Here is a 72,089-nt window from a genome sequence, read left to right as displayed (position 1 = left end):
AAATACCATTTACAATAGTCAATAAAAATTTAAATAACTAGGAATAAATTTAACAAAAGATGTAAAAAATTTATACAGAGAAAACTACACAAAACTGTTCAAGGAAATCAAATAAGACCTAAATAAATGGAAGAATATTCCCTGTTCATGGATAGGAAGACTAAATATTATTAAGATGTTTATCCTACCAAAACTGATCTACACATTCAGTACAATCCCAATAAAAATCAACACAGCCTTCTTTAAGGAACTAGGAAAACTAACTATGAAATTTATTTGAACAGGAAAGAGGTCCCGAATAGCCAAAGACAAATTGAAAAAGAAAAATCAAATGGGAGGAATAACGCTACCTAACTTCAAAACATACTACAAACTTACAGTAGTGAAACCAGCAGGGTATTGGCATAAGGACAGACACACAGACCAGTGGAACCGAATTGCGAGTTCTGACATATATCCTCATATATATATAGCCATATAATATTTGATAAAACCACCAAAACCTTTCAACTGGGAAAAAAGAGCCTATTCAACAAATGGTGCCTTGAGAACGCGATATCCACATGTAAAAGAATAAAAGAGGATTACCATCTCACACCTTATACAAATATCAATTCAAGATGGATCAAAGACCTAAATATAAGAGCCAAGACCATGAAGACTTTGGAAAGCAGTATAGTGAAGCATATACAAGACCTTGTAATAGGAAATGGCTTCATGAACATCTCACCAAAAGCACGAGAAGCAAAAGACAAATAGATCAATGGGACGTCCTCAAAATTAAAGCTTCTGCACCTCAAAGGAGTTTGTCAAGAAAGTAAAAAGGGAGCCTACACAATGGCAGAAAATATTTGGTAACCATATATCGGATAAGAGACTTATAACTTGCATATATAAAGAAATCCTGTATCTTGAAAATAAAAAGACAAACAACCCATTTTAAAAATGGAAAAAAAGAATTAAACAGACACCTCTCCAAAGAAATAAAATGTCTAAAAAGCACATGAAAAAATGCTCCAAATCTCTAGCTATCAGGGAAATGCAAATCAAAACTACAATGATATACCATGTCACTCCCATTAGATTGGCACCTATGATAAGAAACAGAAGACTACAAATGCTGGAGAGGATGTGGAGGAATGGGAACACTCATCCACTGCTGGTAGGAATGAAGGAGGATCCAACCATTCTGGAGGACAGTTTGGCAGTTTCTCAAAAAACTAACCATAGATTTGCCATATGACCCAGCAATTCCACTGCTGGGTATATACCCAGCAGAACTGAAAACAAGGACACAAACTGATATGTGCACAACAATGTTAATAGCAGCACTATTCACTATCGCCAAAAGTTGGAATTAACCCAAATGCCCAACAGCAGATGAATGGATCAATAAAATGCAGTATATACATACAATGGAATACTACTCAGCTTTAAGAACAAATACAATACAAACACACATGATAACATGGGTGAATCTTGAGAACCTTATTTTGAGTGAAGCAACCCAGGCATTGAAGGACAGATACTACATGACCTCAATGATATGCAATAAGTAAACCAAGCTGCCTCAGAGACTAGAGACTGGATGATAGGCTTACACTAAATCTGGGGGGGGGGTGGTTAGAGGAAGAATGTAAGGCAACATTTACAAGGGTGAAATCTATGATAAGCTGGAGGTAAGTATGCATACAAGGAAGGGATAAAATGGGTGAATAGGGTCACCTTTAATTGGGGCTCTGCAGGCTTGAGGGGACTAGGGATGGGAGGATGGGTAATATTGCCCAAGAAATTAGGGGGAGGGTGGGGCAACATACAAACAGAGATTGTCAGGTATTTGGTTGAGAGTATAATGCTGAGAAAACCTTTTCAAAAATATAATAAGGAAAGTTGCCTGTTAAGATACTTAAAGGGGTTAATCTGACTCAGGACAGACCCCTAGGGAATATGTGAATGCTCATTTTGCCAGAGTTGGTTATATCATGGGTAGAGACCATATAATGAGAGTAAAGGTATACCCACATCTTGGGGAGAACTGAGGCCATCAAATAGAGGGAACTGTACATCTCAAGAGAAATGGTGGCTCCCAGGGCATTCAGGCACTTGAGCATGTCAAACCCTCAACACTGGTCCAAGTATCTCTGAACATGGCTCTTCAAGAAATGAACATTAACTGTCACTGTGGGCCCTAAAGGGAGGGGGAAATAGCTATTGAATAGATGGAACCAATGTAACTGTGAGGGCAAAAGGAAGTGTTTCACAAGAGTATGCAAGGATGGATATAAGACATGTAATATTACACCAAAAATATATAGGGGCTGATAAGCTAAAATGTAAATCATAATGTAAAACATAACTAAAAATTTAGAATATTATATAGTCTAAAATATAAACCAAAAAGTAAACAAATGTTACCTTGTTTGAAAGCTATTGTCTCAATATCTGTACATCAGTTTCAGTAAATATGGTATGAATATGTTAAAAGATTATTGCTGTGGAAGGGAAAAGGTTTTATGTTGGATATGTGGGAGTACTGTATATTGTATACATGAATTACTGTGATTTAAGACTCTTTTGAAGATAAGATTAATAATTAGAAAAAAGAAAGAAAAAAAGGATGTAGAATTTTTCCAAATTAATATGTATTCTATATCTAACCTTTAAACTCATCGCTATATTCCATTTTACTATTAAGGGAACCTGGCAATATATTGGGCTTCACCTTTCAGGAAGTTTTGGATCACAGAGAGGTTCAACAATGGCAGTGGAGGAATATAGGTGGGGGATGTTATTGACAGGGGACACATGGTTGGCAGGGAGTTCTACAGGGCATATATCCAGGGTACATAAAAATGTTTGGAAATTTTCATAGTGGAAACAATTAAAAACAACAACTGAGGGAGTTCTGAGATCCTAACCAGGGGAGCTCTATCACAGTCCCTAAAGGAACAACAATAATCCCCCAAGTGCAATGGTAAAGACCAAAAAAGAATGAAGGTTCAACAATGAGCCCCTGATACTAATGGCTATGCTTGTGAGCCTGTGCACCGCACCTGAAATAAGAACAAGGCCTAGAGTAGCAATGTGCCTAAGAGTTCCCTCCTGAGAGCCTCTGTTTTGCTCAAATGTGGCCAGTCTCGAAGCAAAACTCAGCATGTAATGCATTGCCTTACCCCAGCTTGGGACATGACTCCTGGGGATGAGCCTCCCTGCGCCGAGGGATCACTACCAAGTACCAGCTGATGACATAACTAGAAAACGACCTTGAATAAAAGGTTCAATTTTTATTTGGACCAGGAGAATATCTCTATCTACATATAATAACAGGAGTTAAAAATGCTTTTTGACCTAAATCAAGGGGGAAATGGAAGGACAAATGAGTTTATGTGGCTATGAGTCCCTAAAAAAATTCAGGAGGTTAACAGAGGGGTTGCCCTTATGCACTCCTGAGCAGAGTCCCAGAGACAGATAAAGTAGATACAACCCCAGTTATTGGTTCTTCTGAGGGCTACAGAGACCCACAGGATTTATGGCCATGGCAGATGGAGTTCATTGCCATGTCAGTTGGCCCTTCTTTGGAGTTGGCGTTTCTGTGTGATGGAGCTGGCCTCAGATGTGATCTCTTTTCACAAGCCTTTCCTGTTTCTTTACCAGAATTGTAGTTGGTGCTGGGGTTTGACATATACTCAGGGGATCTGAATCTCTGTACTGACCATATGATAGCCGGGCCCTGGACCTCAACAGACATCAGCTCCTACACTCTGGTTTATTGAACTTACCCCACTTAGCTAACATGGAGTTGAAGAATGTCAACCACCACACCATGGAGCCAAGAGTGCCTACAACTTAAATCAGGAGGATTGCAAACAGCATCCATGTGGAATCTAAGCCCCCTCTTGACATAGATGTGGAATGGACACAACCAATCCAAGATCCACAGGATGGAAGAATAGAATATGCATTAGAGTGGACTTACTGATATTCTATTCATGAAATATTGTGGTTAGTAATTGAAGAAAATGTGACATTGGTGAGGAAAAAGTGGCCATGGTGGTTGCTGGGTGTGGGGAATGCGAGGAAGAGATGATATGTGGAAGCATTTTCGTGACTTGGAGTTGTCCTGGGTGGTGCTGCAGGGACAATTACTGGACATTGTAGATCCTCCCATGGCCCACTGGATGGAACGTGGGAGAGTGTGGGCGATGATGTGGACCATTGACCATGAGGTGCAGCGATGCTCAGATACGTATTCACCAAATGCAAAGAATGTTTCATGATGACGGAGGAGAATGTTGCTATGGGGGGAATAGTGGGGTGAGGGGGTTGTGGGGTATATTGGGACCTCATATTTTTTAATATTATATTAAAAATGAATTAAAAATAAGTAAATAAAAAATAAAAAAATTGCAACTCAAAGAGAAACTTAGGCATTGTGTTGTGCATTAAATAATATTAAGTATTGTACTTATATACTTGATGATTATGATAGTATTTTGTCTATTCTAAATAATATGCAAGGGGAAATTGAACATGTTAAATGTTCTAGTAATCTTCATTTTCTAAGTATTTAATAAACATGCTTGTAAGATAGAGGAATAGCCACCTTGCCTGAGAGCAGTAGGGGGAAAAATCCTTTAATTAGTAAGACCACCAAATTAATTCAGGGGTGACCTCTCACAGTCTTCACCCCACACCAGGTGAAAGACATGTTTAACCCAGGGCTCCTTCTTAGCTCTTATTCCTAAACCTGCCCACTCCATACCCTGGGGAGCAATGTCAGACCTACAAAACTAAGTGTTTTTTCCTACTACAACAGAAACAGCAAATGAGGTTGCTAGGATGCACTTCAGCTTTGTCCTTTAAGGTGGTCTATGTGTAACCTTCCCTCACCTAGTACCTGGAAACCAGGTTAAGATCAAATCCTAGGAGGAGAACAGACCTCAAGCTCAATGAGAGCCAAAATAGAAGGGAACTGATGTGACAGAGGAAGAGCTTTGCTAACACTTTGATATAATAACTCAACAATATGAAAGCAATACAAAGAAATATATTTATTTTATTAACATTCTATTAATAATTGGAAGAATATAAAATGAGGAAAGGATTGTCTACAAATAGGGGTGCAACTGCTACATCATAATTCTTTATGACATACATACATATAGTTATAAGCTCACCAAACTGGGAGACACAATGACATACTTGGCCCACTTGTGACCAGAGTCCTGTTTGGATGAAATGTAAATATATATAGCTAGATCTAGATAGTGAATCTTTGTTCATTGAAAGTATACAAAATAAGTGAAGGATTTTCTATAAACAAGGGTTTAACTGCAATATCCCAGTCCCTCACGATATGCATACAAACATTCCTAAGCTCACCAAACTGGGGGACACATTGACATACCTAGCCCACCTCTGGCCAAATTCCCAATTGGATGCAGTATAAATAAATACATAAATAAGTAAATAAACAAACAAACATATCTAGCTTAAAAAGACTTTACTGATAATTAGTGTGAGAAACAAGAATTATATAATCATTTGGATGATTAAAGCAATATTGATCAGAGTCACAAAATGACATAAAAATAGAATAGTTGTATGTGCAAACTCACCACCATCCAGCTCACAGCTAGGAAGACCAGAAGCAGCAGCCAATGCCAATGTCTTGATTGGAAATAACACCTGTGCAGAGCATGCTCTCCCTGGGTGGGACTTCAACCTGCTCCATCAGAGATTAACTCCTTTACTGAGGTCATAATTAATGAACTGGATAATATGGATACCAACTTGAAGTACTCCATCAATTCCCAAGGAAGTGGCCAGTCTCCTCAGGGAAGAACACAACACTCCCAGGGAGCACATTCCAAGGTTTATGCTTCATCCCCAAGATATGGCCAACCTTCCCAGGGAGGAGCACAATATTCCCCGAATGCATCTGTTCTTATCTGTTAGAGACATTCCCCAAATATGCCCACTACTTTAGTTCTCATTATGCCTTCTGAAATATGAAAATTGCTGACAAGTAAAACATTGCTAATTAACAAAGTGTCATGCATGATATTTCACTTTTAGTTTTGAGCAATACTCTACTAATTTTTCCCAATATACATCTATCTCTCTATCTAGCCACCTATCTATCTATCTATCTATCTATCTATCTATCTATCTATCTATCATCTATCTATCTATCTATCTATCATCTATCTATCTATCTATCTATCTATCTATCTATCTATCTATCTAATCTTCCTACTAGCTATCAGAAGAAATTATTAGCAAAATGTGTTTACAAATCAGAGAATTTATGATAATTTGGAGACCACTGATTGTGGCTAAATTTTCATTGCTTTGGTCCCTTTTCCAGCCGTTTCGTTAGCTACGTGGAGCCAGAAGGCCAAACAAATGCTTCAGAATTTATCTTCCCAGACCTCTCAGAAGACACTGAAGTGCAGCGCCTCCTGCCCATGTACCTGGTCACCTTCATGGAGAACCTGCTCGTCATCTTGGACACCATCTCAGACTCCCACCTCCACGTGTCCACATATTTCTTCCTGTCTCACCTGATTTTTACAGATATCATCACCTCCTTTATTGTCCCCAAAATGCTGCTGAATATCAAGAGAGAAAGAAAAATCATGGCTTATAAAAACTACCTCCACCAGATGTATTTTTATCTGTCACCCCCTGCACTACACAGTCACCATGAACCGCTGTCTCTGTGACCTCCTGCTGCTGGCATGCCTATTATTCAGAGTTATGGACTCTCTTTTCCATTGATTAATAGTTTTAAGATTGTCTCTTTCTGAAGATTTGGAAATCCCCCACTTTTTCTGTGAACTTAATCAAGTATTCCAATGTGCTTATTTTGACCGTTTCCGCAATGACCAAGTGAGGTATTTTGCAGCTGGATTTCTTGGTGTTATCCAACTCATAAGGATCCTTTTCTCTTACTCTAAAGTTTTGTCTTTCATTTTGAGAATTTCATCATTTGGCGGCCAGAATAAAGTATTTTATACTTGTGGGTCTCATTTCTCAGTAGTCACCTTATTTTATGATACATGTTTTGGAGTGTATCTTAGTTCTGCTGCTACCCAAAACTCAAGGGCAAGTACAATACCCTCACTGACATATTGTGTGAACACTCCCATGCTGAATCCCTTAATCTACAGTCTTAGAAACAAGGATATAAAGCAGACCTTAAACAATCTCTCCTGCTGAGACAAGTTCTCTTTATAAAAGGATCATTTGCCTCCAAATTAGAAATTTTCTCATGATTAACAGAAATCAAATACTGAGAGAGATAAATCTAGATACTTTTATTCATGCATAGAAAGATAATCTGCTACAGATCTAATTTCCAGAATTATTTCCCTTTAATTTTTGTCCATCAAAACACCTCTTTTTATGTAATTTCTTTTGAATAATTTGAATTTTCAGTTTTATTCCCTAATACAGTATTGGAGTGGAAATCTTCAGCCTTAAATTTCAGCAGTAAAATATTTACTACAGGTAATTGATACATTTAGAATTATAGTACGTGTTGGAGAAATGAATACAAACTGCAATATCAGCCAGATGAAAGCTATAGGTCATTTACTATATGAATTTGTTGAAAAAATCTGTTATATCAAAGTCTTTACAATTGTTGCTAGAATTTCTGTTAGTTGGTTCCAGAAAGAGATCACATACGGAACATGACTTAGTATCTGATTATGTTTGCAACAATTCATATTGCATAAGCCACATGTGCCTTCTCCTGCACATTCAGCAAATGTTATGTTAGGCTATACTAATACCTGATTATTCAAACCCTGATAATATCACTAATCACATTTTTATTCCAGAGGTGCAGTTTTGCTGTGTAACAATTTTTTGATAGGCAGGAAGTTTTCTGGAAAATTCTCTTGGTGCTTCCTACAATAATAGTCCTCATTTCATTGTCATAAAAGGCAATGTGAGGGAATCAGACATTGCTCAACTGTTAGAGTGTCCACCTACCATATGGAGGGTCGAGGGTTTGATAGACAGGGTCTCCTATTCCATGTGGTAAGCTGGCCCTTGTGAACGCTGCTGTGGGTAAGGAGTACTGTGCCATGTATGAGAGCCCCATATGCAAAGAGTGCACTTCACAAGGAGAACAGCCCCACGTGATAAAAAGGCTGCCCCCTACCCCCCATGAGTGGCACCACGCAGATGGAGAGCAGACACAGCAAAATGATACAACAGAAAGACACACAGATTCCTGGTGCTGCCTGACAAAAATGCAAGCAGACACAGAAGAGCACATAGTTAATGAGCACAGAGAGCAGACAATGGAAAGAAAGGAGAGAGAAATAAATAAAAATAAATAAATCTAAAAAAAGGCAATGTGAAAAGAAATCAAAGAAGACCTTAGCAATTAGTAGTATGTTCTTTGTTCATGGATTAGAGGATAAATACCATGAAGATATCAATTCTACCAAAACTGATTTATAGTTTCAACATAATCATATTCAAAAATTCCAACAGCATACTTTAAATAAATATAAAAGTCAATTACCAAATTTATTTAGAAGGAACAGTGGCCCCGAAGAGCCAGGGACTTCCTAAAACAGAAGAATGAAGTAGGAGGGCTCATGCTTCTTGATGATGAATTGCATCACAAGGCTACAGGGGTCAGAACAGCGTGGCATTGGCATAAAGACAGAAAAAATGATCACTGGAATAGAATTGATCATTCAGAAATAGGCTCCCTGCTTTATGTTCAACTGATTTTTGATAATCCTACCAAGTTCATGTTACTAAGAGAGAACAGGTTCTCCAGCAAATGGTCATGGAAGAAATGACTACTACTAAAGAAAATAATGAAACAGGAACCCTAAATCACTCCCCACACAAGAATCAACTCAAAATGAATGAAATATCTAAATATAAAGTTCAGGAAATTTCCTGAAGATAATATAGGGAAACATGTTCAAGTCTTTAGGTATGTGATATTCTCTTAACCCTTTCTCCCCAAGCTGAGCAATGAGAGAAAATATAAATAAATGAGTCTTCCTCAAAACTAAACATGTTTGCACCTGAAGGACTTTGTGAGGGAGGTCAAAAGTCAGCCTGCTTAATGTGAGAAAATATTTGGAAGCCACACTTATGACAAGGCTTTAATATCCATGACATATAAAAACGTCTGACAGCTCAAGAAGATAAAGATAAATGGACACAAATTTTAAAAAGGGGGCAAATGACTTAAATGGACAGTTTTCTAAAGAAGAGATCCAATAGTGATAAAACATGAGAAAATGTTCAGTATCACTAGTTTTTTTGAAATGCTAATCAAAACTACAACAAGATGTCATTTCACACTTAATAGAAAGTCTTGATTTAAAAAAAAAAAAGGATTCCACCAGTGTTGGAGAGAATTTGGAGAGATAAGAATGCTTATTCACTATTGATGGAACTGTAGCATGGCACAGCTGCTCTGTAATTCCACTTGCAAGTTTTTAAGGAGGTCAGATATAGATCTGCCATGTGACCTGACATTGCCATTACTAGGTTAATGACCCGGCCTGCAGGTCAAACGATCTGGCACCTGAAAGAGGGAGTGGGAATTGGGGGACAAGAGGTGAGAGAAATGGAGACAAGACAGGATTCTGATCAAGTCTCCATTTATTGAGGGCAGAGCATCAGAATATATACTAAGGGGAGGGTATTAGCAGGGGGTGATAGGCTGATGAAGCGGCTCTTCCATATAAGGCAATAAAATGCTGTTACACTACTTGCTATAGGTTGCAAGTCTTCAATGCTGGTCATGGCTTCAACATCTTGTTGCGCAGGTGCGACACTTTTTGCCCAGGAAACTGGGGAAAGGGGAAGAAGAAGGCGGAAGCACAGGGGTGGAGTAGGCGTACTTATGAAAACCGCCATGTTACTGGAGACCGCAAATGCACGTAGCTCCGGGCGGCTCCCCACAGGTTTATACCCAGAGGAACTGAGAGCTAGGATATGAACATATATCTGCACTGCAGTGTTCATAGCATCATTATTCACAATTATGGTAAGCAACTCATAAAAATATTGTGGTATATACACCTGATGGAATATTATTCAACTCTGAAAAGAAAGAAATCCTGAAGCATATTACAGCCTAGAGGAACCAAGGGAACATAATGCAGAGTAAAGCAAGTCAGACACAAAAACTGAAACATTGTATGAGTTTGATATTATGAACTGAGCCTAAAGAGCAAATTCATGGAGTTAAAAAATAGAATATAAGTCATTAGAAAATAGAATGAGTTTATATATTTGAAAGGTGAGTTTTAATATGTGCATACTTGGTAAAAGTGTATTTGTTAACATTTGGAAATGCATAAAAATGGTGAAAGCACATCATAGTGTTTGTAATTAGCAGTTCTGGTATATGAGTAAAGTAGTGTTTGAAAGGGAATTCCAAGGTCAATTATGTCAATTGAAGAAAATATAAAACTTAGAACTTTGTAGCATAGAGAACCTTCTTGTGAAAAATTAATATTGCTAGTAGTGCATATATAAGGATGTTTTCTATGAAATGTAAAAAATATATGTTGATGTTCTGAGATGTTTGTATCAGGATGATTTGGGGAAAAACAGAATAAAAAACCTATGGACTGTAAAGTATAATAATATATTTTATATTAATAATAATTAATGATAAGTGAAAGAATGTAGGCATAAATTACTACCTATTGTTACATTTGGTCTAAACAAAATGAAAATTCAAATAAAATCTAGTGACAGAAATAGAATAGCAATTATGTATGGCAAGAGATGGATAACATGATTGAGAGGTGACTACCAAGGGGTAGGCTTTTTGTGTGTTCTTTTGCTTGATTCTTTTGTGTGTTTTTTTGTAGTTGTTTATAGATATTTTTCTTTTTGGAGAAACAAAAAATCACTAAAATTGATTGAAGTGATGAATGCACAACTCTGTAATTATACCAAAGTCCATTGTAAATTTTAGAGGGATTTTATGTTTTATGGATATGTTTCATTAAAATTGATTTAGCAGAGTCATGTGTTAATTTTGTGCACTGCCAACCATTAGTTTTCCCTGATATTACGAAATAATACCAGAGTTTTTTATATAACCTACTGTGTTCTCTGTGAACTAGAAAAAGGCCAATACCCCCTTCATCACCTGACTCCAGAGCCATCCATTCCTTTGACTTGAAAACCAGAGTGGCATTTTGAGATTAATAATTGCTGTGAGCTAGTGTCTAATCTTGATAAAAAATGTGATCTGCCTATTATTTAGTACTCACTTCATGTGCTTTGGCAAAGTTTGAATTCATCTTATTTTTTAATTTATCATCCCACATGATCAGACCCTGATTTTGAGTCATTCCCACAGTGAAATGTACTTTTCAGAGATTTTACATAGGAGAACTTTGGACTTCAACCCTTTATGAACCCACTTAACTAATATAGAATCTCAAGGACTTCAGTGTTGACAGTTCACTAGAACTGCAGCTGGCATATGAACTCCTCTACCCATCAAGATCCTTACTATTATTTATTTTTCAGGTGATGAATTCCTTATGTTAGGTCATTCTAGGGGTGGATTTAAAAGTTGAAAGGAAATTTATAGCTATCAGTGTCTACATTTAAAAATAGAAAAGAACAGTCATTAGTCTTTCTACAGATCTGGGGGAACTATGAAAAGAAGGGAATACAGAACCTAAAGCTTGTAGATGGAAGGAAATAAGAAATACTTGAGTGGAGACACATGAAATGGAAAAACAATTGAGAGATCAAATAAAATAAAAAGTTGGTTCTTGGGAGAGATCAATAAAATTTCAAAGTGTTAGATACATTGAAAAAGAAAAAGGGAAGAGGCAAATTAATAAAATCTAAATTGAAACTGAGGACATTGCAAGAAATTCCAGATATTAAAGGATTATAAGTGAAAGCTTAGAAAATGGTATGGGAATAATCTAGAAAAAGAAATGTACAACTTCCTATCAACATACAACTTATGTAAACATACTCAAGAAGAAATAGGTCTCCACAGACTTATAACAAGTTAAGGGATTGCATCAGTAAGTAAAAACATTCCATAAAAGAAAAGTCCAGGATCAGCCAGCTTCAAAGATGAATTCTATCAAATATTCAAAGAAGAGAGAGGGGCCAAGATGGTGGCTGAGTGAACTTGCCTTGCGGTCTCTCATGGGAAAAGGAGGCTGGGCGCCGCTGGAGATTCTCCGAGGCCGGGCTTTTTCAGGATTTTTGCAGGGCAGGAAGTGTCTGGACATCGATTTGGTGGAAAGGTAATGGAGAGGATTGGTGTATAAGATATAATTTGGCTTCTATTGCCCAGAGGTGAGACCGGGCTGACAGGTTGCTCACTCCTTGGGGGGGGTGGGGGAACGGCGGTATCGGCACTCCGGCTGCGCTTTTGGCAGCTCTGTGGTGCTAGGGAATTCACGAATCCTGGGTGGGCTGTTGGGAGGTTGAGGTAACAGACGCCTTTGCAAATCGATTTGGGGAGACAGACGGTGTTTTGTGAAGCGGGGGAGTTTTTGATTGTGGACACAAATAATAGCGCTTCTGCCTGGAGCCCCACCCCCCAGGCCCGGCTGCCGATATGCAACGAAATTAGATTCTTAGTAATTGGGATGTAGTTTCAGGGTGCAGTGAGGGAGGGGGACACGTCAGGAAGTCGATAGGGGAATATTTCATGAAGCTTGGGAATTCCGGTTTTGGAATCCATTTTCGGCATTTCCAACCGGAACCCAACCCACGGCGGGCTTCGGATCTGCTTCAGGAAATTTACAGTGGTGTAGAAGCACCCTCAACTGGCCATTTTTTGGAATCACAGGATGGGAGCTGTCCAAAAGCTGAATTGTCGATTTACCTACTAAAAAAATACCCTACTGAGTAAGTGAATTGCAGGGTTCAGACATAATATAGAGTTTGCGGATCTGACTTCTCCTTTAGGGCTGACACCCAGCTGCGGGGTTCCCTGAGGGCTGTGTTACACTGCAGGGCTCCTAGGCTTCCTGTTGACCAGATTTGATGTTGCCAGGTCTGTATCCCCTAAATTCTGGTGGCCCATACCTGAGCCTCACACCTCTTGAGTCTTCAATAACTCAGACTTTCCACCCCTGAATCCAGCACGCCCTGAGGTCCATCTGAGATCCCTGAATGCCCTAGCCTTCAACATTTGTGTTTTTTCTTTATTGTTTCATTTTGTTTTGTTTTTATTTTCATTTTACCTTATTTTTTTATTTTTTTTAATGTCCTGATTGCTACTATTGCATTATCCCCTAGACTTTTCTCCCAGCGTATCCCGTAAAGTCTTTTTTTTATTCAGTTATTTAGGGTTTATAAATTTTTTTTTCTACATATTTCATTTTAACTCAATTATACAATAAGTGCTGCAGGGAACACCTCACATTTGCTGGGTTTTCACATCCTCCACTGCCTCATTTCTGTGTGAACTGACTTAGGCTACCAACACTATCCCCTTTCCCCTATATCTTGATATCCGCCATCATCTACTGTCTCTGCTATATTCCACCTCTCACCTCCCTTTCTTTGATCCACAAAGTGTCTAACTCTTAATTTCTAATACCTCTGTTTTGTGTTCTGTCTGTTATCCACTCTTGAAACTATGACCTTTCTTTTCTCTTTCCCTCTCTCACGAAAACAATGGCCTTTTAGCGCATACCATATTCCTCCCATATTCAGTCATCTACCTCATAATAGGTACTCTGCCTACTGCTATAACTCTACACAATTTACACGAATCTAACCTCCACCCTCCCAGATCTCATATTCTTGCTTTGTTAACATATATCACCAATACTACTTTACATGTTTTCCTTGCTTACACAATTGCCTTTCCCTGGCATTAACACTTTCCTCTAAAGTGAACTTAACCAGCAACAAGAAATTAGAATAAGAAGAAAAATGTGACAAAGAGAAGATATAACACTTACACAAAAACAACAGCTAACTAATCTCCAAGAGTAGACAAAGAAGCTAAGGAACTGAATAAACCCATCAAGATAAAATGATGACCAGACAGCAACAAAAAACTACAAATCAAACCAGTAATCAGGAAAACATGGCTGAATCCAATCAACAAACTAAAAATCAGGAAGGGGAGCAGAACTTCGCACAAGCAATGAAAGATCTCAGAACATTTATGACCGACAAATTTGATGATGTAATGAAAGAGGCTAACAAAATGAAGACAACACTTGGAGGGGAAATTGCAGACATATGCAAAAAGATAACAGATATGATGGGAATGAACACCACAGTTCAAGAAATCAAAAATACACTTGCAGCCAATATCAGCAGACTAGAAGAGGCAGAGCAGAGAATTAGTGACGTGGAAGACAGTACATCAGAAATCAGACAATGGAAGGAGTCAATAAAAAGATAGAAAAAATCCATCTAGGACTCAGAGACCTGAATGACAATGCAAAACGCTCAAACATACTTATTATAGGCATTCCAGAAGGAGAAGAGAACGGAAAGGGGTCAGTAGGAGTGTTGCAGGAAATAATGGCTGAAAACTTCCCAAATCTACTGAAAGAGACAGATGTACATGACCAAGAAGCACAGCGCACTCCACTAGTCATAAACCCCAACAGGCCCACCCCAAGACATATACTTGTCAAATTATCCAATGCTCAAGACAAAGAGAAAATCCTAAAAGCAGCAAAAGAAAAGAAAACCATCACATACAAGGGAAGCTCCATAAGATTAAGTGCTGATTTCTCATCTGAAACGATGGAGGCAAGAAGGCAGTGGTATGATATAGTCAAGGTACTAAAGGAAAAAATTTCCAACCAAGAATACTCTATTCAGCTAAACTAGCATTCAAACATGATGGAGAATTCAAAATATTCGCAGATAAACAGAAACTGAAAGAGTATATCAACAAGAAACCTCCCCTTCAAGAAATTCTAAAGGGAGTTCTGCAGGAAGAATGGAAAAAACAGGACAGGCAGAGCTGAAGGAGAGTATAAGAGCAACAAAAAAAGACAAAAATAGAGGGAAAAAATACAAAATATGACAAACACAAATACAATCAAAATATGGCTAACACAAACAATTCCTTGAGAGTAATAACACTGAATGTCAATGGATTAAACTCACCTATCAAAAGATCCAGACTGCGACATTGGATAAGGAAATATGACCCATCCGTATCCTGTCTACAAGAGACACATCTTAGACCCAGAGATTCATGGAGGTTGAAAGTGAATGGCTGCAAAACAATCATACAAGCAAACAATAACCAAAAAAGGGCAGAAGTAGCTATATTAATATCGGACAAAATAGACTTTAAATGTGAAACAATTGTGAGAGACAAAGAAGGATACTACATTTTAGTGAAAGGGAAAATCTGTCAAGAAGATCGAACAATAATAAATATTTATGATCCTAACAAGGGCGCCTCTAAATACGTGAGGCAAATGCTGGAAAAACTAAGTGAAACAATAGATGCATCTACAATTATAGTGGGGGATTTTAATACACCACTTACAACTCTGGACAGAACATTTCAAAAGAGAAGCACTAAAGAAACAAAACATTTGAACAGTATATTAGAGGAGCTGGATCTAATAGACATATATAGATCATTACACCCAAACACAGCAGGATATACATTTTTCTCAAGTGCACATGGATCATTCTCAAGATAGACCATATGCTAGGCCACAAAGAAAGGCTGAATGAATTCAGAAAGATTGAAATCATACAAAACATTATCTCTGACCACAGTGGAGTCAAGCTGGAAATTTGCAAGGGACAGAGGCCAAGATTTCACACCATGATTTGGAAATTAAACAGCACACTCTTAGAAAAACAATGGGTGAAAGAGGAAGTCTGAAAAGAAATCATTGACTACCTTGAAACAAATGATAATGATAACACAGCATAACAAAATTTATGGGATGCAGCAAAAGCAGTACTGAGAGGTAAATTTTAGCCATAAACTCATATGTCAAAAAAGAAGAAAGATCAAAAATTGAAGAACTAACTGCACATTTGAAGGAATTAGCAAAACAACAACAAAGTAAACCAACAGGAAGAAGAAGGAGGGAAATAACAAAGATAAGAGCAGAACTAAATGAAAGAGAAAATAAGAAAGCACTTGAAAAGATAAACAAGACCAAGAGCTGGTTTTTTGAGAAGATCAACAAAATTGACAAACCTTTAGTGAGACTAACAAAGAAAAAAAAGAGAGAAGATGCAAATACACAAAATAAGAAATGAGAAAGACGATATCACCACTGACCCCACAGAAATAAGGACTATCATAAGACGATACTTTGAAAAACTATATTCCAACAAAAATGACAATTTAGAGGAAATGGACAAATTCCTAGAAACACATAAGCAACCCATATTGACGAAAGAAGAAATTGATGATCTTAACAAACCAATCACAAGCAGAGAGATAGATTCAGTCATTAAAAATCTCCCAACTAAGCAGAGCCCAGGGCCAGATGGCTTCACAGGTGAATTCTACAAAACATTCCGGAAAGAACTAACACCAATCCTGCTGAAACTATTTAAAAAAATCGAAACAGAAGGAACATTGTCGAACTCCTTCTATGATGCCAAAATTACCCTAGTACGAAAGCCAAACAAAGACACCACAATAAAGGAAAATTACAGACCGATTTCTCTAATGAACTTAGATGCAAAAATACTTAACAAAATACTTGCTAATCGTATTCAATAACACATTAAATGAATTATACACCACGACCAAGTGGGATTAATTCCAGGTATGCAAGGATGGTTCAACATAAGAAAATCAATCAATGTAATACACCATATAAACAGACTGAAGGAAAAAAATCATGTGATTATATCTATAGATGCAGAAAAAGCATTTGACTAAATACAGCATCCTTTCTTGATAAAAACACTTCAAAAGATCGGAACACAAGGAAATTTTTTGAACATGATAAACAGTATATACGAAAAACCCACAGCCAACATTGTTTACAATGGAGAAATCCTAAAATCCTTCCCTCTAAACTCAGGAACAAGACAAGGATGCCCATTGTCTCCACTCCTATTTAACATTGCCTTAGAAGTACTTGGTCGAACACTGAGGCAAGAATCAGATATAAAAGGCATTCAAATTGGAAAGGAAGAAGTCAAAATTTCATTATTTGTAGATGACATGATCCTATACATAGAAAATACTGAGAGATCTACAACAAAGCTTCTAGAACTCATAAATGAGTTTAGTAAAGTCACAGGTTATAAGATCAATGTGCAAAAATCAGTAGCATTTCTGTACACCAATAATGAGCAAGATCAGGAGGAAATCAAGAAACAAATACCATTCACAATAGTAAGTAAAAAAATCTAATACTTAGGAATAAATTTAAATAAAGAGGTAAAAAACTTATACACCGAGAACTATACAAGACTTTTCAAGGAAATCAAAGAAGACCTAAGTAAATGGAAGAATATTTCTTGTTCATGGATAGGAAGACTGAATATTATTAAGATGTCTATCCTACCAAAACTGATCTACACATTCAATGCAATCCCAATAAAAATCAACAGAGCCTTCTTTAAGGAACTAGAAAAACTAACTACGAAATTTATTTGGAAAGGAAAGAGGCCCCGAGTAGCCAAAGACATACTGAAAAAGAAAAACGAAATTGCAGGAATCACACTACCTGACTTCAAAACATACTACAAAGCTATGGTCGTGAAAACAGCATGGTATTGGCATAAGGACAGACACACAGACCAATGGAGTTGAATTGAAAGCACTGATATAGAACCTCACATATATAGCCACATAATATTCGATAAAGCCACCAAACCCTCTCAACTGGGAGAGAGTGGCCTATTCAACAAATGGTGTCTGGAGAACTGGATAGCCATATGTAGAAGAATGAAAGAGGATTACCGTCTCACACCTTGTACAAAGATCAACTCAAGATGGATCAAAGACCTAAATATGAGAGCCAAGACCATAAAAACCTTAGAAAGCAGTGTAGGGAAACATCTACAGGACCTTGTAATAGGAAATGGATTCATGAATATCACACCAAAAGCATGAGCAGCAAAAGAACTAATAGATAAATGGGACTTCCTCAAAATTAAAGCCTTCTGCACCTCAAAGGAGTTTGTCAAGAAAGTAAAAAGGGAGCCCACACAGTGGGAGAAAATATTTGGCAACCATATATCTGATAAGAAACTTATAACTTACATATATAAAGAACTCCTATATCTTGAAAATAAAAAGATAAACAACCCATTTAACAAATGGGAAAAAGATTTAAACAGACACTTCTCCAAAGGAGAAATACAAATGGCTAAAAAGCACATGAAAAAATGCTCCAAATTTCTAGCTATCAAGGAAATACAAATCAAAACTACAATGAGATATCATCTTACACCCATTAGATTGGCAGCTATGAAAAAAAAAAGAAGAATACAAATGCTGGAGAGGACGTGAAGAAAGGGGAACACTCATCCACTGCTGGTGGGAATGAAGAAGGAGCCAACCATTCTGGAGGACAGTATGGCTGTTTCTCAAAAAACTAGCCATAGATTTGCCATATGACCCAGCAATACCACTGCTGGGTATATTCCCAGCAGAACTGAAAACAAGGACACAAACCGGTATATGTACACCAATGTTCATAGCAGCATTGTTCACTATTGCCAAAAGTTGGAATCAACCCAAATGCCCATCAACAGATGAGTGGATCAATAAAATGTGGTATACACACACAATGGAATACTACTCGGCTATAAGAACAAATACACTACAAACACACGTGATAACATGGATGAATCTTGAGAACCTTATGTTGAGTAAAGCAACCCAGGCATTGAAGGACAAATACTACATGACCTCAAGGATATGAAATAAGCAAGCTGCCACAGAGAGCAAGAGACTGAACGATAGGCTTACAGGAAATCGGGGGTGGAGGAAGGAAGTGAGCCGACGTCTGCAGGGGTGGAATTAATGATGAGCTGGTGGTAAGTATGAACACAAAGAAGAGATAAAATGGGGGCAAGGGGTTGCCTTTTGGAGGGGCTTTGTGGGTTTGAGGGTGGCTGGGGATTGGCGGATGGGTAATATTGCCCAAAAGTGGGGGGAGAGAGGGGTAGCATATGAACATAGGAGAGTGTCAGGTGTTGGTGGAGAGTAAAATGGTGAGAAAATCATACCAAAATATAATTAAGAGGGTTACCTATTTAGAATGCTCGGAGGGCATGGTCCAATGTGGGACGGGCTCCTGGGGAATGTCTGAATGCTCATTTTGCCAGAGTGGGTGGCACCATTGGGTAGAGACCCAAGTAGTGAGAAAATATTTGGCAACCATATATCTGAACTCAGGAACAAGAGGTAAAAAACATGATATACATAGAAATCCCACATCCTGCGGAGGACTAATGCCATCAAATAGAGGGAACTGTATCTGTCGAGAGAAAGGGTGGCTCCCAGGGCATTGGGACAGTTGAGCAAGTTAGGCCCTGAACACTATTCCAACTATCTCTGGACATGGCTTCTCGGGAAACGGAGGTTGGCTGTCACCATGGGCACCAAGGTGGATGGGAAAATGGATGTTAAATGTGTGGAACCAAGGTAAATGGCGGGTAAGAGAGGAGTTTCGTGAAAGTACACAAGGATGGATATAAAACATGTAATATTACACCATAACATATAGGAGACAAGAGACTGATAATGTAAACCATAATGTAAAACATAGGATAACTAAAAAATTAGAAAACTGTGTATCCTAAAGTATGCACCACAATGTAAGCACAGATGTCACCTTGTTTGAAAGCTATTGTCTCAGACTCTGGACATCAATTTAAGTAAATATGATGTGAATAGGGTGTAAGATTATCACTGTGGAAGGGAAAAGGTTTTGTGATGGATGTGTGGGAGTGCTGTATATTATATATATGAATTGCTGTGGTCTAGGGCTCTTGTCAAGAGAAGTTCAATAATTGGGGGGGGGGAAAGAAAAAGATAGGATGTAGAATTTTTTCTAAGTCAACACGTATTCTATATCTAACCTTTAAACCCATCACTATATGCCATTTTGCTACGAAGGGATCCTGACATTATATTGGGCTTCAATTTTCAGGAAGTTCTGGATCACAGAGTGGTTCAACGATGGTAATGGAGGAATACTGGTATGGGATACCATTGACAGGGGATATATGGCTGACAGGGAGCTGTACAGAACATATGTCCAGGGTGCGTGGCAATGTTTGGATATACTCATAGTGGCAACAATTAAAAACTACAGCTGGGGGGGGGTACTGGCTTCCTGGCCGGTGGTGCTCTCTCATGGTCCCTACGGGAGCAGCAACAGTCTCCCAGGTGCAGCAGCAAGGAACGGGAAGGAATGAGTGTCCAACAGTGAGCCCCTGACCCTAATGACTATGCTTGTGAGCTGATATGCTTGAAATAAGAACAAGGCCTAGAGCAGCATTGTGCCAGGGAATTTCCTCCTGACAGCCTTCATGTTACTCAAATGTGGCCAGTCTCGAAGCCAAACTCAGCATGTAAATGCAATGCCTTCACCCCAGCGTGGGACATGACACCTGGGGATGAGCCTCCCTGGCACTGAGGGATCACTATCAGCTACCAAATGATGATGCAACTGGAAAATGACCTGGAAAGGAAAGTTCAATGCAGATCAGCAGAATATCCCTGTCTACATAAAATAACATGTCTTTAAAATGCTGTTTGACCTAATGTAAGGGGGAAATGGAAAGGAGAAATGAATTTATATGGCTACGAGTCTCTAAAAAAAAAGAGTCTGGAGGCTGTCAAAAGGATTGCCCTTATGCACAACTGAGCAGAGTCTAAGAGACAGATAAAGTAGATACAACCCCCAGGTATTGGTTCCTTTGAGGGCTAAAGAGATCCATGGGTGCTATTGTCATGGCAGATGGGGTTAACTGCCATGTCAGATGACCGTTCTTTGGAGTTGGTGTTTATGCGTGATGAATCTGGACTCAGATGGGATCTCTCTTCATAAGACTTTCATGCTACTGTGCTGGAGTTGTATTTGGTGTTGGGGTTTAAGATATATTTAGGGGATCTGAATCTCTGGACTGAAAATGTGATAGCCAGGTCCTGAGCCTCAACAGACTCCAGCACCTACAATCTGATTTATTGGACTCATCTCACTCAGCTAAGATGGAGTTGAAGAAGGAAGGACAACCACCACACCATGGAGCCTAGAGTGCCTACAACTGAAAGCGGGAGGATTGCATCCAGTATCCATGTGGAATCTGAGCCTCCTCTTGACACAGAGGTGCAATGGACACAACCAATCCAATGTCCACAGAGAAAAGGTGGCATTGGAGTGGGAAAAGTGGACATGGTGGCTAATGGGTATGGGGAATGGCAGGAAGAGACGAGATGTGGAGGCGTCTTTGAGACTTGGAGCTGCCCTGGATGGTGCTTCAGGGGCAATCACCGGACATTGTAAATCCTCACAGGGCCCACTGGATGTAATGGGGGAGAGTATGGGCAATGATGTGGACCATTGACCATGAGGTGCAGAGGTGCCCAGAGATGTATTTACCAAATGCAATGGATGTGTCATGATGATGGGATGAGTGTTGCTGGGGGGGGGGGGGGAGTGGTGGGGTGAGGGTGGGGGGGTTGAATGGGTCCTCATATATTTTTTTAATGTAATATTTTTACAGAATCAATAATAAAATAAATAAAAAAATAAACAAACAAAGATGAACTATTTCCAATACTTCACAAACTCTTCTAAATTGGGATCTCTTCATAATTTATTCTAAAGTCTAAAGTTATTGTGAACCCAAAGCTACTTTAAGATCTCACAAGTAAAGAAAACCAAGGGACAATTTCCCATTTGAATATAGATGCAAAAACCCTCAAAAAAAGCTAGCTTATCAAATTCCACAGATGATAAAAAGAATTATCCTCCATGAGCATGTGGTATTTATTCCAGGATGCATGATTGCTTAACATAAGAAAATTATTCAGACTTGCAAAGCCTACCCTCTGGTTTATTGGACTTACCGTGGTAAGTAGGCACTTATAAGAGTGTCTGCAACTGCAAACAGGAGAATTGCATCCATCACATATGTGGAATCTAAGAACCCTCCTGATATAGAAGTGGAGTGAACATAAACATCCCAGGGTCCACAGGATGGAGGAATAGAGTCTGGGCTAGAGTGGACTTACTGATATTGTACTATGGAACTATTGTGATTAGTAATATAAGAAATTGTAGCATCGATGTGGAGAAAGTGGCCATGGTAGCTGCTGAGGGTAGGGAGAAGAAGAAGAGATATGATGTGGGGACATTTTCCGAACTTGAAGTTGACCTGGGTACATGCAGGGTAAGAAAGGCATATTTGGAATCTGCATAGATGTTAACCTTGGCCACAGCCACAAGTTGTAGGGCTCAGGTAAGGGCAAGTATTTTGGCTTTTTGTGCTGATGTGTTACACGGGAGAAGCTGGGCCTCTACTGTGGTCTCAGATGTTATTACAGCATATCCCACTTACTGATCACTGCTGTGAGTAAAACTACTCCCATCCATGAAGAACTCCATATTGGGATTTGGTAGTGGCTGGTCTTGAATGTCCAGCTGGCTGAAAAAAACTTCTTGCAATGTTTGCAAACAGTTTTCGGTTGGAATTCCCGGCTTGATGTGTAGCAGAATAGCAGAGTTCAGGGCTTTTACAAGTTCCAATTGGATGGATAGATTTTCACAAAATAGGGTTTGATATTTAATCAGGCCACTGTTGGTCAGCCAGTGTGTTCCTTTGGCTTATAAGTTTGTGATTAATGCATGTGGAAACTAAAAAAGTATAGGTTGCCCAAGAGTTAATTTTATGATTTCTAGTGTTAGTATTGCTGCAGCTGCTAAGCTTGCAGGCATGAGGGCCATCCTTGGGCTCCAGTGTCCAGTTGTTTGGATAGATAACCTACAGGTCTTTGCCAGGAACCCGAGTATTGAGTGAGTACTAGTGCAATACTTCGGTGGTTATGAACATATATGTAGAAATGTTTTCTGAGATCTGGAAGTCCAATGCTCGGTGCTTCCATCAGAGCTTGTTTAAGAGCATTGAAAGCATCCTTCTGTGGGATTAGTGAGAGCAGGTAGTCATTATCGCCCCCTCTTTTGGCTTCATATAAAGGGCATGTGAGGATCCCAAATTTGAGGATCCAAATGCGGCAGAATCCGGTTACTCCAAGGAATTCTTACAACTTTTGGTGGTTGTTGCGTTCAGGGAGGCAACAGATTGATTACTTTCTTTCAAGTCCCCATTCATGGAGCCGCTGCACTCTTTTATAACCTAGATATTTGACCTGAGGTAGGCAGATTTGGGCTTTTTTCTTGGACACCTGATAGCCCTTTTGTTGCAGATATTTTAAAAAGACATGGGTTCCACCAGCACAGTCTTCGTAGTTGGCACTTCCAAGGATGAGTTCATCTACATATTGGAGGAGAAAACAATTATGGCCTTCTGGTTTAAAGGATTTGAGATCACTGGCCTGGGCTTGTCCAAAAATAGTGGGTGCATTTTAAAATCCCTGAGGGAGTTGTGTGCAACTTAGGTGCTGGTTTTTGCTGGAGTTCAGATTGTCCCAGGTAAAGATGAAAATCATTTTACTCTGGAGCACTATCTGAATGAAGAAGAAGGCATCTTCAAGATTCAGTCATCAAAAGTAGATTTCCTTTGAGCATATCAAGCTGGGGAGAGTGTATGGATTAGGGACTGCAAGATATAGAGTTATTACTGCTGAGTTGACTGCTCACAAGTCCTGGACTGGGCAGTAATCCCCATCAGCCTTTTTAACTGGGAAGAGTGGAGTATTCCATGGAGATTGGCATGGTCTTAGGATGCCTTCATTCAGCAATCTCTAAACATGTACCAGACTTTTTCTTGCCCTTCAGGTGAAACTGGATATTGCTTTATGCTAATTGGACTGTGTGTGGGCTTTGTTTCAATAATAATTGGAGGAATGTCATGTGCCATCCACTTTGGGTTGCCCTCTGCCCATGTTTTGGACACATCTTTGAAGGGGAGCTGTGTGGCCATAGATTGGCGAGCTTCCCTGAGGCCAAACAGTCTCATTCCTCCTGCAGAGGGTGGGTTAGCACTATTTTTGGAGGGTTTGGTGGTCCAGTGTTACTGTGGATTGCCCCATGGCATTAAAGATAATTTGAGCCTGTAGTTTAGACAGCAAGTCTCAACACAGGAGGGGGCACTCTGGGAGATATAAGAATTCATGAATGATGTCCTAACCCCCAATGTTGCAGGTCCTGGTATGGAGAAATGGTTGCTGGGAACTTTTACCAATTGCCCCTATGATAGTGGCTTGTCTTTTTTATAATGCCTGGACTAGGTTGGGCATTACAGAGTGCTCAGTCCCAGGGTTGACCATCATATGTATGGAGAAACCCCCAATTTGGACTCCAACCATAGGCTCTGTGGGGCAGAGAAAATAGGAGCGTGGTCTGTCCTAATAATCACAATCAGAGTCTTGTATTCATGCAAGTCCAATGAAGTGATTTGCAGGTCTTCCTTCTGAATTTTTGCTAACCGAATATTTAGTTTGTGACATTCCCCTAGCTCTCCTGGCTAACGCTTCGGCTGCTTATTTTTCAACAATGTGGTAGAGTGGCCAGCTAGGACATTCCTGCTACCAATGACCCCCTCCCCACAGTATGCACAGTGATTTCACCCTAGGGGTGGGCGCCTCTCTCTTCTTGAGGTAGGGGTTTCCCAGTTTATTTCGCTTGACACAGGATTGCATCCATTGACGATTGTTGCTGGGAGAAAGCCTACTTTTTTTCATCTTCCGGTTCACTTCCCTCCTGGTCTCTACATCACGGTTGATGCAAACCTTGGTGGCTATTTCCAAGAACTCAGAAATATTCTTTCCAGTGAAGCCATCCAACTTTTGTAGCTTTCTGGGATGGCAGCCAGTGATTGTGCAACAAATGTTGCATTGACCATTGTTTGGCTTTTGGGAGCATCTGGGTTAAAGGCTGTGTAGACACAAAATGCCTACCACAGTCTCTCATAGATTTGAGCCAGACTTTCATTGAAAGTTTGTAGGACTTCAGTGGTTTTTGCCATGTTTACTGCTTTTAGACTCCCAGCTCTAAAAACTTCAACTATGTCCTATGGAAAGTTTCTAGTCAGTTCAGGCCAGTCGTGTGATTGGGATCCCATTGGTGGTCCTTGACTGGGAACTGGGTGTGGGCATTTTGGTCACTGTCCAAGGTTCCCTCAGGTGGGTGCTCTTTGAGGCAGGTTATAGCCCCTTGTGTGACCCACATTCTTTGTTCAAAGTTAAGTAAGGTCATAATGAGTTGTTTACAATCAGCACAGGTGGGTTTGATGGACTGGACAAGGTCAGCCCTGAACTGAGGCTTCTCCAAGTATGGTGGGGTATGGCTTTTCCAGTTAAATTAGTCCATTGTAGTCCAGAGCTGGTACACATATATATGGTTTCCTCCTTGAAGCTGGCCATCTGCATCATAATAAACTTGAGTTTGGGCTTCACGGAGTAGGAATGACCTTCTCCCTGCTCCTCCTTCCTCTGAGGCTCCCCATGATCTGAGTTGTTGTTTTTCAGGGACTCCTTCCTGACTGATGGTCAGCACTGGGCTGCCAGGGACAAATGTCTGTGTGGGCAGCTGTGCTGCATTTCTCAGTGCAGATGATGACAAAGACAGCTGTGATGATGGAGTGGGTGCACCTCCTGATGCATATTGCAATAAAGGCAGCTGTGGGGATGGTGTAGGTGCATTCCCTGGTGTGGGTGGCGATAAAGGCACCTGTGGGAATGGTGTGGGGGGTGCACTTCTGAGCACAGATGACAACAGGGGAGCATTACTTAGGGAAATTGGCTCACCTCGTTCCTTATCATTGCCCATGTAGGAGCAATTGCATAGGGTGGCAGGAGGTAATTTTCATTTGGCCCTTCTAGAATGGGTGGGTTGGCACTGGATTTGGGGCATACTTCCTCTGGAAACTTTGCACAGTGCTTTTTTGGCTTGGTCCCTGGGACAGCTCTTCTGGGTTTTTGTATTAGGCAAATCCTGGCTTCTTTAGTTGTACCTTCCCTAACCAGAGTGGATTTTGACTTATAACATATTGCCAGGCATCAATGTAGGGGAACTGGTCAGGGTGCCCTGGTTTTCTGGTTACTGTGTTGTGAACTTTATGGATGATCTGGGGGTCAAAAGTGCCCTCCTGGAGCCAGTCCATGCCAAAAGTTGGCCATTCTAATTCAGAAAGTATTTTAAGCTTTCCTGGCTGGAACGTTATGATAAATACTTCTCTATGGAATACTCGGGGAAAGTTTTTTAGCATACAACCTAATGTGATCCTACTTTGTGTGTTTCCCATGTTTCCACCTTGTGCCCATGCTGCACAACACTCACTCAGCCTAAAGCTTCATCCATTTCCAGCTACCGGCCTCTCAGGAACTTATGGTACCTCTTAGCCTTAGCAGGTCGGTATAAATCCCCAACTCAGAAGAGGGTCCCCTTGCAGAGAGGCCATCCAAACCACCCTTGACTAGATGAGTTCACCACAGAACCATGGATCAGGACTCTGTGATGGCCCTGCAGAAGTGTGTTTCTGCATCTCACTCAGCCTCCACAATCACACACACCCAACCATCCCTTTCTTTTCTTGGACCTAGAGAAGATGGCTTCCTCTCTTTTCCTAAGGAGTACTGGGGTCTCCTCTCGAGAGCTGATCAGATTCCTGTCCTATTTTTTTCAGAATGATGCTTTTCCTGGGTTTTGCCCCTGGGTGTCTTACATTTCTGGTGTGCAGAACTCTTTGCTTCATTCTCAAGGTCCCTTGAACTCTCCAGTGTCTCTCGGTTCTCCAGGAGCGCTCTAGTGGAGTCCCAACCTCTTTTGAAACTAAAGGAGAGTTCAGGGACACCCAGGGCAGGGTTCACCTGAGCTCTCCCAGGCTACTCAGAGATGTCCTGGGGGCCAAACAACTGTTGCTGCCTCTGACCTTCTCAGTGTATCCAAGATGAGCCCCCAGAGATGTTGTAGTAGAGAGAAGTCGGGTGTGCATGATATTGAAGGACAGGAGGCATGAATTCTGAGAAGAAAGATGTGTTACAACTTGCCAAACTTGGAATACACTTGTCCTAATAAAAACTGAGCCCTGAATAAGAATTTTGTGTTCTTTTTATACAGAGGATGTAGGAGTGGGGAGTCAAATGGTGCTTATATGCAAAAGGAATTTTTGTTAGTTTCTTCAAGTGTTTTATCTGAGTATCATATAGGTTATATCCTCCAGGTGAACTTCAATTAACACATATTCTCCACATTTCAGGTAAGCTTTTAGCATGAACCCTCCATATTCCAGTTAATCTTTAATTAACACCTCCCTGAATATCCAAAACCTCTAGAGTTTATTCTTTTCAGTTGGCTTTCCAGGAACTAGGCATACTTGAATATAGAATAAGTTTGAATTTATGCACAGGCTATATTAATGTGAGGTTGAGTGTATAAATTAGGCCCAGGGTTGACTCAAGAACTGGCTTAAGTACCAGGGGTAGAGACACCATTTTTATTAAGACTTGGGTTCATGCAGAGGAAAAGAGTCACTAGACTGGACCAGATCTTGAAGGTCTTTTAATGCTGGCCTAGGAGGCATGTATTTCCTCTGGAAGTCATTAAGTCATGACATTCATCTGGTATCCATGTGTGGTTTAAAGCAGAATGATCACAGACCCTAGTAGAAAAGGTAAAAGGAAAGAGAAGTGATCTGAATTATTGGAAGTTTTGTGTAGAGGAATACTGGCTGGTGTTTGGCAGCTACTTCAGGGTTTTATCTCAAATAGAAGGCAAAAACAAACTAGTTTGAAGCAGCATATTTGGAATCCAACAGGGGAGGGAAAGGAACAAGAATTAAGGCAAAGCAAAATAGGATGATGCATTGTCCGCCACTTCAAGGAATAAAAAGGATTAGTGCCAGAAAAGTGACAAAGCCCAGGAATTTGTTACTTCTAACGATTAAGAGAAACAGCATCACATGATAATTTTCTTCTACAGTACCTTCACAAGTGTTTTTGGAAATTCAATAAATCCTGAATTCAATGCTAATATTTTCTTGTTTGTTTTATTGTGTTATACTTTGGCACTTTGTCAGTAATCTGATCTTTATGGTTCCTGGAGAAACTAATAAATCCTTCATAGTCTACAAACTCACCACAATGTATTCATGGGTGGCTTGATTTTTATTGGCTCTACCTATCACACATTGGCTATATTTTAAATGGAAAAAAATTCTATCATATGTTTTGGAAATTCCTCCTACATTATTTCTTCAAATGTGGATTTTCAGTTATTCACTCTGCTTCTTCCGGCTCAAACATTTTTAGTGCTGGAACTACTCTAGAGAAAATCTTTAAATCTTATTTTCTTAAAATTTTTCATCTCTTTCATACTCTATTGTGAGGTCTTGATAATTTCCACAGAACTATGTCTCAATTGTCAAACATCTGATGAGTATGTTCAGCTCAGGTAAAGATTTTGCTCTTCATATTTTAATTCGATAATTTATTTTGACCAGAATATTCATTATTTTCATGCTCTCTACTTTTTCTTTATCATATTTATTTGTTCATGAATTGTATATGCCTTTTAAAATTATTTTTAATTGTTTTTTTTTGAATAAACATACAACACAAAAAAATGTTGCCTTTCTACACATGTCTCTTCTGTTACTTTTACTTAACCGATAGTTCGCGCTAGGGTTGGTTTATCCTCAGAAGACTTGAACCTCTGGCCTGTCCATGTGCCAGCTGAGCCCTGAGCCTCTGTAAATCCAGAGTCTTGCAACTCCTACCCTCTGCTTCATTGGACTTACACAGGCCAGTTAACAGGGAGGTGAAGATGGTCAACCACCAAACAGGGGAACTGAGAGTGCCTACAACTGCAAGCAGGAGAAATGCATCCAGCATCCATGTGGAATCTAAGGCCTTCTTGATACCGGGGTAGAGTGGACATCACCATCGCAGGGTCCACAGGATGGAGGAATAAAATATGGGTTAGAGTGGACTTAATGATATTCTACTATGGAAATATTGTGACTAGTAATGGAAGAAATTGTAGCACTGATCTGGAGAAAGCAGCCATGGTAGTTGCAGGGGGTTGAGGAAAGAAGTGATGTGATGTGGGGGCATTTTCAGGACTTCTAGTTGCCCTGAATGATGTTGCAGGGAGAGATGCTGGACATTATACATCCTGCTACAACACACTGTGTAGACTGTGGGAGAGTGTAAACCACAATGTGAACTGTTATCCATGTGGTGCGGTGGTGCTCCAGGGTGTGTTTGCAAAGTGCAATGAGTGTGCCATGGAGGTTGAGGGGGTTGTTGAAGTCAGAGGATTGGGGTGGAGGTTGGGGGTATACGGGAACCACTTATATTTTTTAATATAACATTAAAAATAAAAATAAATAAAAAAGGGAAAGAAGTATATGAGGTTCCCATATAACACACACCCCAGCCTAACTCTTCCCACATCAATAACTTCATCATTGTGGCACATTCATTGCATTTGGTGAATACATTTCATAGCACTGCTGCACTGCATGGATAATAGTTTACATTGTGGTTTACACTCTCTCCCAGTCCAATTAGTGGGCTATGGCAGGATGCATAATGACCAGCACCTGCCCATGCGATATCATTTAGGACAACTCCAAGTCCCATAAATGTCCCCAATCATATCTCAAAGAAGCAAAGAATGTTATGTGTGAAAAGAAACAAATCATATGAAATAAAAGGCATACACCTCTATCACATGCCTCCATAATGAGCTTACTTATATTTCATTTAGATTCATGTTTAAATTCACATTAGTTATATTTTTCCTAAGTGAATTAATTTCCCATTTGTTGGCTGCCAAGCTAACTTTATTATTAATAATTTTCCTCATGTGCACTGGAATATTAATATGCTATCTTAAGTATTAAAACTTCTTCTCTCTCCATTGAGGATTCACTCCTGTGTGCATCAATGAACTCTTATGAACCTTTAACACAGAAGAAGGATTTTCATAAATATTCAAGTATAGTTTTTTAAAATTATATTCTCAGTCCTCTGTGAACTGTTATTTTTTTAAACAAATCAATTGTATTGTCATGTATTAATAAAACTTAAATTCATTCAAAGTGTACAATCAATGGTATTTAATGTCACATATTTGCACATCCATTACTTCATTCATTCTTAAGCACTCTCATTATTCCAATAATAATAAAAAATAAAAACAAAAAGCAAAATCATGACCTCTCCATCTCTCTATGCTTCCCGTCATACACAGCTACTCTTCCTTTGAATTCTTTCATTATATTTGCATTTATGTTTTGTAAAACTGTCTTATAAATAGAATATACTGTTATCTTTTACTTATGTTTATATTTTGTTCTGTGTGGTCTCCCAGTGTCTTATTTTTTTTTTTCATTTTATTTTCAATGAATTTTTAGGTTACAGAAAATTCTCTTTGAAAATATAGGAAATTCCCATTTCTTCCAACCCTTCCCTCTCTCACATTTTCCCCTATTATGAACATCTTGTAACACTGATATAAAGAGAATTGTCACCAGAGGTTCTGAAGGGAGGGAGAGGGAAGAATAGGTGCAATATTGGTCAGTTTGGAGACATTGGAATTGTTCTGCATGAATTTGCAATGACAGATACAAGCCATTATAAATGACAAAACCCATAAAATTGCATGGTGCAAAGTGTAAGCCATAATGCTGACTATAGCCTGTGGTTTGTAGCAATTCTTCAATATACATTCACCAATTGACACAACTTTTCCACACTAATGAAAGATGTTATTCATAGGGGAAAATATGAATGGGGGAGGTAGAAGAGCCATTGATAGCCCCTATGGTTTTGCTCTTATATTGCTATACTCTAAAACTTCTTTAAAAATAAAGTTAAAAATCTACAAGCTCATTGAAAACTGTATTTATACCTAATTCAGAAAATTTCAACACTTTCACCTTCCTCTCCGATTCTAGACTTATCACCTTTCTGAGCAAATGCATTGCTCTACATTCATAAACATTTTCCAAAGTCCCACGTCAAAAGTTGGAGTCTCAATTCCTGACCCCACACTATTCCACATTAGCCTCCTTATCATATCTAGAATCAAACAACAATTTCTTGGAAAACTAGAATGGTAGAAATTTCTGTTACAAAGCCAGGAATTAAGAAGGGAAAAATTATATTACAAGGTAGGTCTTCTTTAGTCCATCATGTATTGGAAAAGGGGATATTTTTCCTCAATATCACCAGGGAAGGGCCACCTGGATATGATTGCATTTACATTTTGATAGCTCTTTCTGCCAATTTTGAACCCTTGGACCACAAACTTCCCATTAATCTTTGGAATAATATTCATCCCTATATATCCTCAAATATTGAAAGGAACTTACCAGCATCTAAGACTGCAAAATAGCCACAGTGGTGCACAGTGACATGTGACCTTCACTCCTACCTGAAAGGAAAAGAATAAGTCCTTGTTGTCTGTTTGTTTCTGGGGTTACAAGAGCTCTAGCAACCATAGCCTAAGGGGTCATTAACTATCTCTAGTCAGAGAAGGCAAACTTGAGTGTGGTAGGCCATAAATTTATATGTATTCCCACAACTTAGAACTCCTCGCCTTTACCATTGATTCACTTGTAAGTGATGTGCCCACCTAATGGGCACATCTTTAAATTCCCTTTAAAGTCAGTTCCCATAACCCCCCCCCCCTTTTTAATACCAGGATAATAGAAATCTATAGTTTTTGCATGTGCCATAGATCTTCAATGTGGTAGAGTATGTGGGGTGCTTTCCAGCTACTTTTCTCTGTCTTATGTTGAGAAAAGACAAGAGTTTCCAATATAAGGCCATGCTCCCACAAAAATGCAAATATTAGAGGAAAGCAATCTGGACGTGGAGGAATGGATCAGTATAACTTGCTGATCTATGGGTTTAAGATGGTTTATAAGGACTGAGGTGTAAATACATGTGTCAATTTTAGTAATTCAAAATGCACATTTATTTCTACATTGTTCTTAAGGTACTGGTTTGTGAGTTTTGATTTTAGCATGACTGTCTCTTATCCAGGCACAGACACATTGCCATGTGGGTGACACTGTTCAAATGAAAGGCAGGCAGACTTGGGTCTGCCATATAGTATATGTTGTGTGGCTACACTAGGACCTATGTATTCTAGGATGCCCATCTCTACGGACTCTGGAGTCCATGATCCCAGGATGCTCTTCCTAAAACTTGCCCAGCATAAGTCCTTCATGACACAGCATTTTTCTGATGGGATCGACACTAGTTCATTGACTACACCTGCTGCACTGACAAAGTTTAGGCTAAAACTTCCTGGAGAGGAGGTGGCCCCTGGAGCCTTATTGATGAAATCATAGCACCTATGGGTGAAGAGGATAATCCAAACATGTTTTCAACCATTGATTTTCACCTGGGCACAGGACCTCAGATGCAGAGCCTAAGGGCAAAATATGTTCAGTTCACCCTATTGTCTTTGAGGATATGGAAAAGCTTAGCAAAAAGAGGTCATTAGAGAAATCAGATTCCCCTTTCCAGGTCATAATAATATCCTGCACAAACACACACACACACACATATATGGGTATATCTATCTATATATCTATATCTATATCTATATCTATATCTATATCTATATCTATATCTATATCTATATCTATACACATATCTGTTTGTGGCTACAGGTTCCATTTCAGCTCTGCCTGATGAATACTTTGCACACATGTAAAGCTTTGGCTGTGATTCATGGAGACACTTCTGCGATGTACCCACTGATTTTTATTTTCCTGCTCCTTCAGCTTCCCCTCTCTGCGTGGCGATTAACTGATCCTACCTGCTTCCACAGAATGAAACCCAGTGTATTTAAGGATGGAGATCTGATTATAGGTGGCTTTTTCCCCCTTTATACATTTCTAACAAATGATGGGATCACCCAGCCTACAAAGGAAGTCTATTTACAGCAGTAAGTGCTTTTTCATTCATTTTCTGCATTGTTATTTGGTTGAATGCTGCCTAGGCAATTTGCTGATGGCTCGATCAACATTCTCCACATTACCTGCCCTCCCATTCACACCTGCTACCCACATCCCAGAATGTGAGTAATTTATTTTGTTTCTTCCCACTGCTATTTTTTCTTTGAAAGGGGAATGAGAATATTCTATTTTTCTTCCTTTTAGTTTCCATGATTTTCCCTTTTCCAGTGCTGAAATCCAAGTGAGACAGCCCTCTCCAAAAAGCTCCACTCTCCTTGCCTTTCCTCCTGACTCTGCTGCCACAAGCAGTGGATCAAGTGTTATGTCTTAGAAAACCTATCCTTTGGCATTAGAGCTTGGCTAAAAGGTTTCAGGTAAATGTCTGTTCCCCAAACAAGGGTTTGCTAATTATTCTTTCCCCATGAGGATAGTCACTAATATTCTTACCAAAATGACCCAGGTATCTGTGTCCCCCATGCATGGTCAGACTTCTTACTGTCGGCATCTGGCTACTGTTTGAAATATCTCTGTATCATCACCTCTCATGCTTCATTCATGCCTCCTCGAACAGGCTGCCTGACCAGGTATAAGAGATGAATGCTTTGTGAGCTATTTTCAACTGCAGCTTGGTTCTGATTCATGGGGGCATTTAAACAACCTCCGTTTTTAGATCTCTGTGACTGCCAGTTCTATATCTGATGGTGTAATTAATGAATTGATAAAGTGACAATTCAAGGGATCATGTTTCAAAAAAATTGATAAAAAGAAATTCAGGAGATTCCAGCAGATAGTTTCTGCTCATGTGAGAAGAGGGGACTTCACTCAGTAAAATGATGTTTTAATGCTTTTTGAAAGTGCCTGAAGCATATAATTTGCAAGCAGTTCCACAAAATTTTGACAGGGGATGGAAGGGTTAGAAATTTGGGACCTCTTTCTCCTTCGAAGGACTTTGCAACTAAATTTTCTGTCTTTACATTTCTGGATATTGTCTGCCTATCTCTTCCATTCTTTAATACTCCTCCAATGCTTCCCTGCTTATTTCCTCTCCATAATTTTCCAAAATATATTTGTCCCATTGTCATCAATGACTGATGCGCACACCTCATTCTGAAGGATGCTGCTGATTGCTGCCTTTTAATGCAGGAGTAGAGCTTGGCTCATTCAGGGACATTTTGAGCTGAATTTCCTGGAATAGAAGGCCAGATTTTCTCATCTGTCCCAACTTGCTTTAAGAACCCTATAAGGCTGAGGGAAAGAGAGGTGTAATGCCTGACAGAAGAGGAGGCACTAACTGCTTTTCTTCTTAGACTCTGCTATCCACTCAAACCACCTCAGGGTGTAGCGATTTGCCTTTCACAGATTTGGACATTTTTCTATTCACATCTAGGGCTTCTCACTTTTTAAGAATATTGTTGTTAGTGGAATTAACAAGAGCATTTTCATTAAAAATTCATTTCATCATTATGTTGTTGCTAGCTTTAAATATTTTTCCATAACATATCTTTAAATATAAAACAACATGAAATTTCAGTTAAAGTAAAATTTAGGTATATTTTCTTTTATTTTGAGTGCCTTTCTGGCCATGTCTCCCTAATCTACAGGTTGATAAATAGATGTGCTTATTCTACTACTTTGTGGTTCCTTTGAGAACTGGAAAGATTTTGCCTCAAGTATGTAGTAGATTACTTCGTTTTATATTCCAAAATTATATACTTTCATCACTAATGAAACAGTTCATTATTCCAAGACCAGCTTGATAATGCATGAAATAGTCACTTAAACACAGATTGGTTCTCCATTTTCTGTTCTGTCCTGTTGATATATCCATGTCTTCCAATGCCATTCCCATTCTGTTTAAAATAATGTGCCTAATTAAATATTGCAAATATTGGTTTCTGTTATATTCTCCCCTTAGTGTTCTCAATTATTTCAATAATTTCCTGAACTTACCATATTTCCAGAAACCTCAAACTGTATTAACATTAACTTTATAAATGTCTCAATGATTTTTAAAAATAGTTTTATATACCACTCAAATATTCCAAATGATTATTGTGCTGCCGTCACCAACATCCATTACCCAAATGTGTACATCATCTCTAAGAATATATCCATGCCCACTAAAAAATAATTCCACCTTCTCCTTCACCTCATCCTCTGAGCCCTGGTAACTGGGAATCTACTAATTGTGCTAACTTTTTTTTAAACAATCAATTTTACTGATACATATTCATGAAGCATACAATTCATCAAAAGTGTGCAATCAATGGTATTTGTTATCATCACATATTTCTGCATTCATTACTTCAATCATTATTAGAAAACTTCATTAATTCAATAATAATACTACTAAACTTTCATAGAATATTTGTAGACTATTGACGTAGGTGTAATATTTTGGGGGATGTACCAGGGATTGTGTGTGGGACCTCTTACATGGAAAGCTTGTGCTCAACCACTGAATTAGACCCACTTCCCTGTTTGTTATACATTTACATTCCTCAGTAGAGCTTTGTGGTCTTGTTCACAGGTAACAGACAAATTGATTTACAGGTAAATTTACAGTGCATTTATTGTTAAAATATGTCTTAATAATATCAATTATGAATTATATTAATTTTTACTTGTATTAAAATATATAAATGAGATTGCCCAATATTATAACATTATTAATATTAAGAATTTATTATTAATCAACTGCTACCATATCTGTTTCCTATAAAGCTTAATAAATTATTGATATTATATTTAAACATTGTTAAGAATTGTCTATATATGATTGACTACTTCCTTATCAATTACAAATACTTTTCACATTTTCTCTTGGGTTTCCCATGTAAACCTCTTGCTTCCAGCAAGATTGTGGTTTGCTCCTTTCTTTCCATTCTTTTTTGCCTGTTATTTTCTTGCATTAAGTAATACGCTGTCAATGCCAGTAAGGTACAAGGCAATCCTGGAATTAACAGACCTCATCCTGCCCTTGATTTTAAAGGTAATGCTTTTTGTTCAGGGATTCTTCAAGCACAGGGCAGCCCACAATACATGACGCATATGACATTCTGCATCAGCAAACTTGGCTAATGGTTTTGGCTCATTCAGATCCTGAATGGGGAGTGTATTAGACTGTGCTGATCAGCCGCTGTGTGGGGGTGATCCTTCCATGCCTGACCTTCAGCCACCTCCAATTTTGATTCACTATCTTTGCATTAAGCAAAGTCTAAGTTCACAATTTAAGTGCATTTTTGTTTTGTGTTTAATCATATTAAGAAAATACTCTTCTCCTAAACAAATACATTCAGTTAGATGCTCAATGTTCTTTAATGCTTCATCTACTTATTTGAGTGTGTACTTTTTTATCATTGCAGAAAAGTGAAGACTGATAAACTGTTACCTAATTCGCTAATAGTACTTTTTTACGATTATTTCATATTATTTTCTGCTTGGGATTTGTCACGGCTATGGTGCTCCTTCTTTTTCTATATTGTGGAAGAGATTCCTACTAGATAATTCATTTTTATTCCATAGGGACTATACCATCCTACTTCCTTGTAAAATGTGTTTATAAGACACATATAAAGAAAAATGAAAACTTGAAAGCCAAAGTGTGTAGCTCTAAAGATACCCTAGATTACAAAATTTAAATCCATAATTAACCAGAGGTAAGTATATGTATATCTGGATGAGGATAAAATGCATCCTTAGGAATTGAGTGGTAGGTACATTCATAATAAAAAAAGGTTCAAATCTTCACAAACAAATAGCAATTATTATAAATATATAATATCCTCAAACAAATAAATAATGAAACAAGGTATAAACAAGGCATCATAGTGAAAAATTTCAATATTTCTCTCTAAAATGACAACATATATCTACTAAACATAAATTATGTTTGAAAAATTTGACAAGTTTGATTGATTGAGCATATGTGGAAACCTGTGTCCAACTGTTGAAATGTACAGTAAGCGATAGCTATTAGTGTGTTAATCAAGCCTGTGAAAAAGACTGTTTGTAATGGATGCAGGAGACTTTTGTTCTTCTTGGAAATTCAGTTGCCAGGTAAAAATATGAAAGGAATTTCATTTGTCCTGCAAAAGGGGCTATTAATAAAGGAAGTGGAACTGTGCACAAATCAACAAGATGAAAAGAGTAAGGGTCATATGAAGGGAGTACAAAGGAAGATCTGAGATTAATTGTTAATGTTATTAGGATTGTAATATTTGTTTAAGAAATGGTTAAGAGACTTCCTAGACATCATGACACCTTTCCCTTTAGTACACTACAGTGTTTCCAGTCCTGTTAGGTATAGGTAAGGATCACCTTGCACTTCATCAGTTTTCTTCTCCCAAATATTCCTGCCTTGCATGATTCTTCCTAATCGGTGCTCTGACATTCTTCCCAGTATGTCACCATTGGAAGAGGGCATGTCCACAACTTGATGGGGTAGAATCTAAGGCTAATTGATCATCAGTCTTCTTGTGGACACTTCTCACCAAACAGATATTATGCCCCTCTGCCTCTCTCATCCAATTCTGCTTATGCTGTGGACCTGAACTTTTGAAGAGATATACCCTTCAGTTGGAATTATTCTAAACTCATGACAATTATCCTGCTTATATATAAACCATTTAATAATGTGTTAATGTGAAAATATAATTCTTGTTTCTTGATATAAAGAATAAATTAAAAATTCTTTATGAATTTTTTCACTCATTACACTTTCCTTTGTAAACAGTATCATCTTCTTCCAAAGATGCAAAATTCAGTCATAGCCTTCAAATGTCTTTTAACTCTTTTAGGATTAGCTGATTTCCAAGGCTTCAGAAGCACAAATCTAGAATGAGTCCATTTTTGCGTTCATCCTTAATTTGGTCATTTTATTGACTTTGAATAGAATCATGATTTGAGTCTTCTGCCTAAATATAACTTTGCATTCCATACAGGTTTCAGACCAAGAACTACCAGTATGTTCTGGCCTTGGTTTTTGCTATTGAAGAGATCAACAGGAACCCCCATCTTTTACCCAACATTACTTTGGGATTTGATCTGTACAATTCACTACACAGTGAACAGAGGACATTGGAGAATCCCATCATATGGCAATCAGGGCTGGGCAAGGACATTCCTAATTACACCTGTAGGAAAGAGAGCAAGTCTGTAGCAGCCCTTACAGGAACAACATGGGCAGTTTCTGCCCAGATTGCGACACTGCTGGAACTCTACAAAATTCCACAGGTGAGCCTCATTAGATGGGAGGGAAGATAAATTAATGTTTCCTTTGCTAATTTCAGGGACCTTAAAAGAAAAGGTCAAATGAAGGAATTGTGTTTACTCATGTCTCAAAGGGTACAGCCAGTACACAGTGATATGATGGGATGTTCACATGTCATTTTCTAGAACATATGTGAAACCAAGTGAGTAAGAGCCAAAGGAGTTTCCTAGACCATTGAGACTGGTCAAGTAGCTGCCAATATGCTCTCAGGGATTGGGAGATTATTAGAAAGTAAGAAGAGCAAATATTTCCTTTTTCCTGTTTAAAATATTGTTTAATGAACCAGTGAGTAGGATTTACAACTCTGCTGAGGCTCAGGGCCCAGCTGCAATTTGGTCTTTCTTGAGGTTCAAGTCTCCTGGATATATACCAACCCCAGTGCCAACCACAGGTGCAGTAAAAGTGACAGAAGAGGCATGTTTAGAAAGGTCACATCTGAGTCCACCTCCATCACACTGAGGAACACAAATTCCAAAATAGGGTCCACTGACAAGGCACTGAACTCCAGAGTCAGCTGCCATGATCATAGTCCTGTGTGTCTCTATAGCCCTCAGGAGCACCAGTACCTGGAGTTGTATCTACTTACCCAGGTCAGGTAACAGGGTGGTTGAAGTTGGTCAACCACCACAACTAGGAATTGAGAGTGCCTACAACTCAAAGTAGGAGAATCACATCCATCAACCATGTGAGATCTGAGTGCCCTCTTGATATAGAAGTGGAGTGGATTTCACCAATCCAGGGTCCACAGGATGGAGAGGGAAATATGGATTAGAGTGAGCTTACTGGTATTCTACTACAGAAATATTCTTACTAGTGATGGAAGAAACGGAGCATTGATCTGAAAAAGTGGGCACTATAGTTGCTGAGGGCAGGGAGAGTGGAAGAGAGATGGGATGTAGGGGCATTTTGGGGACTTGGGGTTGCCCAAAATTATATTGCAGGGACAGAGGCTGGACATTAATATCTTGCCATAACCACTGAATGTACTGGGGGGAGAGCGTAAACTACAATGTAGACTCTAATCCACATGGTGCAGCAATACTCCAAAATGTATTCACCAAATGCAGTGAATGTGCTACACTGATGAAAGATGTTGTTGATGTAGGAGTAGTGGTGGATTGGGGTGTTGGGTATGTGGGAATCTCATATTTTTTAAGGTAACATTCTATGTGATCTATGTATCTTAAAAACAAAAGACAATTTAATAAAAAATAATACACTGTTTAATATTCATCAGGGCTGACTTTGTGCTTCTGACCAATCTTCTTTCTCATACTGGCTCTTTCACGCCTACCTTTAGCTTGCTTTTGGCCTCTATGACCCACAACTGAGTGATGATGGCAAGCGGTCATCTCTTTATCAGATGGCCTCCAAGGACACAACTCTGGCCCTTGCAATGGTCTCAGTGATGCTCCATTTCAGCTGGAACTGGGTGGGACTAGTCATCTCAGAAGACAATAGAGGTGTGAAGTTTCTATGGGACTTGAGAGCAGAGATGGACAAAAATGGAGTCTGTGCAGCCTTCTTGGAAATGATCCCTGTCACTGAGAGGGCATATTCTTCAAAAGACTGGCAATATCATTTCCAGATCAGAAAATCATCAGTGAATGTGACTGTCATTTACGGTGACTCCGACTCCCTAATGGGATTGAGCTTTTGGAGATGGAGACTCTTAGTTTTAGGGAAAGTTTGGGTTACAACCTCACAGTGGGATTTTACCACCAGTGAGAGAAACTTTTTACTTGACTCACTCCATGGGGCCCTCATTTTTTCACACCACACTGCTGATATGCTTGGTTTCAAAACTTTCATCCAGACAGTTAAACCTTCAAAATACCCGGAAGATTTTTACCTCACTAAATTGTGGTACATCTCTTTTAATTGCTTGGTTTCTGAATCTGACTGTAACACTCTGGAGAATTGTCCTCCCAATGCCTCCTTGGAGTTGCTGCCTTGGTGGCAGTTTGACAAGGACATGAATGAAGGAAGTTATAATGTTTATAATGCAGTGTATGCTGTGGCTCAGAGCCTTCATGAAATTCTTCTTCAACGAGTAGAAATACAGTCAGTGGAAAATGGATTTGGACTGGTGGTTTACCCTTGGCAGGTAATACCTCTTCCATTGAACAGCATGTGTATTTCACTACATGTCATAATCATAAATTTCTTGGAGTGCAGCATATGCTCAAGTCAGGAAGTTTAGGGCTGTCTCTTGAAAAGTGCAAGAGATGATTTGCTTGTTCACTGTCTAGGAGGTAAATCAAGCCCTATGCAGAAATGGTAATGAACAGGAAGGTGCCAATGGCAGGGAGGGAAGGAGTTATTAATCAATGGCAATGCTTCTTGTTACTAAGGCCCTCAACTTTCTGCCCACTTAAAGTTTTAATATAAAATACCTAGACCACTTCCATTGAACAATTGCATGACAGCAGGGACAAACTAGTTTTTGAATTAGCTTTAGGCACTTTGTTAGATACTGTATATAAATTATATCATTTAATTCTGCAAGCTCTTCAGATATTGATGGCTTTGCTTGGGGAGAATTCAGTTAGCAATGGAGAGTGTTTAGATATGATTCTTCTAATAAGGTTTGTCTGTATCCCACACTCACAGATTGTTTTCATCTCGTTGTATTTGGAGTTTTCCCCTGAAACTTAATATTTTATGCTATGACATTTTAGTCCTCCTTAAGGTTTCTTTTTTTTTTACTTAATTGAATGTTAATAAGAAAACTGCCTTAGGAAGCAGGGATTACAGAGTATCAGGGATGTTCTGACCTTGGTGATCTGTCCTTGATCAGAGGACACACTTCCTCACAGGTGTGTCTCTTTTAGCTTCAACCATTTCTAAAGAACATCCAACTTAACAATCCTGCTGGTGACCCAGTGTATTTTGATGATGAAAGGAAATTGGAAGCCAGTTATGACATTCTCAACTTTTGGAATTTTCCAGAAGGTTTTGGACTTAAAGTTAAAGTAGGACAATTTGACTCAGCTGTGCCACGAGATCAACAATTGTCTATATCTGAGGAGGTGATAGAATGGGCCACAGGATTTTCAGAGGTGGGTAGGGCCCAATTACCATGCGTAGTATTACAACAAAATATCAAAAATCTTGTCATGGAGATTGTAATAGGCAAGTTTCTCTAAGGAAACAGAATCAACAGGAGGTATCTGTGAATAGTATGAGATTCAATAAAATTCTCTCATGTGCCATGGGGATGGCCAAGTCCAGATTCTGCAGGCAGGCTGAAAACAGGGGCTCCCATGAAGGTCCCATGAAGGCCCTTGATCAGTTCCCAGGAGACGTTGCCTGTCCAAACAGGAGCTCGGAAATTCTCTCCAAATCCTGAAATCAATTCCTGTTTTAAGGTAGTCTGATTGTAAAAAACCTTATTCATTGTTGACAGAAATCTCCCTGGTGAATTGTACATGTAATCAGCCATTTATGCAGTTTATTACATGATGAACATCCATAAATATCCTTTATAACAATTAGCCCAGAGTTTACTTGACCAAACAGTGACCGTGTTAATACATTAACCTAACCAACACAGAGGCTTTATACCCTCCTTCCAGCTAAGTACATGACCAGATTATTAGTTTAACCACTTACCATTCCACGTGATAAATTTTCTCACCTACTATCCAAAGGATGGAAAAAGAAAACATTTATTTAAAGATATATATCTAAGTTATTATATTTCATACCATGTTATAAACCTGATATCTTATCAATTAATTTGACTTCGGTATTTGAAATTTAAATTTGTTGGTGCTCCAATATGCCAACAATCTAAATACTGATGAATTAAAGATTCACTGTTAAGAGCATGTTTCTGATTTCTTCCCAGACTCCCAAATCTGTATGCAGTGAGAAGTGTTCTCCTGGATTCAGGAAAACCTTTCAGGAGGGAAAGGCTGCCTGTTGTTTTCTTTGCACCCCCTGCCCAGAGAATGAGATTTCCAATGAGACAGGTAAGTTTATACCCACAAACAGTCCCCAAATCTCCTTTATATCCCCAATTCATACAAGGTATTAGAAAGAATCTGGAGGACAACTACAGAGAAAAAATTCTTCCTTCCTTTGTATAGTAATTTCATTTTTACAATAAAAAATATTTCCCTTTGAAATGACACCAATTCTCTGCCCAGAACTAGCTTATTTGAATCATTGTTCAGACACATGTAAGGCCAAATAGTCTCTAGGAATCCCTTTTGTTGATGCCACCAAATTAATACACCTTTCCTCCCTCTCTTGGAATTTAGTACATGGTGTTACAAGTACCTGATTTCCATATTGAGTGAAAGCTTGTTTAGATTATATTTAAGTAATGTGTTTAGACCTTCCTCAGTTTCTGTGCCTAAAACTGTTCATGACACAGAGCAGCTGCTCAGAATGTTTGGGAATGATTTTAGAAATATTTATTTCTATTGTGTACAAAATGAGGATGATCTAACGTACCCTTAATGAGGAGTTTTAGTTTCCACTCTCCTCAAGTTCCCAGGTAATTGGGGAGAAAAACATAGACTTTTTTGGTCCATGCTTAAAGCACGCAGTAAATGTTTGAACAGGAACCTATTGACCTGTACCTGCATTGAGAGGACGGGTCTCATGGGTTCTTCAGAGAGGTAGGAACTTAGTATTATATAAAATGAGTGAAGGGAGGAATAAAATCTTGGCCAAATTATTATAAATGAAGAAAAGGAAACCACCACTGCATATAATATTCAGAGATTCAGAGTACCCGAAAAGAGTTTCAATGTGACAGGATCACACAGAATATTGAGGATGGGGTTTGAGATATGATGTAGAATAGTCTTTAATATTCTTTTCGTAATATAATTAACATCTTGAAATTATTCATATTCATGATATTAAGTTATAGAATCACTTCTATGGTGGTAAATATCTAAGTTTCTTTTGGTGATTAGTATGCAATTTAATTCCCTGAAATGGTTACTGTTGTTTCAGCTTTTTGAAACATGTTGTTCTAATGATATAACCTGGATTTAGTCAACTTGGGAAAATGATTCATGTACACATTGGTTATAAGCAAGTTTGAGTAAATGCTCCATGTGCACATGTAAAAGAATAGTATATCTACAAAGTCAATTCCCACACATTTGGAGATTAAGAAATACACTATTAAATAACCCATGGTTTAAAGTAAATAGTATGATGGGATTTATGAAATGTTTAAAATTGAAATTGCCACATTTCATGTCTTATATGATAAGGCTAAAGGTATCCTCAGAGAATGATGTTTAATGTTAAATTTTATATACCTATGTATGTATTATTAGTATGCATATTTAAATGTAAAAAAATCTGATGTTTAAGTATCACGAGCTAAAATAATAACATTAGAGTAAACATAAAGATAGTGGAAGACTGAAAATAATAAGTATAAAAAGAAAATGTAATAAAAGACAAATATGAAAGAATAAAACTCAAAGCTAAATCTAATGAAAGACAAATTGTTAGATAATGATAAATTGATAGATAATGATAAAAAAGTTGCATAATAAATAGTGAAAAGACTTAAAAGTGGGATGTATGTACAGAAATATTAAATCATAAAGGATAGTAAAAATAACTTCATTTCAATATATTTGAAAATTTAAATGAAATTCTCAAATTTCCCAGAAAATAAAGGTTAAGTGTCCCAAGAAAAATGGAAAATCTGAAAATATTCGAATCTACTTAGGATATTAAACCATAATTTAAAATGACATATCTACTAAAAAAATTGGGGGACCAATGACTTCACTGAAAAATGCATCCAAACTTTCAAGGAAAAAAGAATCCTTATCTACTCAAACTTTTCCAGATATTAGGAAAATGTGGAAAAATGCACATTTAATTATACTAGAAGAGCTTAACATTGGTACCAAAGTCTGATAACATTGCTGTAAGAAATAAAATATTTAGGTCAATTTTTCTCAAAACACTAAACTCACATTTGCTGTTAAGAAAAGCTGCAATCCAAATCCAGCTATATAACATAAAGAACTTATTGTGATGAAGTTTATTTTATGTAAAATAAATCGGTACATGAGCACCTCAAAAAGGAGAAACGATTTCAAAAAAAATTCAGGAAAACATTGAATAAAAGTGAGTATCCATTCAATATTTAAAAATAAATAGCAAAGCCATTGTTTACCAAATTAGAAATAGAAGGGAACAACTTAAATTGGATAAAATCTGTAAAATAGATCTAGCCAGTGAGAAATCATTCCTAGCATATATAGAGTGCTTTTACTAAAGCACAAGAGAGACAGAAAATACAGCAATAAAAAGGGCATGGTTTGAGCACAAGCTCTTTCCTCAAAAACATCTTGAAATGTGCAATGGACATATGAGCTCGTGTTCAGATTAATTACTCTCCAAGAAATTCCAAACAAAAGTCATAGTGAAAAAGCTCCAAGCATCCCCCATAATAGCAAAAATTAAACAACATCCACGTCAAGGGTCTAAGAGAACATGGTAGAACTGGAAAGAATGTTGATTGCTGGAGTTTAAACTAGTGTAACTAGTTGGAAAAGTGGATGGCATTATTTACAAAGATGAATATTTAAGTAGCTTATGGCCCAGTAATGGAACATCATATTTGTACTGGATGTCTAAAGATGCCCTTATGAGTATATGTTATTCACCAGTGTACAAGTTTTAAGAAGAACTGCACGAAAACTCAACATTGAATGAAAAGAGCAACTCCTATCCAATTGAAAGTCTGAATGTCGAAAGAAGGTCAGAGCTCTAAGAGAAAGTTTGAGGGGAGAAAAATAAACAGATTATAACACACACTTTCTTGAAGTCAATGCAAGTTGACAAAAATGGATAAAATTACCCAATGTGTTTCTTTTAGGGACTTATAAATAAGTTAAAATTACTGAACATGAGCTGATGACACATTGCTTTTCTCATCAGATATGGATGAGTGTGTGAAGTGTGCAGATCATGAGCATGCAAACAGTGAGAGAAATCACTGCCTCCAAAAATCTGTGACCTTCCTGGCTTATGGAGACCCTTTGGGGATGGCTCTGGTCTGCACAGCTCTTTGCTTCTCTTTTCTCACTGCTGTTATTCTTGGGGTCTTTGTGAAATACCGAGAAACTCCCATAGTCAAGGCCAATAACAGGATCCTCAGCTACATCCTCCTCATCTCCCTCAAGCTCTGCTTCCTCTGCTCCTTACTCTTCATTGGTCGCCCAAACACAGCCATCTGCATCCTCCAACAAATCACATTTGGAATTGTGTTTACTGTGGCTGTGTCCACTGTTTTGGCCAAAACAATCACTGTGGTTCTGGCATTCAAAGTCACTGCTCCAGGGAGAAGGATGAGGCAGTGGCTGGTTTCAGGGGCACCTAACGTTGTTATTCCCATTTGCTCCCTGATCCAGATGACACTCTGTGGCATCTGGCTGGGAACCTCTCCCCCATTTGTTGATAAAGATGCACACTCTGAGCCTGGTTATATCATCATCGAGTGCAATAAGGGCTCAGCCATTGCCTTCTACTGTGTCCTGGGATACCTGGGCTGCCTGGCTTTTGTGAGCTTCATTGTAGCTTTCCTGGCCAGGAACCTGCCTGACACCTTTAATGAAGCCAAGTTCTTGACCTTCAGCATGTTGGTGTTCTGCAGTGTTTGGGTCACTTTCCTCCCTGTCTACCACAGCACCAAGGGGAAGGTCATGGCAGCTGTGGAGATCTTCTCCATCTTGGCCTCCAGTGCTGGATTACTAGGCTGCATCTTTGCCCCAAAGTGCTATATTATTTTCTTAAGGCCAGATAGGAACACTCACCATGGGTTATGGAATAAAACACATTCTGGGGGAAATAAGTCTTCTTAAGTTTTTTCTCATTTGGTTCCTAAAACAAATAGGGGGACTGATGACAATCTATTCCATGCTTGCATTCAGGTATTAGATAAAAATATAATGTAATTTATCCTCAATTAACACATGAATTTCCTACATTCTCTCAAAGTGTTCAGGAACACATCTTTCAGCCATCTACATTTTTAACTTTAAATTATATTTTTGTTTCCTCATATCAAATACACTCATGAAGATGGGTACTTTGCATTAATTTTGTGTGTAATTACCTAATTTACACATATTCTCCCACTTTGTTTTGCACTTCTGTTTTCCTAATTTCCCTTATAAACACTATCAACATTTCCTTTCTTTCATCTCTTTATGGTAGTCTTAGTGATCCAATACCATTTATGGACTATTCCTTATTATCTCCCAGTTTTCCATGACCAGATTTTAAGAATAATAGATTCTTATATATAAACAACTCATTTTTCTGAACTTCCTAATGTATTTATTTGACATTTCCCCTCTTGAACAAATACCACAATATTTTACTATGCTCAGTATGATTACCACTTGTATTTTATAATTGATAGTACATTTCCTTCATAATTACTGCACCATTTCTGGATTTGTTGGAGAGAATAACCTCAATATGTCTAAGCGACTCAAAAGTGTGTCTGGCAGAAATGCTGATTGTAGGGAGGAATGATCTAAAAAAAATGGGATTTGTGTTCTCCTTTCTAGCTTCTGTAGATTCCAGGTTTGATCGTATAGAGAATGCAGAAAGCTTTATGGGCTGAGCATTAGGTTCTGAAATGCAGTGTGTTTAATGGTTTACTCTGATTTCAAGAAATAATCATGGCATATTATTCCATTTTATTAGTTGTAAAACTTATGATTCACTTTGCAATTCAGAATCTTACTTAAATTAGAGGTCCTAATTGAGAACATATTTTAGAGATGATTTCTAAGAATATCTGACATTTTTTTCTGAGAAAATAACATATTCTTCTTTTGCAATTATTGAGAATTGAATTACTTACTAGTATCAATTAACTCAGAATCAAATTTTATTCTCAGCCTTAGCAAGTAGATCAAAGGATTTGAATCATTTTCCACCCCATTGTGTTGAATTTATCTTTCTCTTTTATTAGCCAAGTATGTAAATATTGAGGAAAGAAATGGAGAGAGAAGGAGGAAAGAGAAACTCAGAAAGAAAGTGAGAAAAGAAGGGAGAGAGGGAGGGTGGGAGGGAGGGAGGAAGGAAGGAAGGAGGGAAGGAAGTAAGAAAGGAAGGAAGGAAAGAAGGATGAAAGGAAGGATGGAGGGAAGGAATGAAGGAGGGAAGGAAGGAGGGAAGGAATGAATGAGGGAAGGAAGGAAGGAAGGAAGGAAGGAAGGAAGGAAGGAAGGAAGGAAGGAAGGAAGGAAGGAAGGAAAGAGGTAATGTAGGGTAAGAACTCTTGTAAATAAAATCAAATTTATTTTTGGAGATGCAACTTTCTGCCCAATGGAATACAGTGGTAATGATGATGTTCAAGATCCTTTCATCTTACTCAGATTATTCATTTTCAAATAGCCTTTTTCAAGATCTGTATCTCTGAGATTTCACATAAATGTAATGGGCCTGTTTTATAAGCCTAGACCCTATTCGGTCTTTGAAAATTCTCTTAATCTCCTAAACTTCAATATAATACCACCTGTCATGCTTATCTAATATAAAGTGCTATGTGGATCCAACAAATTGATGACTGCCTTTTGAAGTGAGGTTCTTTGAAAAAGTCTTATGGATTAATTTTTCAAATTTACATAAATACTGCTTTATGAGAAAAAATGCAACTGGAAAAGGAAGGGCAAGCACTAAAATTAATTAAGTACTGTGCTGTATACTTTCTGTTTGCCCATTTGCATCCATTCTCCAGTCTTCTCCTCCAGGAAATCATGATGGGAAAAAGCAACTCCTTAAGTAAGGAGGAATGGTGTTGGTACCTAAGACTGTTTTTGTTTATTTTCTTTCATTTGACCTTTGGAAATGGCTTGTCAGAAGCTATATTAAAATACTATTAGATTTGGGTTGGAAATATATTTAAGTTATTGATTAATTTTGGGAAAGCTCATATATTTGCAACGGGCAAGTTTTCTCTCTCAGGGTTTGGCAATCTCTTTCCATTCTCTCCTCTACTCATCACCATTCATTGATAATTTAGGTATATATGTGTATTTTGTATATATATATAAATACATATAAGGGTAATAAATTCTCCTATTTGTTGTACGTAATATGAAGGTCTTTTTTTATCTCTGCTACATTTTCAAAGGTTATTCATATTGTATACAAAAAGCATTATTTCTCTTACTTCTTGGTTCACATACTTCTTTAGGCAAATTCTCCTTTCCTTTTCTTTCCAATTCTTTATCTCTCTTATTTCTTTATTTGTTTAATATGATGTGTAGTCTTAGAGCTGCTCATGGAACTCCATCTATTTCTCATGTCTTAAGTGGAAAATTTGTCAAAGATTTCATGATCACCTACGGTGACTATGGCAAATTGTTTTATCATAACCATTTAAGATAAAAAAACTATTTCTTTCATTCTAGATTGTTCAGACGTTTATAATGATTTGGACAATATATTTTTGACTTTCCTCACAGTGTATATTTTTTCCTTTACCTGTTAACTTAAAAAATTTCATTAATAAGACTTAATATGAATTATTGAGAAAAACTTTAATGGACCATTCTGTGATGTTCTTCTATTAGACTGGAGTAAATTTGCATGAAGTGTTATTGTATTTGTTTAAATTTACATTAGCATATAATTTTTCTTTCTAGTGTTATCCTTATTGGATTTTTAAGCATACAAATGAGAATAAAAATGTTTGTTAAATGAATGGATGGAAGAAATGACTGGATAGAGGGATGGAAGAATGGAGAGAGAGAGTCAAAGGGAAAAAGTTGGAATGATTTGATGGATGAATGAATGGAGGAAAAGATGGAAAGAGAGAGGAATGGACAAAGGACTACATAGAGGAATAGAAGGAGATTAGTACAACTGATAAATAGAGAAACTGAATGAAGGTAGAGTGAGATGATAACACTGAACGGGTGAGCAAATAGAGGATGAAGATACAGAATATCTAAAATAAAATCAGTCTAACTGTTGACTGTCTTTATAAAGATAGACCCTGTGATGCTCTTATGCATGCTATCATAATTATATAAGGTCACTGCATAACTTGGATCTCTTTTGGTTTCAAACAATAGAAAACAGAACTTAAATTTGCTTTAGCAGAAGAATGAAGTTGATTGCATATATAAATTATATCTTCTCCATCAATCTTGAAATGTACTTACTCCCATTGCTAAAATTGGGTCACATGCTCATTTTTGACCCATGGACTGCACTAGGTAGAAAGGAATATTCTAATAGTTTAAGACAAAAGAGCTGATGCCAGGTGTGTAGGTCAGTTTGATAGCACCCAATCACCTATTTTCTGCACAATGAGAAAGAAACAATTCCCTCAAAATCTGTGGTTCTGTGGTTTTAGAATTGGAATAAGACTCACCTAGATATTGGGAGCTAGTCAACGTTTTTTAAAAGCATATACATTATTTCATTTTAAAATTCCAACCATGGTGTTAATACCAATATGTTAATTGTACTGAAATGTTGTTGAAGAGCATGTCTGCATGTATCATATTATATCACACCCACAAATTAAATATCTTGTCTGTTTTATTAAGAACAAATCCTTATGGCAATAAGAGCTAAAAACAAAACAAAGAGCACTGTATAAAATAAAGTGTCCACAGTCTAGGAGAAAATATTCTTAATACATATACCTGGAAAACTCCCTGATGCATTAATATTTGCTGAATACCTCCAAACAGCCCACATCAGAAATGGACAAAACTTGAAAAAAATTTCAATTTATCATATAAAATGACCAACAGTACTTATAAATTAGCTTAATATATTAAAAGCCTTGATGACCACAATATATTCTAACCCACTAGAATGGCTAAAAGTGAAATCTTTTCCTTTTCAAAATGAAGAAAAGAACCAGGTGATGACAATAAACAGCTTATAATTTTTAGACTGATCTATTACTTCTTTTTTCAAAGGAATTGGCTGTTTTATCCATCTCCATATGTTTGCTTCTGGGAAGAGAATAAAGAGAATTAAAAATGAAAGAGTAGAATGATATCTGAAATCATCTGGTAAACTTCTAAGATTCTCAGGAAGTATTGAGTCCAGGGAATATTTTAGTATATTTCCTCCTATATTTTATGTATTTAATTTACTTCCAGCAAGTATCAGGAACACTGGTCTGAATCTGAGCAAAAGGATGCTGTAATCTGTACCCTTTGTCTTACAGATGAGGTAACTGGTCCCCAAATCACAGCAAATTAGTTGTGGGAACAGTAAGCAATATCTACTCTTAAGTGAAATTTATTTATTAATCCCTTCATTTTTCCTTCATCATCATCATCAGTAAGAAGAGGTGGTTCAAAAGGTCTTATCACTTTCTTCATGTACTATTTTGCCTATACCAAAATGATAAACTATATTCTTTTGAGCACTGTTGTACAACGTGTGCCACAATGTGCAAAATGTTTTCTATGGGGGGAAAAATACAGAACTTTAAAAAAATAGGGCTTTTATTAAAGTCACAAATCATAAGCAAATATGTTCAAGGTCACCGTAATTTTAGAGCAAAGCATCCTGTCTGACACCTTTGGGGAACTTGTGAACCACTTATCAAAGATATTCATATCTGTTTCTATAACTGCAGGATTTGGACTCAGATAGAAACGAATAATCCCAGAAATGAAAAATCATTCCTAGTATAGATAGTGCATGGATAAGCACTCCAACACTCCTAGCACTGGAGGTTCTCACAGTTGAGATATAGACTAAGCTAATAAATAAACATTAATTAGTTTCTGCACCAAGAACCAGAGCAAGATCCCATCACTACAGGTAGGGTGATCAACTGCAGGCAGAAATCAGTAGCTCATCAACCCAGCATGGACTGGGTGAGTAAGTTGTCTTTCCACATGAGTGTGGGTGGTGGAGGTGGCCAGTGTAAATATCTCAGATTTATTCATTTTAGGTATCATCTTAATCCACTTTTGCACACCTCTCTCACCTGAAACATTTTTAAATGAATACATTGCTTAGTAAAAATTACTAAAATGGAAGTTGCGATCAGATTTCTTTTGAGTCTAATTTAAGTGAACATGATTATATTCCCAATACAGTATTATTGAATCATAAGGCATCACTCTCAAAAGTGAAATTATGAGTATAAATCCCCAAATCTTCAGAGGAAATGTTTTCTGCTCACATGGCCTGGTGAATAATAGACATCAATATATTAGTTGAATAAATTTGTAATGTGTAATAATTTTGTTATGTATGCATTTCGAGTGCATACATTCCTTCATTTACTCAACATATATGATATTACTATCTTAGAGAGATTTTCCAGTATTCTACTAGTCTGGTGCATAGTGCTCTCCGGCACCATGAAACAGTGCTAGTCTGGAAGCGATATCCATTGTTCACTTGGCTGTACCGAGTCATTATTGGCTGCAGGAGCTTGAAACTTCAATATAGTTTCCACCAACTTCAGGAGCAGAACCAGAGACTGATATAGCACATATTTTTAATTGAGGGGTCAGTGACCAGCCTAGCCAATAACTCACATGGAGAGGCCACCTGTAATGTATACAAGGCCTGGTTCGAATGCAGAAGAGTTTGACAATGTTAAAGTTTATCCCTTGTTTTATATATATTTTAAACAACTTAACGCAATACATATATCAAATGACTATTTACTTACACAATTTTACTATGAAGATAACAGTAGGTACTTTACTTTAGTAATAGAGATAAAATATTATTTTTCATTGTTAGAATGAAAACAGAATATTTCCAATAGAATCAAGACAACATTTTATTACCATTTACTTAAATGTGTATTTTGCAGTGGCCTTCAGACAAGTTTATTATCATGAAGTTATTTCTGCTACCAATACCAATCTAAGTTTCTTTAGTTAACAATGACTTCTACAACTAGAACTATTTAAACATTTTCAGTTTGGAAGATGTTTTACAAACTCTTTATAATTGACTATAACCACATTGACTAGCCACCTCATGTTTAAATAAACTTATTAAATTACAATTACCAATGAAAGAAATTTACTCTTTATTTAAGAGAGCATATCTACAATCTTTTTCCTTTAGCCTAATTTCACCAATGTGAACTTACAATTTTCTTTACTGTAAAGATTTTGTACATATAATGTTAATTTAGTTTATAAATTAACTATGGGAGATTACACTCAAGTTAAATAAAATTGAAACCATAATAGTTTATGCAAGGAATGTTCTCTTTTTCCCTTACAGGAAGCTAAAAACTTCTTTTCTTTAAGTTATGAAAATTATTAAATTAAAAGCATACTGACTACCAGGTTTTAAAACACATGCATACTGACTACCAGGTTTTAAAACACATTACACAATTACTTAATTTTTTTAAAATCATAACCCAGGAAAGATCTCTCCATAGTTTTTATGGACTTTCCTTTACTTACTGAAATTTGTTAATAGAGCCACTAATTACCTTTATTTCATTGGAAAGAAATCTTCTGGAAGAAATTAAGGCTCACCAGATTGTGGAGAAGAAAATAATTTATTCTCAATCTTGCAAGAAGGGGTGCAGAAGCAGATATGGCTGGTGCCATGAACAAAGAAAAATGACACAATTTATACCCCTAAGTCTAGCATGCAAGCTCTTCCTGTTTTTCCATAGATTGGATACTTCAGAAGTTACAGCTTATCTGAGATTTAACTTTCCCACGCAAAAGTTTGATTTAACTGCTTCTTCTATCACATTCCAACCATTTTAATTTTTACCTGCTCCCCCCTTTGTCAAATAAGGAATAGAATTTAGTGCTGAAATGGCACCGACTTAGCTCCTTCTTGGGCATCCTTCCACTGCCCATAGGACTGGCCTAAACTGGTCTCCTCCACTGCTGTCCAACCCGGGAGTGGGAGACTGAAGCAGCAGGCCGCCGGGTTACATCAACATTTTTCTTATGTGAAAATTAACCTAATCTTTGTGTTTTTTTTTTTGCAATTTATGGCTGACAAAGGTTTAAACTGGGAAATTACCAGGCAAACTGATTCTTAATTCCCTAGCCTAGTAGATAGGTTTAATCTGCCACACCTAGTCTTGCCTTAAAAGCTCTTGCAAAGAGGAGGCCCTTTTCCAATTGTTTCCATAATCAGATTTCTATGACTTTTTCATCCTGCTTAGTTTAATTTGGGCTTTAAGAATATTTATAAATATAACTGCATATTTAATTTTTAACAATTTGAATAGACCTCTTTTAAGAATTATTATTTGTTAATTTGATATTATCCTGATGTATGAAGACATACATTGAACCTTTATTTTTAAATGGGCAGACACAAAGAGTTAGACACAAACACAACTCATTGATATTACTTATAATTTGCATTATTTTATATACTGTTTAGCTTAATTAATTAGGGGTCCAGAAATGCATATTACTTATATAACTGCATATTTAACCTCAACAATTTGAGCAAATAGGCAGACATGAATAGTTTGACACAACAACATGACTTTAGTTACTTTAAACTTTTCAAAGACTTTTGAAACTCTTAATTTGCACTATGACCATGCAGTTTACCACAAGAATTTTCTTTCTTACTAAATGGATTGTAATAACCAAAATGTTCTCAATGCCTTAGCACCATTTTGTTTTAGAACTTTATATTTTACTTTGAAATTAGCAGAATTTTGGATAAGCAACAAGATTAATTTTATATATATTTACTGAGGCTATTTGAAGCCTCAGGGAGACAGACTGCTTTCTCTCATGAATTGCCACTCTTAGGAACACTGACCGTCAAGGCAGGAGACTTCTCCCCCTCCACCCCCCTTTTTGATTTTGGAGATAATAAAACTCCAGTGGCCATTTAACCTTATTCTATCAGGCAGCAATTTATTTAGTTTACACTTGAATTCATGAGAGAAAGGGTTACTAATACCAGGAGAGGAGACAGTGATGTCCCAGCTCTTCTCAATTATGAAATAACCATAGGCAAAGGCAAAGGGTGAGGTTAGGCTTGAAGTAACCATAAACAAAGTTAAGGTTAGTGTAGAATTTACACTTAAATAATAGTTTCAGGCTAAATTCACCCAGCTATAATCTCAGTTATTGTCTTTCCACTGTTTTATAATATAAATGCATTTATAAATGATTTTAACTCTTAGTTACAGTTTTTATTAATTTTTATAAAACCTATTAATTTTATAACACCTTTAAATACCTTTCATTCAACTTATAACATATTAAATGAACTTAACCATTACTTTAATTTTTCCTTTAAAGTAAAAGAATAAATCTCTTGCAGTTAGTTTGAAATAAAAGGCTACTTTTCAGGATTTGATTTCTAGAACATAAAATGTTCTTTTAAAAGAGGTAAGACTCTTCTTCAAACATTGAAGATATGATGAGGTTAAAGCACAAGAAGCTATTGATAAAATATTTTCTTTGTATATTGATCTTACTCAATTTAATCATAAAAATTTTCCTTCCACAAACCTTCTACACTTTCAGTATTCATTCAGGTTCTGTCCCACACTCTACTCTTTTCAATAATCAATCATTTTATCTTAGGACAAAATCATCTTCTGTTTCCTTAACAATAAGAACACACTCCATATATCCCACATACTAAATTACCAGGCAAACTTCTTACAACATATAATTGCCATTAATACTAAACAAGTTTGTTAAAATAATGAACTTTTCTTCACTTTAAATACTTAGTAGCATGTAATACCAGAAACAGTTTTTTTGGAAGCAAGTTGGTAGGGGAGATTGGCTGCCGAATAAGTTTGTTATAAAATTGCCTTTTATTATTATTATTATCAATTCAGTTTTGTTAAATAATGACTTTCTGCAATTAGCCACTTAAATACCTTAAACAATGCTTTGTAAAACTTTTATATTTATACCCTTAAGACAAATTTTACCTTCACAGAACACATTCTCTTACTTAAGGTTACTACAATACCTTCTAAGAACCTGAGCAGAATGCAAAGGTATTTTGGCTTTGACACACTAAGGAGGGAACTTTACTGCATTTATTCTGATTCTGCTTTTCACCCTCTTCACTTCCCCCCCCTTCCAGGCAGTCAGGCGCACAACAAACAGGAATGCGGCTTATGAATAGAAGAGTGGACTCACTGGAAAGGGGAAAGCCCTTTCCAGCTTTCAGCCAAAATGGGCAGACAGAACCTACTCAAATTTGGCAACTCTCCCAGGGACCCAGCCACCCTGACTGGGACATTCCCAACAAACTTGGGTGCGTGGCACGGACACAGATGGCCTCCAAGCCCCGGCAAAGGGCCAGACCAGAGACAAGACAGCAGAGCATGCACAAACATCTAGACTCCGCAAACATCCAGACTCCTCAGCTTTTGCCCCAGAATCATTTCACTCCCTTGTCAATGGCAAGGGAGGGCTCCAGCTTAGCTGTAATTCCACTTTACATAAGGACAACTCCAACACTAGCCTTGAGCTGACACAGACAGAAGCACAAAGGTCACTAATCTGACCCACAAGTTTATATATTTATTTTCACCATGGCTGCCCCCACAGCCATCACAAACCTCAGAACACTTAACATTTGGTATAAAGCGAATTCATTCACAAATTAGCACCATAACAAAAGATTTCAGCTAGAGTTTTCCACTGTTTAAACTTTACACCAAGACCAAGCTCCACCCGAAAAGCCGATCCATTTTCCTGTAACCAAGTTTTGTTTCCCTTAATCTAGACCAATTTCCAGGACATTAGGACTTGAACCTATAAATAGCCCTTTTAGTGGATATAAGACCAGTACCAGATTCTAACATGCAGTTAGACAAACCCAAAACATCAGGGCTTTTCCCCGGTTTTCCTCCTTTTCCCAAGCCTAGAGAGAACGGCTTCCCCCCAGCCTTCTGGGGCTATTAGGGTTCTCTCGGGAGGTGATCAGCCTCTCCTTCCTAGCAATTAAAGCTAGGGCCTTCCAGACTGTGCTCACCCAGGGAGTCTTACTTTCTTCCATGTTCGGAGTTCTTTTTCGTTCCCAGAATCTTTCTCTTCAGACCTTCCATTGCCCTCGATTTTTGTCGGGAAGATTCTGGTGGAGCCCACATCTTTTCTGGATTAAATTTAATCCAGGGGCGCCCAGATTTGGGGTTCACCCGAGTCCTCCCGGCTTCCTCGGGCATTTGGAAGGGGCAGCAAAATGCTACCGTCTCTGGCCTTCATTTGTAGTCCCACCAGAGTCACCAAAAATGTTGTGGAATTTAAGAGAAGTTCAATTATTTGAGTATAGAGAGGCCAGGACTCAGGAATGATTTTGAGAAGGAAAAATGGTTTATTGACGGCCGGCCGGACTCAGGAGCTTTCAGTTTGAATCCCGAGCCCTGAACAAGATTTTCAAACGTCTTTTATACAGAGAGGAAAGGCCAAACGGTCCCTTTGTTTCAGTTCTCAATAGGCTTCAATTAGCATATATCTTCCACATCTTAGGTAAGCTTTTAGCATGGACTCCAGACATTCTAGATAAGCCTTTAGCATATTTGGTTTTTGCATTTCCCCTAAATACTTAAAGTTTATAGCCCTTGCATTGTTAAACATTTCCTGGGACTGGAGCCACTGCCAGGCCCTAAGGGCAGGACTGCACCCTCTTACCGTTCCACACCCACAAGTCAAACAACTTAGTTATCTCTGAAGAGACAAAGATCCTTCCACCCATAGCCCACATCATTATAAGTAATTCTTCTTTGAATGTTTCAAAGATTTCATTATGGAAACTGATCTTATTTTTGGAAGGTGTTTGATAACTAACTGAATCTGTTTACTTTTTATAGTTTTGTTGAGATCTTCTATTTCTTTGATGTCAAGTTAGGTAAATTCTGTGTTTCTAAGAATTGGTCCATTTCTTCTAAGTTGTCTAGATTGTTGGCAGACAATTATTCATATTATTCAATCATAATCTTTTTAATGTCAGTAATATCTATTAACATCACACAATACATTTTGGATTTTGGTAATTTGCATACTCTCTTTTTTTAATTTTTCAATATAAACAAATCCTTGTAATTTTTTTTATCTTTCCCAAGGACAAATTTTATTAGTTCTCTCAATTGCTTTTCTATATTCTATTTAATTTCTCTCCACTTAAATCCATGCTATTTCCTACTTCTACTATCTTTAAGTTTCGTTTGCAATTCTTTTTCTAGTTTCTGCAAATCTGTAGAGAGGATATTGATTTGTGATTAATTTTTTAATGTAAGTATTCACACTTACAAATTTCCAAAAATCTCTTAAATTCATCCCGAACCTGGCCTAACAAAATTACTTAATTTAACCATAAATGAAGTAATAAAATGGACCATATTGGGTATCAGTGTTCAAGTGCCAGCTGCAATTTTGGCACTGTTATCACTGAAAAGCTGCAGATTCTATGTTAGTGAATAGGTTTCATATGAAAATGACACTCTTGGAAGATACTTCTGTATAAAAGTGGATCATTCAAATAAAAAAGAAATAGAAAATTGATCATTGGAATTATAATGGCATTGTAAGGTTTAGCAATTTATATACACAATAATCAGATATGGGTATCAAGAGTCACACTTGCCCTGACCCTGGCTCTTTAAGGTGGGAAAGCCTCTGAATGAGGAGCCAGCATGCAGTCAGAAGTCACAGCATCTGTTTGGCCTTGAAAGCCCTAGGTGGAAACCTTAGCATTAAATAGGTTCTGGATGGCTAATGGCAAAATAGAGTCAAATGTGAAGGCTCTCTTTCCCACCAAGTTCTCCAAGAATTCTCACACATATATATTCAACAAATTAAACAGAACACAATACTAAAAATTCTCCATAGGCACTAAGAAAGCAAGTTACCCTTAATAAGAGTCAGAAGAAAAGTAGACAGTGTGAAAAAGGCATTAAGTGTTTCAGATTTTGAAAGCATTCAGATGCAGAATATGAAACATTTTAATGAGTTTTCGAACATTAAAAAATGTATAAATATATAAAATGCAATAAAAATATTTCAATAATAAATCACATAGAACCACTAAGTTTGAAATGTACTGTTGTAGAATTTGAGAGAGGTTCAATTATTTGCATATAGAGAGGCCAGGACTCAGGAATGATTTTGAGAAGGAAAAATGGTTTATTGCCGGCCGGACTTGGGAGCTTTCTGTTTGTATCCTGAGCCCCTAACAAGATTTTTGAATCCCTTTTATACAGAGAGGAAAGGCCAAATGGTCCCTTTGTTTCAGTTCTCAATAGGCTTCAATTAGCATATATATCTTCCACAGCTTAGGTAAACTTTAGCATGGACTTCAGACATTCTAGGTAAGCTTTTAGCATATTTAGTTTGCATTTCCCCTAAATACTTAAAGTTTATAGACCATGCATTGTTGAACTGTTTCCTGGGACTGGAGTCCTTGCCATTGTTACCAAGGGCAGGACTGCAGCCTCTTACTGTCAAACCCACAAGTCAGAGAGCTTAGGTTATCTCTGAAGAGACAAAGAGCCTCCCACCCATAGCCCACATCAGTACAATGATAAAAATTTAAAATTTCCATGGAGTGGAATTGGGAGAAATTTACCTGCAGTGGAAACCAAATCTCCCACCACAACTGTGAAACAGAAATTAGAAAAAAAATTCAAATTTATACTTGTGGACTTCCTATCATTGACACTTTATGTTAAGAGATAATAAATAATAATAGATGATAAATAAAATTTTTTGAAAATCTGTATTCTAGAAACTCAGGGAAATGAAAAACATATGTAACAGTATTTGGGATTATGTACATCAGATTTACAAGGGTGTCTCCAATTCTTCTGAAAAAGCTGTTCTGGAAGTTAAGGGAAATGAAGATGATGGCATTGGGAAAAGACACTAGGAGAATAAATCTAGGATCTTCTCATTCGATACTGTTACTCCAGAATTTCTTAAATTGGAAATTCAGCTCTTGTAAGTGAAAGAAGAAATCCTCTCTCCTATGTTTGAAATATACTCACGTAGACACTGGCTGCATAGCAATGTACATTATAAGAGGTAAAGATCTAATTGCTCTTTACTGTGTGATAGTTTAAATGATGTTCCTTTGAACTAAAGGTATTTATTCTCACTTCCACACTCTGGACAATTATAATTCAGTTCAGAGTGCTCAACTTTTAAAAATTTTTCATGGTAGGGTCCCAGGAAATAATTATTCTACTCACACAACATAATACAATTGAATAGAACAGAGCTCACTCACAGTGAGTCTTCTCTCCTTCTATCGAACATACATTTCATGACTTTCAATCAGCAATCAAGTCTCCCACTTCTCCAGCAAAAAAAAAAAAAGTATTTCCCTCGGTAACCTGGTGTTTTTTCTTCACTCAATTTATAGAAGTTTCCTTAGTAGAAATCAATATTCAATGCCTCTCTTCAAGTTTTCCCTTAAACAAAACATTAAACAGCACTTAAGTTTCACAGATAGAAGACAATTTGGTGATTTCTATTTCTTATAGCAATTTATAGATTCTTCAGGAATAAATTTAGATTTCTATGGGAACAAATTTATACTCTCAGTTCAGATTGAATCGTTATTGTTTCCATGTATTTTAGGGTACTGGAGAAGAGCATCATTCTAGCAACAAAACTAGAAAATTATTTTTTTCTTAGAGAAGCATAAGAGATGCAGGAATTTTGAAATAATTAAACTCTAGGAAAATATAAGAGATTTGAAACAGTCTCCATCACTCATGCAAGATATATGGTTAATTTTTTTTTTTCTTATGGAGCAATGTACCAGTGAGGTATATTAGTAAGGAAACAGAAAAGGTTCTTAGGAGATATGTAAGAAATACTCTCCTTAATTACACTCAAAGTATAAGTAAATTTGTCATCTACCTTTGTGTTTAGGTGATATGGTGGCAGGTCAGTAGGATGGGCTGGCTGTTTAATTTTTTTTATTTTTTATTTTTGTCTTTTCATTTCTTAATTTTTTAAAAATACAATTCAATTACATAAAACATTACTGAAAATATATATGGGAGTCCCACATGCTCTACTCCCCACACCTTCCAATTTTTTCCATATTAGGAACATCTTTCATTAGTGTGGTACATTCATTGCAATTGACAAATGCATTTTGGATCATTGCCACTAAGCATGGATTAAAGTTTCCATTGTAGTTTACCCTCTCTCCCATTCAGTTCTGTTAGGTTATGGCAAAATATATTATGACCTGTATCTGTCATTTTAAAGTAATTCAGGAAAATTCCAGAAGTCACAAAAATGCCCCCTTGTTATACTTGTTTTTCCCTCTCCTTGCCCTCAGAAACTCCAGTGGCTACTGCATCCACATCATTGGTATTCCTTCCATTCTCTCTCTTAGCATACTTTTCTCCCTCTTTCTGGCTAGTGGTCCTATACTCCAGGGAAGGGAAACTACAGGTATGGTGCCTATTAACTAGTACTTAAGGCAAGAGCCTCCTACTAATTAATTGCAGAAAAGGGGCATATTTATGGAGCCAGTAACTTCAGGGGAGTCTGCCTGAGCGTACCGTGCTCCTGATGATAACAGAAGTATCAACTTTCTAATTTTTTCTTATTTTTTTCAGTGCTTTCTATACTTCCAATTATTTGAAAGGCATAACTCTAACTTCCTCAATATGACGAGTATGCAGGCTAACTATATTTTTTTCTCAAAATTAAAAAATTGATTTCTAATTTTTAGGAGATTTCTCCTTAAGGAAAATAAATCATATGGGTGGAGATTTCTGCTTGAAGAAAATAAGCCACACAGGTAAACTTTTTGGTAAATGAACTGATTACAAAAGGACATTCATGTAGGATAGGAATCGGGGAAATTATCATCAAATTTTGGGAGTGGGAACATCAATGACATTATTTCCAGGGGATAAATATGAACCTCTGGTGCATGTATAACTTGGAAAACCATGATTCATAATATATTTTCGCATGGGAAAAAATCTCTTGATTATTTGATTAAATAAAAATAAAGTAAACTGCATAGGAACAATTTGCAAGTCCAAAGAGACATCCACATTATATTAAAGCTTCTGTGGCAGGTAAAACATCTACTTGCCAACTTCTCCTGACTGCTCTGTGGACCACAGTGATTCATTCAGAAGCCTGTTTTGATGTGGGGGCATTTTCAGGACTGGGAGCTGTCCTGGGTGGTGCCGCAGAGATATTTACCAGGCATTGTATGTCTTCCCATGGCTCACTGGGTGGACTGGGGAAGACTGTAAACTATAATGTGGACCATTGACCATGTGATGCAACAGAGCTCAGAGATGTGTTCACCAAGTGCAATCAATGTCCCGTGATAATGGAGGAGGTTGTTGTTATGGGAGGGGTGGGGTGAGGGGGATGTGGGGTATATGGGGACCTCATATTTTTTTAATGTAATATTAAAAAAAAAAAGACAAAAAAAAGAAGCCTGTTTACAAGCACAGGAGTTTTTTGTTTTTTTTTTTTACACATTTCCCTTGGTTCTTCACCTGCTTGCAGCCTGTCAAATCTGCAGCCTGCGGTGTAAAATATAAGGCTTCAAAGTAAAAGCGAAAAGGAAGTAAAAGGAAAGCTCACTCATCCCCCCAAAAATCTACTTTTTCCTAAAGGTGATGGATATACTTTCTTCACTACCCTCACTTATCAACCAACTTGTTGGGACCCATATTGCATCTGCATTACCTGTTTTAAAAAGGGTAGGAGAGAGCTAACACCCCAAATGGCCTTATACCATGGTTTCAGTGCCCAGAGGAGTCATTCGGGTGGTGCATATTCATCACATTATACCTGCCTTGGACATATTAAAAGCCAAAATGTTTAACTTAATCATTCCATATTGTTTGCAGTAACCTCTAAAGACAGTGCCTAAGAAAGATTTTGAAGGACTGTTTTCGTGAAAATTTATTTTCCTGGTAACCATAATTCAAGGAATGTGGAGTGAGATGGGTCTTTTATTTGCACTGGAGATACTTCCAGACAGAATGATAAGCTGAAGGTTTTTAATTCTCAGATTATGATGCAATCAAACCACAGAAATTTTATAAGCCTGCATGAATGAAATATCCTTCTATGAATATTGCAGTTTTGATGTGGATATGACTTAAAAGCAGAGCCTGAACCTGTGGGCTAATAAATTACAAACAAAAAGACTGAATTCAAAGGTTTCCCAAGTGAATACAATTATTTTTTCCCAAAACATTGCTCCCAGCTCAGAGCAATCATAAATCCCAAAACGGCATTCTGATTTGCCAGTTGTAGTGACGGTCCTTGGATGAAGAAATGGATGAAGCATTCACCTTAGTCTGTCTCACAAAGAACAAAGTAGGTCTACATAAAAGCCTACAATTATGTTCTACTATCTGGGTTAAATAGTTGAAGAAGACATAGTTGTAAATGGGGAAAGCATGCATATTGCCTTTTATGGTCTGTAAATGTGCACTGTTATTATAAGAATTACCAAGAGAAATTTCCTGGAAATTTCCTTACCTATGAAAATATTTTTTAAAGGGCAACCTTAAATTCCTGGAAGAATCACAGAAATTATTGAGACCATCAATTTTTGAAGAATCAGGGATTGTTACGTAGAGAACAATTTCACTTATCGTATCATTGGAAATGAGCAGGAGAAAGGACAAAATTGGAGTTGGAATGTGATTATTGTAAACCAAATCAGATGATGTCTCCTTTTCAGGATGTGACTTCTTTCTGGAGTGAATGAATGAAAATTCTGGAAGCTGCTCCACAGCCTGTGTAGTAAGATTATTTTTCACAAAAATCATACAATACAATGAGTTGCTTTCATCTGGCAGTGACTGCAGTACACCTTCATCCCTCCAGAACCTGCAATAATTATATATGTATGGAAGTAACTTTCCTAAATATTTTACTGCTGAATGTCCAAACAACAGTTTCTGCCTTCAATACTGATTCCAGGGAAAACAATGAGAGACCTCAGGATGTAAAATAATTCAGAAGAAACAGGTGTCCTTGATATATAAAAATTTAAAAAAAAATTGAATTCCGAAAATGGAATAACAGATTATCTCTGTAGTCACTTACAAAGTTTCTAGATTTAGATCTCCTAGTGTTTGACCTCTGTGTTATGAACATTTTTCTAAACTTTACATAAAGAGTCCTTTTATAGAGAGAATGCTTCTCAGTTTTTTTAAGCCCTGCTCTATGTCCTTGTTTCTATGACTGTAGATAAAAGGGTTCAACATGGGAGTGACCACCATGTACATCCATTGTTGAAATTCTCAAAATGGAGGATGCAATCTTAGAATACCTTTGAAGCTGTCTGGATGGGCTTCTCTTTTTTCACAGGCATTTGATTACTGATTGAGTCTGATAACATGTCATAAGTTTGTGGACAGCTTCTATTTCTTCTTGGATAATTAGGTAGTTGTGTGTTTCTATGAATTTATCCATTTCTTCTAGCTTATCTAGGTTGATGATATACAGTTGTTCATATTATTCACTTAAAATACTTTAATATCTGCAAAATTTAGCAATGTCCCCAATTTCATATGGGATTTTAGCAATATTCATCCTCTCTTTATTTTCTTTTTCAGTATTACTAAATCTTTGCAATTTTCTTGAACTTTTCCCAGAGTCTAATTTTAATTTCTTTGGTTCCCTCAAGTGATTTCTATCCTTTATTTCATTTCTCTCCATCTCATCTTATTATATCCTTCCTTCTATTAGGTTTAGGTTACCCTTCATTTTACTGTACCTGCTGATAAATAGTTATGCTATTTATTTATAATCTTTCTCCTTTTTAAATATAGACATCCAGACCTACAAATTTCCTTCTTATTAAAATTCCTCCCTAACCTAGCCAAACATATGGAATTAATTTAACCACAAACGTCTCTAAGCCAAAGTCAGCATATAAATGCCTTACCTTCATCCCAGCATGGCACATGAATCCTGGGGATTAACCTCCCTGGCACTGAGGGATTACTACCAAGTATGAGCTAGCAATGCAGCCTGAAAAGACCTTGACAAAAAGGAGAAAAGGGTAAAGATAAATGATATAATATGGCTAGAAGTCTTCAAAGTGGGTCAGGAGGTCATTCCGGAGATTAATCTTATGTACATCTCAGCAGGATATCATTAACTGCCAACTTACATATTGCCTAAAACAAGTGGGCAGAGCACTCTTAAGTGCTCTGGAAACATCTGAACAATATAGGCAGTGCAGACTGCTCAGGAGTTTGGTGCTCTGCCAATACGGCCTACTTTGGAATTTATGCTCCCAGTATGAGATAGAGTCGGACTCAATCATGGTTTAAATATTCATAGCTCTTCTGCCATTTCTATTTGAACCTATAATTGTTACTAGAGTTGATAGGTGTTTGTCCAAGAGACTTAAATATTTGGGATATCCATGTGCCAGCTGGGCCCTAAATCTCAACAGTTTTGCAACACTTATACTCCAGTTCATTGGAATCACCCAGGACAACTAACAAGGAGATGATGATGAACAAGAGTCATCTCAAGCAATACAGACAGTCTGCAACTGCAAGCAAGATTTTTCCACACATCTTCCCAATGGAATTTAAGCCACCTCTCAATTAGAAGCAGATTAGGAATCAGAATCCTCAGGATAAGGGAATGAACAATGGACTAGTGTAGATTTACAGTTATTCTACTGTAGACTTATTGGGATTCCAGAAATGTAAAAAGTTTATTATTTCTGTGAAGGTAGTGGCCACTGGAGTTTCTTAGGGGATGGACAGGGAAAACGGAAATAATACGGAACTTTGGAATTGTCCTGAATGACATTGCAATGAGAGATAGATAAAGGCCATTTTATATCCTGTAATAACTTACAAAAATGTATAGCAGAGAGTGTAAACTACAATGTAAATTTTAATCCATGCTTGGTGGCAATGCTTCAAAATGTGTTCATCAATTGTAACAAGCATAGCATATGAATAAATGATGTTAATGTGGTAAATGTAGGAGGGCTTGGAAGTAAAACATCTGGGAATCCCCTATATATTCAAGTAACATTCATGTAAAGGAAGTATGTTTTTTAAAAAATTAGAAAGTATATTAGAAAAATTTAGCCACAAAATAAACAATAATAGGAACTTTCTTAGTAAGAGTAGTTCAAATGCCAGCTGTAGGTTTAACGACTCTCAACCCAGAAGAGCCTGAGATTCTGTATTAATGAAGAGAGTTTATATGAAGATGCATCCCAAAGCTCACCCAAGTGCAAACTCTGGTAAGAAATTCCTGGTTAAAAGTGAGATCCTTAGGATTATAGTTGTATTCTAAAGCTTAAATAGGTATAAGCACACTAATGAAAAATTGGTATCAAGATACTTATTTGTACTCACCTTATTGCTACTAAATGAGAAAAGTCCCCTGAATGACAAGCAAGTGGGAAGTCTGAAATCACAGCCCCCAAATAGCCATAAAAACTCTAGGTATAAACTTAATATGTTCTGGCTTGGTAATGGCAAAATAAAATCAAATTAAAACCTCTCTCTTCCACCAAGGCCTCCAAGAATTCTCATAAATATGGACCCAACAAATTTAATGGAACATTTAATTAAAAAACAAAACAAAACAAAAAAACAGATAAACAAACCAAATATATAATCATTATAGTAATTGGCCATTGCAGACAGGAGATAAGTGTCTAATTATGCAAAAAAATCATGAAAAGTATATCTGGCTTAGACAGTCTCCATTAGTAATGTTTTTGCTTTCTGTCTGAATGTTCAGCAGAATATCTGGGACATTGCTGGAGGTGAAACAGATCTGTAAAAGATAGGGTAGAGGCGAAGATTTACATGGTCATGTGGAGGTGGAATCTGAAATGATGGCCAGGGTGGTGAGCAGATTCCCATTGGAGGTGACCAGGTACATGGACAGGAAAAGCCGAAGAGGAAGGGCTGCATTTCTGTATCTTCTGAGACAGGAGGGAAAATTCTAAAATTTGTATTTGGTTTTCTGATTCCATGTAGACAAAGCAACTTCTGGGAAAGTGCCCCCAGCAAAGCAAAGTTAGCCAAGCAGGTACCACCAAATTAATATAAATGCAATGAAATAAACCAAAAACATGTTAATTTACTAACTTATTTATTTATTATATATAGATGTTCTGCTCTTTATCTGAAAATATCAGCGAAACCAAATGCCTCTCCTTCACCTCGATTTACTTGCTCTGGAGTCTTGTCAGTGAGCCCTACTTTAGTGTTTGTGGTTCCAAGTACAACAGAGTTTGATTCAAATATGACTTCTCTACACACACCTTTTCTGTCCCTTTGATTGAGCATATATTTGGTGCTGGAGTTGTTGGGTGTATACACAGGAGACTTGAATCTTTGGGCCAGCTTGGACCTGAGCCTCAGCAGAGCTACAACATCTACTCCATAGTTCATTGCACTCATCTAAGACAACTAACAAGGAGGTAAGGCTCAACAACCAATGTAACAAGGAACTGAGAGAGTGTACAGCTACAAGGATGAGAATCCCATCCATCAGCCGTATGGGATGAAAGTCCCCTCTCAGTTAGAGGTGGACTGGGCATCACCATCCAAAATCCTCAGGATTTGGGAATAAAATATGGTTTGTAGTGCACTTACTGGTATTATACTCTAAACTTATTGTGATTCTAGAAATGGAAAAAATTGTGTCACTGATGTGGAGACCTTGGCCACAGGAGTTGCTGAAGGCAGGAAATGAGAAAAAGAGGTGTAATATGAAGGCCTTTTTGGGACTCGGAATTTCCAGCATGACATGGCAAAGACACATACCGAACATTATGTATCTTGCCATAACCTGCTGAATAGAATGCGAGAGAGTATAAACTACAATGTAATTATTATCCATGCTGTGTGGCAGTGCTCCAACACGTGTTTATAAATTGCAATGAATGTACCACACTAATGAAAGAAGCAGTTAATGTGGGAAAATTTCAAGATATGTGGTGTGGGGAATATAGGAATCCTGTATATTTTTTAATGTAACATTTTATAATCTATGTATTCAAAAAAGCACATGAAAAGATGTACAACATCACTAGCTACCAAGGAAAGTTAAATCTAAAGCAGAATGCTATATCACATTACTCCCACTAGAAAGGGTGCTATTGAAAAAAAACAAAAACAATCGAGAACTTCAAGTGCTGGAGTGGATGTAGGGGAATAGAAACACTCATCCACTGCTGGTGAGAATGTTGAATTGTGCAGTCACTGTGTAGGATGGTTTGATGGTACATCAGAAAGATAAGAAGAGAATTTCCGTATGATCCAGGAATCCCACTATTAGGATAATATCTAGAAGAATTGAAAGCATGTGGGAACAGATATATGCACACCAATGTTCATGGCAGCATTATTCACAATTGGAAAATGGGGGAAATTTAAATACAAAATAGTTTTTATGGCTAAGAAAATTCAGTGTGAGTCAGGAGGTCATTCTAAAGATTACACTTAATGCACATCTCAGGTGGATTTCACACATGTCATTGTGAACAAAGCCTCAAACAGGGGTATACCTGAGGGTCCCAGAGGCATGTAAGCACTATAGGAAGTACAGACAACCCTATGAAATCAGCACCCTATCAATCGGTTTTACCTTGGTATATATGATAACCTGTTACCCCGATGTCGTGATGTAAAATAATTAGACTCATTTATCATTCCCCTACACATGATTCTTCTCCTTTTATTTGAACCTATAATTAGCATTATACCCACTGAATATATGCCCCTGAGACTTAAACCTTTGGTCTGTTCACATGCTGGTTGACCCCTAAATCTCAGGAGACTTGCAACCAACACTTAAATCTCCAGGTCTTCAGACTTGCTAAGGATAACAAACAAAATGAGGATGATGGACAATGCCCATACCAAACAAAAGAGAGTATTTACAACTGCAAGCAAGACTGTTCCACCTGGGCACCCCATAAGAACTAAGCACCCTCTCATCCTGGAGCAAATCAGGAATCACATCCCCAGATCCTCAAGTTTAAGGAATGAATAAACGTAAGTGCGGGTTGCAACTATGGACCAAAGTAAACTTATTACAGTAGTAACAGAAGGAGTTTAACATTGATATAGCAATAGTGGCTACCAGAGGTTCTGAGGGGAGGTAGAGGGAAACATAGGTGGAACAAAGGGCATTTTTAGGGCATTCTACTTGTTCTTCATAGTTTTGCAATAATGGATATAGACCACTATACATTTTGTCAAAACCTTTAAAATTGTGTGGTACAAAGTATCACCCAAAATGTAAACTATAGACAAAGTTTAGGAACAATGTTTCTAGATGTGCTCATTAATTATAACAAATATGCCACACATACGTAAGATGTCATTAATAAGGGAAAATATGAGATGGGGAAGGAATGGAGTAGATGGAAATCCCCTATATTTTCAATGTAACTTTTCAGTCATCTAAAACTTCTTTAAAAACGAAGTTAAAAAAAAAAAAACCTACAATGTGGTATCCTTTCACACATATCAGAATGGCCACTATTAATAAATAAAAAACAAAAAAGCAGAAGACTACAAGTGTTGGAGAGGATAGGGAGGAATAGGAGCACATACTCACGTTGGTGGGTATGTATAATGGAGCAACCACTGTGGAACACAGTTGGCAGCACCTCAGGAAGCTAAGTGTAGAACTGTCATATGATAATCCCACTACTAGGTGTAAGTCAGAAAACTGAAAGTAGGGAAGTAAACAGACAATTGGACCCCAGTGTTCATACCAACATTATTCACAATTGCCAAAAGATGGAAACATTGCAATTGCTTATCAAGAGATGACTAGATAAAACTTACTATAGATTATTATTCCACTGTAAGAAGAAATGAAGTCCAGATGCATGCAACCACATGAATTTGAGTGAAATAAGTCAGACAAAAAATGGCAAATATTGCATGATCTCACAAACAGAAAGTAAATGAAATAAAATTCATGAAGTCCACAGGCATATTATAGGTCACACATATGATAGAATGAAGGTAGAAAAGGGAGAGCTGATGTCTGCTTTGTGCAGAATTTGTAATATCTTAGATTGTAAATAGAGTTGAAGGAAGCTCATTATCATGAGTGTAATTAACAGTGTTGATATGCGGGCATGATTGTGATTGAAAGGGAAATTTAGGGTCATGTATGACAATAGAGGGAAAACTGGAGGATGAAAGAGAACTGTAAAATGCAGTGACCTCTGTTGTGGACAGTGAGTATGGTCAATAGTACAAAAATAGAAATGTTTTCCATGAATTAAAACAAAGGTATGTTACCATTACAAGGTGTTAATAATAGTGTGATGTGTGGGCAAAAATATATCAAACACAACCTGTAGATTATAGTGAGTAAGAATATATTAACATTCTTCCATCAATTAAAAAATGTTTACTAAGTGAAAAAAGAAGACACAAATTACTGCACAGCATTTCACTTCATTTATTTAAAATCGAAGCATAAAAATTAAAGAGAAGCTATTAAGTTGTTAATGATCGGGTGGTATTTGATTAAAATACAAATAATGCAAGTTATGAACTATAGTTAACAGCAATATTTTAATATTCTTTCAGAATTTGTAACAAAGGAACTACACCAATGTTAAGAATGAAAAATAGGTAAATATAAATTGCATAGGAATTTTTCTTTTTGGAGCAATGAAAATGTTCTAAAATTGATAGTGTTTTTTAATATACAACTCTGTGATTAGAGTGAGAGCTATTATTTGTACAATTAGGATAGACTATTTGTTGTGCAACTATATCTCAATAACAGGGCTTTAAAAATGTAAATTACAAAGCATAAAACATCTTGAATAAAAGATACCAGAAAATGTAGGGGCCCATGGTTTGGAGATTAGTTTTAGATATATTACCTAAAGCACAATCCATGAGAGAATAAACTTCTTAAGTTTGACCTTATTAAATATAAAACTTCTGCTCTGTAAAATACAATGTAAAGGGAAGAAAAGAAAATCCACAGATTTGGATACAGTATTTGTGAAAATAATATCTGATAAATGATTTGTATCCAAATATACAAAGAACTCTTAACACCCAACAATAAGAAAGACAACATGCAATTAAGACTGGGCAAAACCTGGATGGTGCTTCAGAGGTAATCACCGGACATTGTAAATCCTCACAGGGCCTACATGATGGAATAGAGGAGAGTATGGGCCATGATGTGAACCAATGTATATGAGGTGCAGAGGTGCCCAAAGATGTACTTACCAAATCCAATGGATGTGTCATGATGATGGGAACGAGTGTTGTTGGGGGGGGGGAGAGGGGGGGTGGGGGGGTGGGGTTGAATGGGACCTCACATATATATTTTTAATGTAATATTATTACAAAGTCAATAAAAAATAAAAAAATTAAAAAAAAAAAAAAAGACTGGGCAAAAGATCTGAAAGTAAGTATGGAAATTGATGCTCAACATTATTTGCCTTTAAATTGCAAAACAAAGCTGCAATGATCTTTAAATATTATGACATTACACTAATACAACTTGTAATGTGATAATGGAAAGTGTTGGGAAAGGAAACAAAGAAATTCATTGTATGCACATATACAATCATACTCATAATGAGAAAGTTCCATGACTATTACAATCCTTGTTTCTGTAACTGGTCATATGTTCAAAGTTCATATTTATCATTACTTTCTTCCACTACCTTTTCCATCTTCCAATTACCTTCAACAAGCACTTCACCTGGCCATGGTTCTTTGTGTTTTGGAGTGACCCAAACTTTCATTCCGGAAGATTCTGGGCCACTGTAAGTCCTGTTTGGATTGGGTTGTTGTGATTTTCAATTGACTTTTATCACAGGACATGACATTACTAGAAGACACCTTAGAGGATCTCCTGTAGGTCAGGCAAACTCTTCTTTACTCTCATTATGTAGATGCAGTCTTATTTCCCCTTTATATTTAGGATCAATCACCTCAGCAAGTAGTCATTTCCTCCTTTGCCTATTGATTCAGAGGTAAGAGGAGACCAACGTGACCACATTGCAATCTTACCTTCCAATTCAATGGAAATGTTGTGTCCCTGGTGGCAGCATTCCTCCTTTGGGGATTAATCTGTAAATAGTTATGTCCACTACCCCTATATATGAAGAGGCAGCTTAGATTCCACATGGAAAATGGATGCAATTCGCCTGCTTGCAGTTGCAGGCACTCATGTTTCCCTTTTGTGGTGGCTGACCTTATTCACCTTACTGTTAGATGGCCAGGGTAAGTCCAGTAAAGCAGATGGTAGGAGCTGCAAGTCTGCTGAGGCTCAAGGCCTGGCTGTCACATGGACAGTCCAGAGATTCAGGGCCTGGCTGTCACATTAACAGTCCAGAGATTCAGGTTTCCTGAGTATATTCCAACCCTAGCACCAACCAAAAGTTACAGCGCCAAAAGTAACAGAAGAGGCATGCATAGAAAGGTCATATCTGAGTCCGACTCCATCACTCTCAGGAGCACAAACTCCAAAGTAGGGCCAACTGACATGGAACTAAACTCCAGAAACATCCCAGGGTCCAGAGGATGGAGGAAACGAGTATGGATTAGAATGGACTTACTGATATTCAAATATGGAAATATCGTGCTTAGTAATGGAAGAAATTGTAGCATTGATGTAGATAAAGTGGCCATGGTAGCTGGTGAGGGTAGGGAAAGGGAAGAAGGGATATGATGTGGAGGCATTTTCAGGACTTGGAGTTTTCCTGGGTGATACAGCAGGGACAGATGCCAAACATTGTGTGTTCTGCCATG

At 37.5% G+C, this 72,089-nt stretch overlaps 1 protein-coding gene across 1 annotated transcript; it reads left to right on the top strand.

The window, feature by feature from the left end:
• Window positions 1-32,868: 32,868 nt before the first annotated feature.
• On the top strand, window positions 32,869-46,206 carry LOC131272958 (vomeronasal type-2 receptor 116-like). The gene is made up of 6 exons (XM_071212805.1): window positions 32,869-33,068; window positions 38,022-38,313; window positions 39,651-40,457; window positions 41,185-41,412; window positions 42,204-42,327; window positions 45,284-46,206. The coding sequence occupies exons 1-6, from the start codon at window positions 32,869-32,871 to the stop codon at window positions 46,204-46,206; spliced, it is 2,574 nt and encodes an 857-aa protein (XP_071068906.1).
• Window positions 46,207-72,089: the final 25,883 nt, after the last annotated feature.

This window comes from Dasypus novemcinctus, chromosome 30, assembly GCF_030445035.2.
Source record: "Dasypus novemcinctus isolate mDasNov1 chromosome 30, mDasNov1.1.hap2, whole genome shotgun sequence".
Classification (NCBI taxonomy): Eukaryota; Metazoa; Chordata; class Mammalia; order Cingulata; family Dasypodidae; genus Dasypus; species Dasypus novemcinctus.
This window is presented reverse-complemented; position numbering and strand designations above follow the sequence as displayed.

Coding starts and splice junctions, on each gene's coding strand:
- LOC131272958 (XM_071212805.1), top strand. CDS start 32,869: ATGTACCCACTGATTTTTATTTTCCTGCTCCTTCAGCTTCCCCTCTCT. Junction 41,413..42,203: donor GGGCCACAGGATTTTCAGAG/GTGGGTAGGGCC, acceptor ATTTCTTCCCAG/ACTCCCAAATCTGTATGCAG. Junction 42,328..45,283: donor TGAGATTTCCAATGAGACAG/GTAAGTTTATAC, acceptor TTTTCTCATCAG/ATATGGATGAGTGTGTGAAG.